At 37.4% G+C, this 60,948-nt stretch overlaps 1 protein-coding gene across 1 annotated transcript; it reads right to left on the bottom strand.

Moving 5' to 3' along the window:
* Positions 1–3,041: 3,041 nt before the first annotated feature.
* Positions 3,042–11,243, bottom strand: LOC110915204 (protein MRG1). The gene is made up of 11 exons (XM_022159865.2): positions 11,016–11,243; positions 9,985–10,038; positions 9,803–9,816; positions 4,499–4,644; positions 4,340–4,375; positions 4,219–4,259; positions 4,053–4,154; positions 3,899–3,978; positions 3,645–3,814; positions 3,479–3,563; positions 3,042–3,411 (listed from the first exon to the last, which is right to left on the bottom strand). The coding sequence occupies exons 1-11, from the start codon at positions 11,154–11,156 to the stop codon at positions 3,312–3,314; spliced, it is 969 nt and encodes a 322-aa protein (XP_022015557.1). The 5' UTR covers positions 11,157–11,243; the 3' UTR covers positions 3,042–3,311.
* Between the last annotated feature and the right edge of the window lie 49,705 nt (positions 11,244–60,948).

Genomic DNA, 60,948 nt, shown 5'->3' with positions numbered 1-60,948 from the left:
TGATTGATCGTCACATTGAGTTCTGTGTTGTTGATTTTGACATTTTGTTCTTAGAGTTGTGAGGTTTGATTGGATGAGAATTAATCTGCTGAGGGTGAATTAGGGTTCCATTTATGTTTGAGAGAGGTTGAATTTGAATAGGGTTGGGTTGGGTTGAGATGGAAGGGAGTGTGAATAATAATAAGAAGAAGAACGAGGGGAAAAGTGGCATGTGGGCTTTACAACAGAAGTTTGATCAGCCAATGGAGGATGAAGTAGCTAGCAAGCTCAAGAACATGTACACAGAGAGGGTACCACTTTCTTCTTTTTATCTCCCGTTAAAAAAAATTACATTTTGACATTTGTTGTTCTATGAATAATAAGCATGATGATCATCGTCATCTTATCTGAGTGCTTTTCGTGTTATATACTTGCGGGTCAAGTTATTCTAGTGTAAGAAGGATTTATAGAGTGACAGGTGTCCAATAAGCTAAAACTAAACCCACTACATCACCACCAAAAACCTAAACACCCACCCCCACCACCATCACCACCCAAAAACCTAACCCCCTCCCCCCCGCAGCAAAAAAAAAAAAAAAAAAAAAAAAAAACTATACCTCACCATAAAAACCCCCAAAAAACCTAAACCCCCCCCCCCCCCAAAAAAAAAAAAAAAAAACCTAAAAAAACCTAACCCCCTCCCCCCCCCCCCAACAAAAACCTAAAAAAAAACTAACACCCACCCCCACCCCTACCCCCACCCAAAAACCTAAACCCCCACCCCCCACCCCCTCGGCAAAAAAAAAATTTTTTTTTTTTTTGGGTGGGTGATGTAGGGGGGGGGGGGTTAGGTTTTTGGTGGTGGTGGTGGTGGTGGGGGGGTGGGGAAAGGGTGGTGGGGTTTTATAAATAAAAATGAAGAAGATGCCCGGATAGTCCCTGTGGTTTGGCCTTTTAAAGGAAAGGGTATTTTTGTCATTTCACACCCTCTTAACAGAGAAAATAAACTGAAGTTAGACCCAGGGACTATCCGGGAACAAAAAATGAAAACTTAGGGACTATTCAGGTAATTTTAGAAAGTTGGGGACTATAGGTGAAAAAAGGCGAAACCACAGGGACTATCCGGGCATTTTTCTCTTTTTACTTTAATAGGGAAAATGTCACAAAATAGTAACGAAGTTTTAAAAGCGTTCTAATTAGGTCACTCGTATCGTTTTTGTCCCAGTTAGATAACTTAACATTCAAATCAAGTCATGTCCTTTTTTCTATGTGTCAAGAAAAAAAATGAAGTATAAGATGTTGAGGTCGGATTATTTTAATATATGAAATTATATTTATTAAAAATAAAAACACTTTAATTACATTAAAAATAAAAAAAAACAAGTTACAATTCACGCCATCATTCGAAGTTAGCATCAAATAAAAGAGAAAAAAGAAACAAAAATCTATATCACCATGGTTACTTATGAAATAGATGAAAAAAACCCTTAATTTTAATGAAAAATGAATGCTAAGTCACCTGATTAGAACACTATTGAAACTTGAGTGACCTAATTGGAACACTTTTAAAACTTTTACTATTCTACAAAGTTCCCCCTTTTAATAAGCATGCGTATTTTAGGCAAGTTACCAAAATTAGCTTGAGGACCTTTTCATGTATCTTTGACAAGTTTAGGGACTTTAATATAATAGAAAAATTAGGTTGAGAGACTTTTACATAGCAAAATAAGAAAGTATATTGTTTTCCATGGTATTAACCGCATAACTTATGTATCACTAACCATGATTTACATATTTCGAACGGGTTTGTGGAACGTGCTAGACCCGCCAAGATTCATGCATACATTATGAACTAGCTTAAGAAAGATGCCTAGCTGGATAGTGAAGGCGAAGGCTCAACAGAGGCTAATTGATAATCTTGACCAAGTTTTTGAAAAAATTCAAAGAGAGCATCATTTACCACCAGGTGGTTTCTCAAATGTTGATAACTTAAGACAAGATCTAAATGGTTACAATATACACATATCAATTTGAAAAAGTGAAGTCAAGATGATACAGGTTGTTGATGACATGCTCGCTTATGATATCCTGAATATAGTGAAACATAGACGAATAAGTCATCAAAACTTTTTTAGTTTTTTTTTTTAATTTACTAAACAGATAGCTTCTAAAGTATTAAACTTTTTATAATAAATATAAAGCTTATAAGGTACATGGCACTTGAGCAAGCTCCTTAAATATTGATTATAAAAGTTACAATTTTGTTGCTTCAAAACTTACCTTTTACATCCTGAACTTTTGTCATGCTTCTTTTAACCAACCAGGTATTTGACGTAGCCCATACATACTTCTTTTTGTTTTTTCAATTATAACTTTGAATATATTGTTTTATATAATTTCAAAGATCGAGTTGTGTGTGATAATGTACAAGTCATCAAAGCACAAAAATACAATTCGTTAAAGATGCTTCAATGTAAACTTTTATTTATTAAATGGTTAAACTGTTTACTTTTAACTTTTCATATATGTGGTTTATGTCATAAAATACGGTATTTGAGTATTTCATGTCAAAATTAATAAATTAACACACAAATGAGCATCCTGTTTTATAAATTAAACCTAAATATTTCACAAACATTTATTTATTTATTTTCGGGTGTAAATTAAATTTTAGAGTATATGCATTTGTGTCGGCCAGTGAATAAACCTGTCATGTTTGAGTGATACAATTTTCGAGTTCATGTAATGTTCGGATTTTATACAATTAAAAGTTTATGTCGGGTTCAACTTACCAACCAACGAACACGACATTTAACACTCGTAAGTACTAGGTCGTAAAAAACAGAAATATTATAACATTGTAGGTTACATGTATACCGATTTGTGTGGACCATCCTTGATGCCTAATAAATAAATACATAATGATTTAATTATGAGAATTATGAGAAAATCATAAATGTACTTTTAGCCAAGTCTAATGATTTCGAGTCATGATTTTCTATGAGATAAACAAGCAAATACAACTACAAGCTTGAATGATTTCGAGTACCAGAAACAGAGCCGTGCTACAAATTTAAGAATCATATTGCTGATGGGAATATGAATTCTACAACACTTCGCCTGTTTAAACCAAGGTCGATTGTACATAGGCTCGACCAAACGACTGCTATATTTTAGGAGCCCACAAAGAGGTTCAATGTTAATAATAAAAAAAAGGAAAAGAATTGAGGTTATGTTACAACAAAGCTGACATGGCAGATTGTCAACATCTGCTGGTGGTTAAAAATGATAACACCTAATGTTACATCACAAGGTGGAGAAGAAGAACAACTCTACTCCTGACTCGTTTTGCCCCTCACTGCTGAGCTGTCTGAATCCTTTGACCCATCGTAAGAAGAAATGAAGAAAGACGTTTGATTCTTTTGCAAAAACCTACAATAATGTGATATAACGATCAGCTTGTTTTAACATGTATATCATCATAAGAAAAAGGTTGTACTTGAGGAAGTCGAGAAATTTTTGCTGCAAACGCATGGCCAGATCCTCTTCTATGTTAACATATGGCAATAACTCGGGTAATTTAACTGCGTAAATAAGAAAAACCGTCTTGAAAACTAATAATCAATAAAACCTGACCCGTCAATATTAATTAAAGAAGCACATACCAAACAGACGCAAGAGATGTTCAGCACCGTATATGGTTGAAGGAGAAACATTATCTGTAACGAATTCTTGAAATTGTTTACGCTCCTTATTGTACAAAAGAATAACTGGTAACGCTCTGTCGAAATAACACCTTAATCCCTTTAATATCTCTCCGACCGCATCCGTCATCCTGCATTCACGCCAACAATATCAATACTAAACATCTTAATAAAAAATCGTGACAAATGAGTAGATTTTACGACTGTGAACTTACATGCCGTCCTTCTTTGACCTGTATTCAAGGTACTTCGCCAATATGTCATCAACATTTGGAGAGCGAGGAAGTTTAACAAGCTGAAAAAAAGTTTTAATAATTAATTTTCTAGACAACAGTTGAAGAATAAACATAGGCAGGCGTAGTTACGTACCTTATCTTGATGATTAACGAATTCCCAATCATCCACAAGTTGTTTCTTTAAAGTTGATGGAATTTGAATCTTCACCGGCTTTTCAACAGATGCATTCCCTTTCTGACACAATTAACAAAATCAGTCAGCATATAGCACAGATTCATACGCGATATGGAAAATTTACCTCTGTACTCGAGTCACTCTTTCTCTTCTTCCCTTTTGCCCCTGAAGTAACACACAAATTAATCACCACAGGTATATAAACTGTGTTACGTACACTATACGGTAAAGTTTAAAGGACATACCACTACTCTTGACATCCTCTTTTTCCACCTTTACATCTGAGTAGAATGAAATTTTCATTGTTATTCATAAAGCAGAAGAAAGCAGAGTGTATGTCGATTAAGAAAGGATTAAGTGTTATGGTTTGTATAGCAATTTGAGTGATTATAAGAGGGAAATACCATTTAGTATTTTTGGCTTAGCGTGACTTGAGCGTCCAGATTTAGGGTTCTTTTCGGCACCTTGTTTTTTGTCAAGGGCTTGCTGCTTCTGAATGTTCTCATCGGTATATTTCATCAGACGGTCAACACCAACCCATTCATCCCAACTGTTATCAAATAATATTAACGCTTCACAACCATTTTTATTATTTTATGCACTTTTTGGATAAAAACAAGACCTGTTTTGATACGTTTTATAACTTTTATTACCACAAAACTTCCACTAAAATAGTTATATAATCTTAACAAGGTTATTTAATGGGCGGTATTCATCTTATACTCATAGTAGAACCTAAAAGAGAACATGATGTATGGTAAGACCCGGCAATCTCAACCTAAACCTTCATCAAAATGGACTTTTAATATAAGTTTTTGAGTTAATTTGGGTCATGTAGTATTTCCAACGGGTCAGTTTGGGTCATTATAAAAATTATAAAACAACATGAGTCAAACTGGGTTTGAAAGCCGGTTAGTTCTTAACAGCCACAATCAGAAACGGCCGTCATCGTGTCATCTGGTAGGTGCTTCCGCCAGTGAAACTCCGGTTAGTTCTTAACCGCCATACGAACAGGTGGCTGAAGTGGCTCGGCAATGAAACGAACGGCGGTTCTCCTCTCTCACAACTCCGGTTAATTCTTAACCACCATACGAATGGGTGGTTGAAGTGGCGCCGGAAGGAAACAATCAGCGGTTCTGCTTTTCTCAACTCCAGTTAATTCTTAACTGCCATACCAACAGGTGGTTGAAGCGACGCCGGAATCAGACGATCGGTGGCTCTCCTCTTTCTCAATCAGTATGTTTGAATCTTTAATTTGTAATTATTTTCTTTTTAAATCTCTAAATTAAAACAGTTCTTTTTAAGTTTAATCAAATTTTGGTTTTCCAAGCTGTTCTAATTTCAATTTATATTTTAATTCAGTTAGTAATCATGAAGATTCTAATGCTGCTGACATGTCATTTGTAAAACAACCCGTTTTGACTCGATCCAATATGACCAAACGACCCGTTCTGACCCATGACCTGACCCGACACGACCCGCCCGCTTTGCCAGCCATAGGTATACGAAAAGCACCCGTTAAATACACACAAATGAAAAGTATAAAATAAATAACTTTCAATCATAACTTCATAAAAGAAATCACAGTTCGAATATCTACTTTATATGATAAAAATATAACAGTGTAAAAAATAAAATAAACATACAACTATAAAATTATAAAGTATACTGAAAGATAATGAAAGATATTCAGTACAGATATATAATCTTACTTATGCTTAGATTAGGATAGAATAGTAATTAGATATTTAGATACCAATTGGATTGGTTTCCCATGTCTATATGCTTGTTTAGATAAATAATAAAATAATAGCACATAATATTCTACTTTTTTCAAGTTTTCAAAACTATACAAGGCGAGGAATAAAAACATTCAAACTCCCATGAGAAGAGATTGATGAGTACCATAACATAGAAGCTTAAACTTACAAACTTGATAGTATGTGATCATTGTGTTGCTTGTACGGTACTACGATCTACTCTATGTTGTCAAAAGCCCTTCAGGATGCACCTAGGCCCTCAGGTGAGTCACAAGAAAAGCACCTTGAGGCCATCCAGGCACTCCGGCGACGTTCCGACGAGGTTCTAGTAAGGATTTGATGAGTTTCTGCCCAAGTTCTGTAAATTCCGGCAAAAATCTACAAATTCCAGCCTAATTGGTATGTTACATCCAAAATTGGCCTAAAACCAGCCTAAACAAGCCTAAAAAGGTCTAATATCCCTAAAAATGGTATGCTTATGTTACGCGCCTTACGTAGACCTGGCAAACGGGTCGGGTCATGGGTCAAAACGGGTTCGGGTGAAAACGGGTTTGGGTCAAAACGGGTCAATTAAAAAAGGGGTTGTTTTGATTCAGGTCAACACGGGTTCGGGTAGAAACGGTTTCGGGTCAGAACGGGTTTCGGGTCGGAACGGGTTTCGGGTCGGGTTGGTTAAAAATGTTTTCTAAAGAGATTGTACATCAAGGGGCAATTTTGTTCGGTTCGAAACGGTTCGCATCGAAACGGTTGGCGTCGAAACGATTCGATTCGAAACAGTTCGGGTAGAAACGGTTAAGTTCGAAACGTTACTGGTCGAAACGGTTCTATTTCATACCTGAAGTACGATGATTACCTTCCGTGTATACATACTTATCTTTAGCTTATGAATTATATTCTTTTTGCAGTAATTTCTCTATGCTCACAAGAGAAGAGATATAGCACACCTGCTATTGAATCAAGTAACTTACGACAGTAATAAATTTTTATTATTATGTGAACTACGGTGTATGGGTAAAAGATTAAAGATCCTTAAGTTAATTTAGAGGTAATGCAGTCTTCCATGTAGCAGTAATATTTATATAAGTGTATAACTATATGATAACTCAGAGTTTATCATATAGAAATAACTTTAACGCGGTGAAGTATACGTATTTGTTTCCAAGTTGATTCGTCAGCTAGTAGGTTTATTATATGTTGTGTCAACTAACTCTCATGTACTTGAGCGGCTCATCAGCATGCGATATTCTTTCTAATTATCCGTCCCCAATCGCATTACGATTATGTGATCACTTATACACTTTAAACACACACAATCATTGTCCCTTAATCTGATTTCACGGGTCGAAACGGTACGGGTCGAAACGGTTCGCGTCGAAACAGTTCGATTTGAAACCGTAATGGTCGAAACGGTACGGGTCGAAACGGTTCGATTAGAAACGGTACTGGTCGAAACGGTACGGGTGGTTCGCGTCGAAATGGTTTGATTCGAAACGGTACTGGTCGAAACATACGGGTAGAAACGGTACGCGTCGAAACGGTTCGCGTCGAAACGATACGGGTCGAAACGGTACGAAACTCGTCCCGACCCGAAACTCGTCTCGTGTGGAAACTCGTGTCGGCGAACCCGTTCCGATCCAAAACCTGTTTCATGTCGTAACCCGACTCGTGCGGATACTTGTGCTGGCTCGAAACCCATTCCGATCCGAAACCTGCCCCGTTTCTTTAAGACACTAACCCACATCGACCCATTTCTTTAATGTTGTCGACCCGTTTTGACCCGAAAATAAAAAGATGGAATTTCAAGTGACCCATTGTGACCCATTTAGTTAAAATATCTTACCCAAACCAACCCATATAATTTTAAAAGCAACCCAAACTAACCCACTTGGAATGCTTTGGGTCAAGATTGCCCCCTCTAGCCTTACGCCTAGGCCCAAGGCTCACCATTCGTGACTTGAGTGCGCCTTGAGCCTTCGACAACTATGAATCTACTCAATGTTTTAAAAACCGGACAAGTAATCAAATTGGCCACACTACTAGTTCACTGGTTGGGCCGGTTGAATCAATCTTAAAAACCAGTTGATGTCATAACTCTTTTTGGAAATTTAATAATATATTAATATTATATTATATTAAATCAAAATGCCAATAAAAAAATATGAATGTAGAATATAACTGTAATGTAATATTAATTAAACTTAAAAAAACTATATTTCGAAAACAAAAAAAAAAGATATAAAACTAAAAAGAGCTCAAATGTGACAACTACATCTAAAAGACTGGTTGCTTATGTTTAATCATATACCCATAATTATGATATGAATATTATCCAGTTGAGTTGGTAAACATTCCTTAATAACCACATGTGGTATATTGTTCGAAACCTGGCAACTCCCCGGTCCCCAATAATATTTTTGAATACCGACTCTAAAAAATTATCCTTTATTTTCTCTTTGTGTCCTGTTTGTAAGAAAACTACAACCACTCCTCTTCTATAAATTGAAAACTAAAGCAAGCATTACAATCAGGTTCGACCACCAAAAACGGTTACCTGTTCAACCAGGTTTGAACATAAACCGCTTGGTTTAACTGCAAACGGTTCAACTAGAGTGAAAACCAAACCAGTGGCGCCCCCAGTTCCGGGTCTAACTGGTTGAACCAGCTGGTCCGGTCTTAAAAACAACGGATCTACTTGTAGACACAAAACAAAGAAAATTAAATAGACTGAAGAGCTAGAAATATACAGAGTACAGACATGATATTTTTATATCAGAATATGAGATAACACCACAAAGAGGATAATTGACCACCCAAGGTCATATAAGTAAGGTTCTATCACCTAATTTTTTGCGGCATTAAACATGTAAACAAATATTTAACACAAATTTCAACACAATGTGCTCTTTCCTAGTTGATTTTTCCTGGGTCCATTGATAAATTATATTCAAAAGCATATAGTAAGTATCAAAAGAGTATACTAACACTAATTTAAATTGATAAAAAGCATGCTAATAGGCGTTCCGTTCAGTGTCGTTACATTTATTTGTTATATACCACTCCTAACAAAGTAACAATGACATTACTACAATGCTAATCACAACCTATACCCAACAACTTTGTGTATAGAGCTATATGACTTAAGCCTATGCTGTCAAAAGCGCAAAAAGCGTGCGCCTAGGCGCTCGGGCGCAGCGAGGCGAATGCAAACCTATAGCGCCTGGTGGTAGCCTAGGCGCAAAAATGGGTTTTTTTTTTTGAAAAAACGGTGCTGAGGCGCAAAAAGGCGCGCGACTAGGCGCAAAAACGGTGCTGAGGCGCGCAGAAAACAAAAGGTAACGCACAAAAAAAACGAAACCGAGTGCGTGCAAAAACTGCCTCACGCGGGCCCAGGGTTTTTGGAGCTGCATTCGTGTGGGCATGCACGAGTTCAACCAAATTCCAACTCAAAAACTCATTTTTGCAACCCCCCCCCCCCCCCCGCGCGCGGGTAGGACTTGTGGTAAAACATGTCATAAAGCTACAATGGAGTGGTAAAGGCTTTGCCTTTACCTTATAAACAACCACTCACTTTGTTCCCACACCAATGTAGGACAAAGTATTTACCACCTTTTGAGACTTTTATTCACACACCCAAAACTTACAACATATAAGTCCTAAAACTTTTGCTACTAACTATTAGCTACATGATCTTATATGGCATATACAATAGTTTTTTTAGTTTTATATGTGGAACCTTATTTATTTTCAAAGCATAACATATTTTTTATATTTTTTTCCCTATGTACGCTTTTCTTAAAAAAGCCCACGCTTTTTTTGCGCCTTGCGCCTAGGCTCCGGGCGAGGCCAATGCGCCTCGCCTGCGCCTTGCGTCTTTGACAACATAGACTTACTTTACCAGTTGCAAGTCAAAAATACATACAGGAATGAGACCATGAAGAAAGAACTTACTTTTTATTCCAACCCTGCAAAACAGAAAGAAAATACTCTATTACTAGTATGATAACCGCCACTTAATCGCAAGATGTAAAACTAAAATATGAACATCATACCTCATAGTAAATTCACAATTAAACAGTACATTTATCCTTGTGGGACAGTAAAGCAAAATAAAAAGACGGTGTAAAACTTACAAGGTAATGAACGAAGTATTTCCACTCATTCTTTCGTATCTCCGCCTTTTGAACCTTCATTGTCAAAAGAAAAAAACAAAGCATAGAAATACTATAAGTACTTATATCATTCTACAGTTGTAATTAAGAGGCGAAAGTAGAGAATAATATATACATGGTTAACAGAAAAGTATAGTTAAGTTATAACATATAAAACACCTAAACGACTAAAACCTTCAATTCATATAGCAAAAAAAAAAACAACTAACAGGCAACAGCAAAGCCAAAATATCAAACGATTGATAAGAGTTAACACTTAAATAATTCTTCGTCGTACTTTAGAGCTAGTTCATTTGTAGTGCCTGTAAAAAATGCAGCATCCTTATTCACTTTATTTCTACTTAAACGTCAGCTCGCTACAATAACAATAACCAATTTACAGTTTCCATTAACCATGTATCACATTCTAATACAGCGCAGAAGTTGACTAAATGTGACCAAACAAGCACCATATGAAAATTTCAAAGTTGCATCAAATCATGAAAAGATAACCACATCCTTTATCTAAACATTTTTGCCACAAGAACCATAATATCAGTCACATCATCCTACCAATTACCGTAAAAACTAAAACTTCTACTGATTCCTGAAAGGATCCTATTTATCTATCAGTCCAATAAATATTGTCCCTTTTACACTAAACTTGTCTCAAAAATAAAAATAAAAATAAAAATTCTCATTACAAAGCCCAATATAAAAAATAAATCACTTTTTATACTTTATAAATTAGAAACCCTAGTACCAAATTATCTTAACAAAAACCTAACTAATCAACTTTAGTCTCTATTCAACATTTCAAAAATGCAAACCCTAGTATTCAAATTCCACACGTAACGAAAACCTAATCAATCTGGTTCATCGAAACAAACACTTTTTTTCTGTTGAATTTTCCCCTGTTAAACCCCCAAATTATGTGTCATTGAAGATCTAAACTTGAATTGAACACAATGTTTTTATGCGAGAAATGAAGAGAGAATGAAGAGGGGACATGCCTTTGCTTCGTAGATGCGAGGGCCGTGATAAGCGAGGACTTTCTCGCCGTCGGAGTAGAGGTTGGAAGTGGAGTCCGGACGGCGGCGATTGGCGGTGGATTTGTCGCCGTCTGTGGCGGAATCGTCTTTGGAACTCCCCATGTTTTTTTCTGAAAGTTTTGGATCGATGAAGATTTCACTTCACCCGCCTCTTTTTTAAGTGTTTCTAATAGACGTTCTTTTTCCTTTGATATTTTGTTTAGGATAATGGTGTTTATGTTTCGGTTCGGTTCGGTCAGGTTAGTTTTGATTAAAAAAAAAATTAATGGTAAAACCAAGGGTCTAACCTTTATTTACACATCCTCATATACGTCTCGTATAGGTTTATACGTCGCGTATAACCTTTTTCAATTTCCAAAAGAATCTATGATTATGTCATATTTTGTATTATATGTCTCGTATAGGCCTATATGGGGCGTATAAACGAAAAAGACCGTTTTACCCCTAAGTTAGACCTAAACTGGGGATAAATTGGTCTTTTTTGCCTCTCTTATATGCCTAGTATAGGCCTGTATGAGGCGTATGTATATGCCTCATATAAGCCTATATGGGACGTATAGACGAAAAATACCATTTTACCCCTGAGTTAGGCGTAGACTAGGGGTAAATTGGTCTTTTTTGTCTCTCTTATATGTCTAGTATAGGCCTGTATGAGGCGTATGTATATAATAGGGTTTTTTTAAAACACTTTTATAAATGGCAAATTACCATTTTAGCCCTAAGTTAGGCTTATACTGGGGGCAAAAAAGGGCTATAATGGTATTTTGGACGACACTATACGCCCAGTCTAACTCTATATGCGGCATATATTTTAATTTTTTTGTTTTCTTTTTTTAATATCCATAACGCTAATATTAATTATAAAAAACTCTTATTAATATCAATAACACTAATATTAATTATAAAAAACTCATATTAATTATAATAACACTAATATTAATTATAAAAAAAACTTGTATTAATATCAATAACACTAATATTAATTATAAAAAAACTCATATTAATTATAATAACTCTAATATTAATTATAAAAAAAACTCATATTAATTATAATAACTCGTATAGGCCTGTAGGTGTAGTATAGGTCTCGCATAGGACTATAGGTGTGGTTTAGGTCTCGTATAGACCTATACAGGTGTTGTATCATATCCTGTACTTGTTATTTTTATTTATTTAAAATATAAAACTTATTTTTGTATAAAAGTTTGCTAAAACGATTAATATCGTATAAAATGTTTGTTAAAAAAAACCTTATATGTGCCCCATATAGACCTATACGTGGCATATATGGGGCATGAGTCATATACGAGACCTGTACGAGGGGTCCTATACACCCCGTATAGGCCTATACGAGGCATATAGGAGCAGCCAAACCAGAATTGATATGAGTCAGACACTGAGTTTGATGTAACCCTATACGCCCCGTATAGGCCTATACGAGACAAAGGGTATGTAAATAGGCAGATAGGGTGTGTGGATAGTTTGAGCCAAAAGTTAAACAAATTGGTTTGGTTGGTTGGATCTGTTGGACCGGGTTTTTTTTTTTTTTTTTTTTTTTGAAGTTGTTGTAACTTTGTATTATTGTTTTTATATAAGTTTAGAGTTAAATGTCATTTTAGTCTCTGTTGTTTGGCTATTTTATCAGTTTAGTCTAAGAGTTTCATTTTTCACATGTGGTCCAAAAAGGTTTCCCCGTTGTCATTAGTCCACTGGGTTAACTTCATCCATTTTCTGTTAACTAAAAGGACAATTCGGTCATTTTATATGTAATTCTGTTAACTAGAAGGACAATTCGGCCATATAAAATGACCGAATTGCCCTTCTTGTTAACAGAAAAATTGATGAAGTTAACCGAGCGGACTAAAATGGCAACGGTGAAACCTTTTTGGACCCACAAGTGAAAAATGAAATATTTGAACTAAACTAACAAAATAGCTCAAACCACAGGGACTAAAATGGCATTTAACTCTAAATTAAAACACGATGAATAGTGATTTTTTCGTCTTTTAGTCTATTTCGTCATTTAGTATAAACTTTCATGTCCAACTCATATAGTTTAACTATTGTATTCATTTTCTTTTACTTTAATCAAATTACTTTTCTACCTCTAAATCGTTTTTCAACGAACACGTTAATACCGTTTTAGACAAATATTTTTAGTTTAGTTTTTTAAGCGAACGCTCCGATTTGAACATATTTTTTAACTTTTCTTTTTCTTTGCTATAATAAGTACACCGAAACCGACCGAGTTTATATCGTTTTATTTTTCATTTACCTTTGTTATTTACTATATTTATTACCTTTTCTTATTATTTTAATGTTCAGAGCCGAGTTACGACACAAATAGCATAATACATTTAGATATTATTTTGTCTAATTTTGCTAATTTATTTATCGATAATCATGGTGTACTATACGTTCTGAATTCCAACCGCGTCCCTACACAACACACGGGTAACTACAACCCTAGTTATATAAAAAAGTTTGATGAGTATTATGCGTGTATGTAAATGTGTGTTTTGAAAGTTAGGAAAATAAATAATAAAGGTTAAATGTCTTATTATGTTTATATGATCTTTTCCAAGTTTTAACTTGACTAGACCGTCAAATTTTGGCTTTTCAAATTGTAGATGAAACTGTATAGATCTTGAATCAGCTGAACCGATCGATTTGCTTCGATTTAGATTCTGAAGTCGTTTTCTAACTGTGAAGTCGTTTTCTAACAATTAAGACCAATAATTTAAAGATAAATATGTGATGCTAAATAATCAATTGTATTAAGATGCATGATAAGAGTTGGAGTGATAAGTTTTGGATGCATTATGTTGTTTGTCGTTGTTTTAGAGATAATAAATATAAATTGAAAAAAAATAAAAGAAAAACTTTATCAAGATGACGTCCTTTTAAACAATAGATATCTTGCCAAAACTTGAAGTCAGATTAAAAAATAAATTAAAAAAAACAACATTTATTAAGATGACAACCTTTTAAAACAATAGAGATCGAAATCAGATTAAAAAATAAATTAAAAAAAAAACATTTATTAAGATGACAACCTTTTAAAACAATAGAGATCTTGCCAAAAATTAAAGTCTTTAGAAATCAGATTAAAAAATAAATTAAAAAAAAAAAAACCTTTATCAAGATGACATCCTTTTAAAAGAACTAGAATTAAGCATCCCCGTGTTGCGGCAGGATCCTAAGACTATGTCAAATAACATCAATGCCATACCGCTGGTAGCGACCACCAACACTGAAGTTGCAGCGTGTTAATGCGAAGAAATAAGACTGAAACATATAACATATAAAAAATAACTATGTCGATTTTGGACCCACGCGTAGCGACAAACTTGTTAAATGGAAAAAAAAAATAGACGTAAAAATGTTGAACCACACACGCACGTTGCGCCGTGTTAACTCGCAAAATAACGTAGAAAAGAATAACTAAGTTGATGTGGGGTCCCCCCGTTGCGGCGAACTTGTCAAAGGGGGAAAATAGAGACGTTGCGACATACCTGTTGATGTGTGTAAAATGCAACATATAAAACACATCAATTAAGGCATAAAACTAACCCTTTTTAAGTACTAATGTTGGAAAAAGAGTGTTTTTGTCTTCCTTTTGTATTTTCAGGATGAAATGAGCTCAAAATCACAAAAGAAGCAAAAAGACCACTAATTCTACCATAAATACAAGAAAAGGAACAAAAGTGGACTGCCCGAACCCTCAACGGCACCTCCCAAGACAAAGAGAAGAAAACAGAGTCTGAACACGCCCCGTGTCCAGCGAACACGGGGGCGTGCCCAGGAAGCAGCAGAAAAGACAAACCAGTAGAAGCTTCCATTGCTCACCACGGGGCCGTGTCCAGCGAGCACGGGGGCGTGGTGAAAGTACAGCTCAACACGCCCCCGTGCCCAAGATTCAGTTGCTGAAAACAGAACCGTTCGATCCCAGCGGTTGGTAATTTCTGATACAAACATGAGTGATAGTGATTCTTTTTACTTTCGGCACTCTTATGGTTTGTGGTGTCGAATATGTGGAGGCGAACACGAGGAATTAAAATGTTTCTTCCTCACTTATAGGCCACACTATATAGACCCACCAATTCCTTGTAACCTTAAGAGGGGCGAAAGTAAAAATAAACACTATTTCTCCCTCGAATGCGCCCAGCCAGATATTCTAGGAGATATGCTCCTTGACGAGCTATTTCAACTAGAAGAACTACTTCTAAATTGGTCAAAAGAACTTAGGAAGGATTTCTTAGATCCATCCCAAGATGATGACCATGAGGAAATGTTGGAACCGCATTCTGACAACCTCGTTGCTCCCGAAAATACCTTTCTTCCTAAACAAGACATGGACGATAGTCGTCCCTGTGCCGATTGTGCCGTGAAGGACTCCCCATCGACCTCGTTCGGTGCATACATAGACCTGAGCGATTCGGCATACACCTTCTTTAACGAGAGCCCGGGAAAGGGTTGGACTTGTCCACCTAGAATGAAAATAGGAATTACCCTCACCGACAACCTCTTGCGTTCTCGCCTTAGTATAGGACAATTAAGGTATCTTAGGCACTTTGGGGTTGTTCCAACAAGTCAGGAGCCACCCGATACAAATTGGCTCCTTGATAAAGACAAAACTTCATAAGGCAGCTTTCCGACACGGGGCCGTGCCCGGCCAACACGCCCCCGTGTCCGCCAAAAGATTCCCCTCTGATCAGAACGTCAGAATACGGACAAACTGTGTCAGAATTTCATCTGCACACGGGGCCGTGTCCAGCGGACACGGGGCCGTGTGCAGTAGGCTGTCATTTTCTATAAATGCAGCCAAAAATCCTGCACATTTGGACCAACTTGGGGACAGAGATTTGAAGGAATCTTCTCTCAAACAATCCTAGGTAAGTCTAAAAGAAGTTTCCAACAACCCATCTTGTCCTTTCCTCTTCTAGACATTTCCCTCTTCTTCATCTTTCTTCAAGAGCCACCATGAAAAGTTTGAATTTTCAATCTTTATGGTAGGAAACAAGGAGTTTTGATCATGGAATCTTGGTAAAAACATGTTATGTAACATTGTTTAGAGTTATTTGCTGTCAAAAAGCTTGCATAAACTCAGAAAATAACTTAAAAAACCAAGGTTCCTTGCTCTAAAATTCTGCAGAAATATGAACACGGGGCCGTGCTCATTGAGCATGGGGCCGTGTCCAGAAGCTGTTTCGTCTTATAAACTATTTTTTGGTTTATTTTTCGTAGAATGGCGAGTGAAAACAGCGAAACATCATCCGTTCATTCCTCAAACAGCCGAAGGGGAAGGAGGCCCTCCGTTGAAGCTACACTTGTGCACTACGTGATAGCGCTAAGGGAGGCTCTCGACGAAATGACGTCCGTGGAGGAGGTCCTCATTGACCGTATTAACGATCTTACAATGGGATTGGAAAGCAGCTTCCAAGAGATTAACCTTTTGCACCAAAGGTTAAACATTTTGGTAGCACCCCCCATGGAACCAGTTCTTCCACAACAAGACTGGAACTTGGCGCTCGGTATTAACAACCCTACCGGGTGGGGAGACCTCCCCGCAGAACCTCCTATGGAAATCCCACAAGAAGTTCCGGCGGAAGTTGAAACTCCTCAAACAAATGCAAACGAACCCTCCTTCCTCCTTCCAAGGGAGGTAGAGGAGTGGCTTGCCGACATATGAGGAGAACCGCACCCGAAAGGTGGAGCTCTACAAAGCCTTATCTAACCAAGATCAGTAGATTCTTGGAAATTTTGCTAAATTAAAATAAAACATAGGGCTAGAACTCCATAAGCTTAATATCTATGTAATTTTTATCTTTATGTAATGTCTCTCTATTAGCAATGTTATGATGGTTTTTATGATTTATGGACTCATGGTGGTAATGGATGAAAAAGGGAACGAGAAAAAATGGAACCATGCAGAAGAACAGAACAAACCGACAAAAATCTCCATAACAGAAGGCTCAACACGGGCCGTGCCCAACCAACACGGCCCCGTGCTGAGCCCCCTGCAGGAAATCACCCAGTTCAGGTAACTGGACACGGGCCGTGTTCAGCGGACACGCCCCCGTGTCCAGGCTTCTGTTTCAATTCTATAATTTTTGTTACTGGCACTTGACCACGGGGCCGTGCCCGGTCAACACGGGGCCGTGTCCAGAGCGCCAGTAACACAAATCTTTGTTTTTAAACACACTTTTACATATTCTAATCAACCAAAAACTTTATTTTTGGACACATTAAGGACAATGTGTAATTTAAGTGTGGGGGGAATGCTAAAACCTTGAAATTTTGCAAAATCCTAAAACAAGCCTTACACAAAACTCTATTGGAACCGCTAAACACCCCAAATTTTTTCAAAAAACTTTTTCATTTTTTTTATTATTTACTTGTCTTAGTTTAAGTTGGGAATAACAAGTGATAAAAGGGTTATATTTTTTTAAATTTACAACCGATAGCGTCGTGATAAAAAGAACTAACATAAGAAAATTATGAAACGGTATAACAAGTCTAGTTAAAAATTCGATTATATATGCTTGGTCACATTAAAAACCCATTCCCACAAAAGTGAGTTTTGAGCCTTTATTGAGCATAAAAATATACATATTTAGATTAAATGCTCATTTTTCGTTTCTTGTGTGAATAGCCGCTCGGTCTTTACAAATCTAGAACTTGCCACGACGATACATTCCCGGTCCTTACCAACTTAAACCCAAGTAAGTAAATGATGGAGGCATTAGGACTAACTATTTTTCTTTCAAAACCATTATTTTTCATTTTTTTTTTACCTACCCAAAATCCCCCTAGAAAACCCCTTTGAGCCTAAACCTTTCATTTCATTACCCCCAAAACAATTTTTTTTTACCCACCAAAAACCTTTTTCAATTTTTCACCTTTATTTTAGTAACAAACTCGGTTTTTCATAAACATACCCTTTACGTGACGAAAAAAAAAAATATGAATAATGAAGTCAAAAACAAACAAAAGCTACAAAAGCTTGTTTGGAGAAATACTTCAAAGATAAATGTCACTAAAAAAATAAGGTATTTTACGAAAACCGACACTTGTTACGATTTTCGCCCTTTTTACTAACCACTAACCAACCACCCACCTTTAAACCCAAGCCTTCACCCCAAAAGTCCTCTTGATATTTACAAAGGTAAAAAGTTAAAAAGGAGGAGGATTGATCGCTTGGCAAGCCTATGGAAAACGTAAGTCCGTGCCGCTCTCGAGCGATTCACTTAAATATACACCTTCGGCCGAGTGATTGAGTGATCTCCCGTGAGGTATGTGAACTTGTATATAAATGGAATTTTGATAAGGCATGTTATGCCCAAATAAGTAGTTTATCTTATGAAAAGTTCAAAATAAATCATGACGAATAGGATTGTAAATAAAATAAAAATAAAACCTATACAAACCTTGGATTCCCGACACTCTAGGACAAGCTAAAAAAAAAAAAAAACTTCTCTTCTACCTATTTCATTTGGGAGTGTAAGCCACATTAAAAGAGTTTTGCTTGAGGACAAGCAAAAGTTCAAGTGTGGGGGTATTTGATGTGTGTAAAATGCAACATATAAAACACATCAATTAAGGCATAAAACTAACCCTTTTTAAGTACTAATGTTGGAAAAAGAGTGTTTTTGTCTTCCTTTTGTATTTTCAGGATGAAATGAGCTCAAAATCACAAAAGAAGCAAAAAGACCACTAATTCTACCATAAATACAAGAAAAGGAACAAAAGTGGACTGCCCGAACCCTCAACGGCACCTCCCAAGACAAAGAGAAGAAAACAGAGTCTGAACACGCCCCGTGTCCAGCGAACACGGGGGCGTGCCCAGGAAGCAGCAGAAAAGACAAACCAGTAGAAGCTTCCATTGCTCACCACGGGGCCGTGTCCAGCGAGCACGGGGGCGTGGTGAAAGTACAGCAGGCGCATTAATTGTAATTCGCAATTACAATTAATGAAGAGAGAGAGTGTCAGACGGGCACGGGGCCGTGTCCAGCGGACACGGGGCCGTGTCCAGCGTTCTGTCCAGCCTATAAATAGAGGAGCTTGGTTTCATTCTCTCTCATCCCTTGGCACACCACCTCTCTCACACTTCATCCACCACCCACCACCACCATAACACCATCATCCACCACCATCATCCATTGTCCATCGTAGAGTGTGTGAGTCGTCTCGGGATCCAAGATTGATCGTAAGAGTTCTTGACAATCAAGGCCATGTTTGCCTAAGTCTCTTACATCACTTGGTGAAGACAAGTGTTTAGTATAATACTTTTTATTTTTAATCTTTTGCACTTTTTATTTGGTTTTGTATTAATGACTTTAATAACTAGTTACTTATGTTGAAGGTGATCTTTCCTTATCGTTTGTCCGTGGTGTCTTGGCATTATTTTACTGTCTATATAAAATAAAAGATTTTCACCATTCATATCTCCACGGTCTATATGGAGGTATGTTGGCTACCTGGTCGGGGGTTAAGGGAACGGTTTGGTAAGGGTCTTGCCCTTGTTCAGCGTTTAGAGGTCCTGCTTGGGACCTGGGTCAAATTTAGTAGGATCTCCTTCAATGCCCATAGGTATTGGATGGCGGGGATCCAAACTCTTTGACCCCCTCATAAGTTAACTACTATTAATACTATAACCCGGCTATTTAGGACTGTATCCCTGCTGACTCAGACTACTTAGCCGAGGGTAACGTCACCGCCAAAAGCGGGGCCTACCATAATTTGCATTAATAACTTAATTCATTATCTTTCAATAATCCGACCCTTTAGGATTGTATCCTTGCTGACTCAAACTACTGGGTTGAGGGTAACGTCGCCTTCAAAAGAGGGGCCTACTACAATAACTAAGATAATCTCTTAAACAAGTGCAAAAGTGCGAAAATAATCAAAGGTTATACTAATACACGTGTCGGATCCAAGTGATTCATCTTGTCTATCTGTTTTTATTTTATTTTATTTTTCAGCATTTAGTTAGTTTTTATTTTTCTTAGTTTAAAACATTTTTCTAACTTTTTGATTTGGTTAGACGTTGAGGATAAACCGGTATTAAAAGCTCTTGTGTCCTTGGACGACCTCGGTATCTTACCAACACTATACTACGTCCACGATGGGTGCACTTGCCCATATGTGTGTTTAGTGTTAGTGAATATCGTGTTTTATAAATTTAAAACTTGGCTAAAAGTGTAAAAAGGGCTTAATTATATATTAAAAACATATTACACCTAACGCACATCACCTGTCAAATGTGAAAAAATAGACCAAAAACGTTGAACCACACACGCACGTTGCGACGTATTAACTCGCAAATTTTAGAACGAAACGTAAAACGAAAACTTGCGAAAGATAAAAAGTATGGGGACCAAAGTTGTAAATAAAAAAGTTTTAGGTTAAATTACAAAAGATAAAAAGTTTTGGGTTAAAAGTAAACAAATTAAGAGGGTTAAAATACAAAAGATGAAAACCTTTCGGTTAAAAGTGAAAAATCACAATTTTTTTTTGAAAAACACCCCATGCATGGGGTACAACAACACAATGAATGTGTTGCTAATTTATATTATGAAAATAGAGGGGGCACTAAAGGGACAAAAGTAAAAGTGCATTAATTTTAACGTTATTTTACTTATTTTGTGAAGATAACGTTAAAAGAGGGGGATAGTTAATCATGCATCATGTGGTGGCGTTGATAGCCGAAAGACAAGGGGTACACGTACTAATCGGATTTTGTCTCAATTGCTGAGTGTTATGTGACTTAATCCTACGGGTAGAGCTAAGACTGTTGAAGGGGTATGGTCCCAGATCTCGCACCAACATGGCCGCGAGTGACCATCACCCTTATCAAAAACCCCCACCGGCAAGAACTTATCTGTGTCCGTGTGGGCACGCGCGAACACAGCGGTCGAATCCAATCGGTCAAGGGATGAGAAGACTTACCTTGTGTATGAAAATGGGTGTTACACATAGCGATGCGGCTGGAACCGCATCCTATGAACATTTTCGTCACGACAAGGGATCTGGACAACAGCAACAGTCACCACAAATGGCGATGCGGCCTAGCACCGCATTCCGCACATGTCTTGGCCAGAGCGAGAACGCGGAAACAACAGCAGTTACCGCGAGCAGCGATGCGGCGCGGCACCGCATCCTGCCCACGAGGCAAGTGGGACTGACACCACAGAGCAAGTGGCACCAATGACAGTCGCCTGTCAGCCCATACGTAAGCAACAGACTGACACCGCAGTAGGACGTGGCTTCACCTCCACAACCGACAAGCCTGACACACCTGCATAAGGGCGGCGCGTTGTCAGTCTAGTCACTCAATTACCCTCCTTCACTCCTCGGCTATAAATACCCATCCCGGGCCAGGTTTGAGGTATCTCTTCTCAACTCTCTCACTGCTACTACGATCACACACTTTGCTTCACAAGCAAATTACTGATTCTCACGCCGGAGAGTGGTAACAAGGAGCACCCCCCACCCCATCCTCCTTATTACGAGTCACGATTTGTTTCCCTTGTGTAGGAGACCGACCAGCGGACGATCTAGCCACCAATCCTCGGAAAGAAGGGATTAACCCTACTTGACGAGACCAGTGAATTAACCTCTCTTGGTTAACCACTGTTTCATCAACTGTCTATATCTTACCCTCCTCAGACCCCATCTTAGCTTTACTATTGGTGAGATTTATTGAGTATGATGATGAAGAAGAAGAAGAAAAATCAGATTAAAAAAATAGTAGTTTAATAAGTTATTTAGGAAAACTTGAATATTTTCTCTTTTCCAAGTATGTATGCTCTAGAATCAAATTAAGTTTTGTGTTTGTGATAAAAGGAAATAATGTGTTGGAATATTTTCTCAGTTTCACTAGAAACCAACCTAGTTACGGAATACTAAACACCGCCGCCAGTGATGCGGGTAGGGGCGGGCGGTTGTGATGTTGCCGCTAGGTTAAATGTGAGAGTAGGAGGAGAGAAAGATAGAGAGTTGTGTGTATGGAGAGTGAAAGTGAGGTAAAATGGTGGGGTCTATTTTTTTAAGATAATGGTGCCGGTTAATTGGGTAGTAGATGGACCGAGTAACGTGGCGCAGGTAATTGACTGATTTTACAACCATAAAATATAAAAAATAATAATTTAGAGTTCTTACCGAAAGGACTTTGGCCAATGCTATTGGTATTTGGTAAATCACCCAGAATCAAGTGATGAAATTTAAGTATGTGTGATGAACTAATCTTATTAAGAATGGCTTGTGAATTTGTGGTACCGTTTAGGGTGACATAAATTAAAATCCTTAAATGGAGGTGTCTGGGTAAGTCTCATGTGGAGACTCTTAAATCACAATGTGGTGTGTGATCTTACATGGGTGATAAGTCATTAATATATTATAAGTGTGCTTTATGTGTTGAGTTTGGAGGATTTGACTCGAGGCAGAGGATTGTTCCTCTTGTTTTTATATAATTATAATTTGTAACCCTAGTTGTATCCCTTATAAATACTTCTCATTCATGTATTGTAAACTCAAAAGAGCACCTAATACAAAGAAAGAACTAGTTGTGGAGAGTGGATGTAGATCAAGCTTGATCGAACCACTATAAATCTCTTGTTCTTGTTCTTGTGATTTAGAGTATGTGAGTGTGTGGGCTGCATTTTGTTCTAGTGTTTGTGTGATCTCTGTTATGACCTAACAACTGATATCAGAACTCAGGCTCTTGATCGGTTCACACGAACTAGGTAAGAGGTGAAGAAGAAGAACACTTACTAGTCGAAGAAGAAGTCGTGGTCTCGGGTTTCAGACACAGTCGTCGGCATCGCGACTAGGGTTTCTGAACTAGTCGCCACTAGTACAGCCGTCGTCGTCGCCGTCAGTTTCTAACTCCGATTATGGTTCGCACCGCTGCCTAAGGTTACAAATTGGAGACCATTGTTGTTGAATATCGCATCTAGGGTTCCAAAATCGAAGACCTAGGGTTTCAATTTTGCTCCTAGGTCACTTGATCTTGTGAAGCGCAGGGAGCACAGTGCATCCAGGAAGGAAGAAGAAGAAATAAGTGCTTTTTTTCTTTCTTTTCTTCAAGGGAAGATAAAGTTTCCCTTATTTGCAAAAAGACCCATCAACCTTGAACAAAATGATCACATCACCTACCATTATTGTTCACTGTCATTCAAAGCTCGAAACAGATAAGTTTATCGTTTCTTTCGATTGCGTTCGCTAGTATAATTATCCTTAAGAAGTACGAACTTGTTTAGTTTGTAGCAGTTGATAATTATTTGTTAAATTGGTAGAAGATAGTAAAATCAAGATTGACAAATTTGATGGTAGTAATTATGGATTTTGGAGAATGCAAAATGAGGATTTGTTGTATCAAAAGGGTTTGCGTTTGCCTATGTTGGGACAACAACCGGATGACATGTATGATAAAGAATGGAAGTTGTTGGATAGACAAGCTTTGGGTGTGATTAGGCTTTCCTTGGAAAAGAGTATTGCGTATAACATTGTCAATGAAACAACTACGTATGGTGTATTAAAAAGCTTTGTCCACCATGTATGAAAAACCATCTGCTTCAAACAAAGTATTCCTCATCCAAAAATTGGTTAACACCAAGAATAAGGAAGGCATGTCGGTTACCTCTCACATAATATCTCTCGTTTAGCCTCAGTTGAAATAAAGTTTGATGATGAAGTTCAAGCGCTCCTACTTTTTATCATCTTTACCCGACAGTTGGTCAGGCACAATCATAGCTGTTAGTAGTGCATCCGGCACTACCAAACTCACTTTTGAGAGTATTCGTGACTTGATTATAAATGAAGATATTAGACGGATAGGCAATGGTGAAACTTCTAGTTTAAGTTCTTTATTGCACACAGAAAGTAGAGGAAGAAGAAACAATAGAGGAAAAATCGAGGAAGGTCAAAGTCCAGAAAAAAGGGGGCAGTCAATGAATAGAAAAGACATTGAATGTTGGAACTATAAAGAAAAGGGTCACTTTAGAAGCCAATGTACAAAACCAGTTGCAAAGAAATAAGCAAACATTGTATCCTCTGAAGAATTAGGAGATGCTCTCATATGTTGTGTTGAGAATTCAATGGAATCGTGGAGTATAGATTCAAGTGTTTCTTTCTGTGCTATCTCATGCCCAGATATGGCCAAGAATCTACGAACAGGTAACTTTGGTAAAGTTCGTTTAGCCGGTGATCAAATGCTTAATATTACGGGTATTGGAGATGTAGACTTGAAAATCTCATTGGGAACTATATGTACATTGAAAGATGTCAGAGTTATTCCAAACTTGAGGTGAAAGTTAATTTCAGTTGGTAAATTGGATGATGAAGGGTTTAATGTTCACTTTGGGGGTGGAAAATGTAAAGTGATCAAAGGCAACTTAGTGATTGCTAAAGGAAAGAAGAAAGGCACTCTATACATGGCAGAGATTCATGCCGAAGGTGTTCATGCCATGACCACCAGTTCGAGTTCATCTAATTTATGGCACAACTGACTCGGACACATGAGCGAGAAGGGATTGAAGATGTTGGCTCAGAAAGGGAAGTTTCCAGGTTTGAAGAAAGTGGGAATTGAATTCTGTGAATCGTATGTCCTTGGTAAACAAAAGAGAGTTACTTTTGTGAAGACAGGGAGGACACCAAAAGCTCAGAAGCTGGAGCTTATTCACTTGGATGTATATGGACCAACATCAGTTTCATCTCTAGGAGGCTCGAGATACTATGTTACCTTCATCGATGATTCACCTCGCAAGGTATAGGTCTATTTTCTTAAACATAATTCTGATGTATTTGATGCTTTTAAGATATGGAAATCCGCTGTTGAAAATGAAACTAATTTGAAGGTAAAATGCTTGAAGTCGGACAATGATGGTGAATACATTAGCAAGATGTTTATTGACTATTGTGCCAAGAAAAGGGATAAAGATTATCATGCCGGTTCCAAGAACTCCTTAGCAGAATGGTGTAGCTAAGAGAATGAACAGAACACTGAATGAGAGGGCAAGAAGCATGAGGTTGAATGCCGGGATGCCCAAAACATTCTGGCAGATGCAATTAACACTGCAGCCTACTTGATCAACCGTTCACCATCCGTTCCCTTGGGTTTCAAATTGCCAGAACAAATGTGGCAAAGAAATGAGGTAAGTATCAAACACTTAAGAGTCTTTGGTTGTAGTGCTTACGATTTGTTAGAAGATGGTGACAGGGATAAGTTGGAGTCAAAGTCCAAGAAGTGCACATTCATTGGTTATGGTTCAGAATAAATGGGTTACATGCTTTGGGATAATGAAAGCAGAAAAGTAATCAAAAGCAAAAATGTCATCTTCAATGAAAACGAATTGTACAAAGACAGAAACACCAAAAGGCCATAAGTTCAGAAAGAATATGTTGAATTTGAAAGTGGTGAAACACGAAAAGAAGCTTCAGTCGACATTCTAGAAAATAGGGATGACTCAAGCGACAATGGGAGTGTCACACCCCAACCAATGGCGGAAACATCGGGATGAGACGAAGTGTGAAGATTGCTCGAGACATCATAACGCTATTTGTGACAATAATTTAATAATCCAAATTTCATTTCCAAACTTCAAGTAGTCATCAATACAAGATCCCAAATAACAACAAGTTTAATCAAAATAACAAACCAACATAACCAAAATTCAATACAACATATTTAAATCTAACGTCTAAAGTGTGTATCTAGGCATCGTGCTACCTCTTTCATTTCATCATCATCAACCTGTAACATGTTTAAAAATACTATTCAATGCAAAAGCAAAGGCGAGTATACAAGTTTGGTACATACATAACATAAGATAAAAGTGTGAACAATCCCTCATAGCAAGCATGCGATTCAAGATAAACATTAAATATGGCATGTGTTTAACATATCAAACCAAGAAAACGCAACTTGCTCATGACATAACCAAAGTTTCAGTAGAGGCGGGTCGTTAATCCTATAGCGCTACATATGTCAAGGTTTGGCTCGTACGAAGTTAATGATAAGTTCAACACATAAGAATCACCCAAATTTAAAGTATCAAGTCATCACATATACAAGCATGTTTATAGGAATGTTCATGTGTTTAGACAAAAGTTCATGTGTAAGTTTCAATAGGTAAACATGTTACACCCCAAAAGTGGTAAAAGTAAAAAGGGGAAAAGTACGAGTATACTCACAAAGTTTGCATATGTTTTCCGATTATCCAATTGTTGACGAGTAGAGATTTAGAGTCCGAATGTATAAGTGTTAAAGTTCAAGTATGTTTAGAGTCGAGATTCGGTGTTTAAAACAACATAAAAATAAGATATGAGAATAACATGGAAAATAATCATTTAGTACATATGATGCTTGTTCTTGACACTAGGAAACTCGAAGGAGTTTAGATGTTTTCATGGAACAAGGTTCCATTAGAATCGTGACAAGTTATCATAGTCTAGGATGATGTAATCTAGTACCCCGACATATGAACACTAGTTCATCATCAAAGATTCGATTATTCGAATAATATATTTAGGTTATATAATATATGTCCAATAGTTCAAGCATGAGGTAGAAGATTAAAATCTTCATTTTGGTACCTCTAAATGTCATAGAAGTCATGTAGGAGGTAGGAAGATCAAGTCTTCCATTTAGGCACCTCTATGTGTTCACCACTACACTTGATGTAAAAAAAAACAACCAAGGAGGGTCATGAACATACAATAAAGAATAAGAAATATACACACTAACTAAGAGAAATCATCAAATCATGTGAGGATTGTATGTTTGGACAACCCAAGTTGTTCCATAATCACTCATGTATCAAAGACAAAGTTTGACATGACTTGTGGGTTAAAAACCCTAAACAAAACACCAAGTTTATGAGGTTTAATCCTCTGATTTTAAATGTCTCAACCTTGTTTTTAAGCTTAACCAACCATGGGATAAGTTGTAAGCATTAGGACATAGGTATGAGATGTGTTGGACACAAGTTGCATAGGTTTAAACAAGTTTTTGATGAACATAAAAACAAACAGAAAGTTTATGGACTATTTCGGGGCATTTCCAGGTCTGATTTCTCCAAGGAGAAGTCTAGGAATCGAACCCCATGATTATACAAGCAAGTAGGAAAAAGAATCGAGTGAATCGGATAAGAATTGAGTGAGTTATGCTCATTTTCGTGAAGGGGTGTCAATCTACTCGAACCCTTGCTTTCAGCTACGGTTTGGTGGATGTTTTGTGAGTTTTTAGGGTTGCAAAAGTGGTAGGGAGGCTGGTTATAAGTGGTATTTATAGGGGGAAGGATTAGGGTTTCAATGGGTTGGGCTTTGGAAGTGTTTAGAAGGGGTTACACCTTGAAACTAGCCCACAAAACCCAACTATATGGGGCTGAATTTTGCTGAATTGGGCTGCCATATTTCTTTATTTTTTTTTATTTTTTTAAAACATTATAATGAGTAATTTTGTTAATTAAGTTGTGTAATAATATGCAACAATGTTTCCCCTAACTTGTAACAAGGTGAAATATGAAATAAAACATGATTTAACTAGGTAAAAAGTGTAATGTACAAGTTTTATTTACGAAGCAAGTTTCGTATTTTACAACGATTACGATGAAAGAATGGTTATAAGAACACAAGATTTCCAAAGATAGAATTTCACGTAAGGTTTCTAAATGTAGGATGTTTGAAAACGCAGGGCGTTACAGTCTCCCCTCCTTTAGGAAATTTCGTCCCGAAATTTATTCAAGAGGAAGGCTTGAAGGAGTTTTTGGCATAAAGGTGATCATTAAGAATTGAAACTTGGGAAGTTTGAAAGTTTTGAAAAGTACCAAATTTTGGAGAACATCAAGGTAGATTTGCAAGGGGAAGTTTTTAAGGATAGTATAAAAAAAATCATACTTTCGTAAAACCTGTTTATTGAGAGGGACGAAAAGGTTTGTTACTTTAAATAAAGCAATAGAGAGATACTAAGTATAGTTACACAAGAATCAAGAATAGGGAGGCTATTTTATAGGTAATGAGGTAAGTTAGGACTCAAATGTTTAAACAAGCTGGATTGCGAACGAGTTTTGTATAAAATAATACGAGTATAGAATGAACGAATGGCTCTTAAAGAGTACAAGTATGTGAATAGCATAAGTGTTGGATAGATGAACGTAGTGTGTTAAGGATGAAGTCTCGTCATGAATAATCGAATATAATGCGTTTGTGAGTTGCGTGAAGTTGTATTAGGTCCAAAAGGTCTGCAACACACTGAATTTCTCATGGCACGTTTTACGAAAGTTTGGTAACATGGTGAAAACACTTATATATAGGAAGTAACAGCGGCGTATCCACCATGTTTTAACCACATTACGTCCGTTTCGTTACTCGGGGTCATGTTACGTTCCGTGTCTTACCATACACAGTAGTACACTCTATGGTTCTCATACGCCTATCACTATAATCCCGTGTGCACCCGCGATTATACTGATTGTCGCATGATCCACATAGCTTGTACTAGTTATGTATGAATCAAGGTATACATGAATTTGAAAATAAGAATGTGTACGTAGAAGAATGTCGTATGTAAGCATGTTTATGTTTAAGCATGTATGGGACCTACGTAAGCGAATCCCTCGGATTACGCTCGCGTATAGGTACGAATGTACGAATCATGAGTAAGGATGAAAGTATGAGCATAAGTTTAAGTATGAATACGCATGAATGTATGAGCATAAACATAAAACGTGTAAGTAGTATGTGTACAAGTAGAAGCGTAAAACGTATAAGTAGTATGTGTATGAGTACAAGCATAAAACGTATGAACATAGGTGTAGGTATGAAAAATAAATATTGCGTATATGGTGTACGTTGAGACATTGCGGAGAAAAAAAAGGTTAAGTATGTAGATACGAACGATATAAATGATGTTATCGCGAGATATCGTCTAAAATGTGTATGATGATGTGCATGTATAGTTGTTTAAACAAAACGTTGAGTTTGTCGAATCAAAATTAGATTGAGCTTGGTTTGAAAGGTAGAATATAGTTTGTATATGTAAAGGAACATAAAGTACTCATTGGTTATGCTTAACGTATTTTGTAATGATTGAAATGCTACTTTTGTTTAAAAAAAAGGAGTTCACGTATGTTGAAAATTGTCGGTCCCCATGAAGTCTTCTAGCCCACGTGTTTTGAAATTTGGATGACGAGTTAAGCGTTGTAGAGAAGGTTTTTTTTTTTTTTTTTTTTTTTTTTTTAAATAACGGGTTTGTTTCATTTGCATCAAAACATGAAAATTTTGGACTTTGAAAGTTCTTGTGAAAACGTCGACCCTTAGAAAAGAAATTTAGTAAAAGAACTTAGTGATTGTTTAAAAATAATTTTAACAAAGGATTTATTGATGTTGGAAAGAGTATTTGGTAAACGGTCATATAACATCTATGAGGTCTTATAAGTAATTGAGAAAGGTTAGTTTGATTTCGATTAAGAGTGGAAGTCTCTAGTATGATGATATAATGTGAACGTGTTTCAGTTAATAAATCAGATGTGAAGTTCATGGGCAAGAGATTCATTAGACCGATTAAATTGATAGGTAGCATTTCGTAAGGTTTGGAAATTCGTGTAGTAAAACGGTAAATACATGATTAAGAATCTCGTGTATATGATTTGAGGGAAAATGGATGGTAGAATAAGAAGTACGTTTGATAAACAATGTATTTTGAAATCGGTATAAGTAGGTATTTTGAATAATGATAAATGATTTAGGTATAAAACATGATCGGGTTTGCATAATAAAATATTTTGAAAGAGAAGTTTTGGGTAACGGTCACCTAAGTAAGGGAATCACCCCTAACTCGTTGGTGAGGTCGTTTTAAGGGAAGAGGGGTGGAGTCAATCGTCAAGGTAAGGAAGTCACTCCAATCTCGATGATACCTCTCCACTAGTTGTTACAAGGAATATGAATTTAAATTATATGAAAATCATGCATATATAAATGTATCGAAAAGGTTCGATATGTTGTGCGTGTGAAAAGAGAAATCAAAGGTAAACTCGAGGTTGAAAGATTGCATCGTATAAAATGAACAATAGAAACACATGTTTGACCAAAGTTTGGAGTGTTCCAAATGGAACTTTGACTAACCAAAGTGGTCGAAAAGTCTTTTGAATTTGAGGAGCATGCTTTGGCCTAATAGGTAAAATACTCTCGCCGACAAGTCGGTTAACGGTATTTACCCTTCCGGTTACTACATGTCCCAAATCAATCGAAATTTCGAGACTTGGCGGGATTTATGAAAAAATGCCAAGGAGTGGAACTAGTCGACAAGGTGCGGGTTTCACCCCTAACTTGACGATTTCGTATCCTAAGTGTGGTTGGTACTCGTCGGGTCAAAATTTAATTTCGACGTGTTGACGAGGGTCCACTAGAACTTGAAATTTGAGATTTACCATTAAGATGTGGATTTCACTCCTAGCTTAATCGCGATATCTCGTGTAAAAAAAAAAGAATAGGTAGATTGAGAGTCGTTCACCAAATTGTGGGTTTCACGCCTATTTTGGTGAATTCGTCTCATTTGTATAATATGAGTGTTGTCGGATTTGGAATAATCGAGTAAAATGCATGAGGGAAGTGTATGTCGAAGGAGATACACAAACAAGTATAAACACATAAGAAAGCATATCAAGGATGATACTTAAATAATGAAATAAAACAAGTATTAACACATAGAGAAATATGTCAAGAATAACACATAAAGAATCGAACAACGAAACAAGTGTTAACACATAATAAAACAAGCATTAATGCGTAAGAATAACATGTCGAATATTACACATGAGTAACATACATGTTTAAAAGAGCATAAATAAGTAACAAATAAAGTATCATGTAGTAGTCCAAGCAAAGCATACGAATAAGGTTCTAAAACTATAGACTAGGCTAAAGCATTCCTACTTTTCCTAATTCCCTATAGTTATGGCTCTGATACCAATCTGTCACACCCCAACCAATGGCGGAAACATCGGGATGAGACGAAGTGTGAAGATTGCTCGAGACATCATAACGCTATTTGTGACAATAATTTAATAATCCAAATTTCATTTCCAAACTTCAAGTAGTCATCAATACAAGATCCCAAATAACAACAAGTTTAATCAAAATAACAAACCAACATAACCAAAATTCAATACAACATATTTAAATCTAACGTCTAAAGTGTGTATCTAGGCATCGTGCTACCTCTTTCATTTCATCATCATCAACCTGTAACATGTTTAAAAATACTATTCAATGCAAAAGCAAAGGCGAGTATACAAGTTTGGTACATACATAGCATAAGATAAAAGTGTGAACAATCCCTCATAGCAAGCATGCGATTCAAGATAAACATTAAATATGGCATGTGTTTAACATATCAAACCAAGAAAACGCAACTTGCTCATGACATAACCAAAGTTTCAGTAGAGGCGGGTCGTTAATCCTATAGCGCTACATATGTCAAGGTTTGGCTCGTACGAAGTTAATGATAAGTTCAACACATAAGAATCACCCAAATTTAAAGTATCAAGTCATCACATATACAAGCATGTTTATAGGAATGTTCATGTGTTTAGACAAAAGTTCATGTGTAAGTTTCAATAGGTAAACATGTTACACCCCAAAAGTGGTAAAAGTAAAAAGGGGGAAAAGTACGAGTATACTCACAAAGTTTGCATATGTTTTCCGATTATCCAATTGTTGACGAGTAGAGATTTAGAGTCCGAATGTATAAGGGTTAAAGTTCAAGTATGTTTAGAGTCGAGATTCGGTGTTTAAAACAACATAAAAATAAGATATGAGAATAACATGGAAAATAATCATTTAGTACATATGATGCTTGTTCTTGATACTAGGAAACTCGAAGGAGTTTAGATGTTTTCATGGAACAAGGTTCCATTAGAATCGTGACAAGTTATCATAGTCTAGGATGATGTAATCTAGTACCCCGACATATGAACACTAGTTCATCATCAAAGATTCGATTATTCGAATAATATATTTAGGTTATATAATATATGTCCAATAGTTCAAGCATGAGGTAGAAGATTAAAATCTTCATTTTGGTACCTCTAAATGTCATAGAAGTCATGTAGGAGGTAGGAAGATCAAGTCTTCCATTTAGGCACCTCTATGTGTTCACCACTACACTTGATGTAAAAAAAAACAACCAAGGAGGGTCATGAACATACAATAAAGAATAAGAAATATACACACTAACTAAGAGAAATCATCAAATCATGTGAGGATTGTATGTTTGGACAACCCAAGTTGTTCCATAATCACTCATGTATCAAAGACAAAGTTTGACATGACTTGTGGGTTAAAAACCCTAAACAAAACACCAAGTTTATGAGGTTTAATCCTCTGATTTTAAATGTCTCAACCTTGTTTTTAAGCTTAACCAACCATGGGATAAGTTGTAAGCATTAGGACATAGGTATGAGATGTGTTGGACACAAGTTGCATAGGTTTAAACAAGTTTTTGATGAACATAAAAACAAACAGAAAGTTTATGGACTATTTCGGGGCATTTCCAGGTCTGATTTCTCCAAGGAGAAGTCTAGGAATCGAACCCCATGATTATACAAGCAAGTAGGAAAAAGAATCGAGTGAATCGGATAAGAATTGAGTGAGTTATGCTCATTTTCGTGAAGGGGTGTCAATCTACTCGAACCCTTGCTTTCAGCTACGGTTTGGTGGATGTTTTGTGAGTTTTTAGGGTTGCAAAAGTGGTAGGGAGGCTGGTTATAAGTGGTATTTATAGGGGGAAGGATTAGGGTTTCAATGGGTTGGGCTTTGGAAGTGTTTAGAAGGGGTTACACCTTGAAACTAGCCCACAAAACCCAACTATATGGGGCTGAATTTTGCTGAATTGGGCTGCCATATTTCTTTATTTTTTTTTATTTTTTTAAAACATTATAATGAGTAATTTTGTTAATTAAGTTGTGTAATAATATGCAACAATGTTTCCCCTAACTTGTAACAAGGTGAAATATGAAATAAAACATGATTTAACTAGGTAAAAAGTGTAATGTACAAGTTTTATTTACGAAGCAAGTTCCGTATTTTACAACGATTACGATGAAAGAATGGTTATAAGAACACAAGATTTCCAAAGATAGAATTTCACGTAAGGTTTCTAAATGTAGGATGTTTGAAAACGCAGGGCGTTACAGGGAGCTTAGGGACGATTCTAGTAATGATTCGAAGGAAGACGGAGCTACTCCTTCAACTCCAAATTCCCCAGAACCACCTTAAGTTCAACCAAGAAGATCGTCTAGAGCCTCTAGACCGCCAAACAGGCACTCACCATCAATCAACTACATACTTTTGACATAAAATGGTGAATCCCAGTGTTACTCTGAAGCAATGGGGTTGAAAGATTCATTGCAGTAGGAGCTTGCAATGAAAGATGAAATGAAGTTGCTTGAGAAGAACAAGACCTGCCATTTGACAAAGCTTCCATCTAGGAAGAAGGCTTTTCAGAACAAATGGGTTTTCAGGGTTAAGGATGAACATGATGGTACCAAATAGTACAAAGCAAGATTAATAGTCAAGGGATTTCAACAGAAAGAGGAAATTGATTTTAATGAAATATTCTCTCTAGTCGTGAAGATGACTACCATCAGACTTGTTCTCAGTATTGTAGCAGCAGAAGGCTTGCATCTAGAGCAACTAGATGTCAAGACAACTTTTCTCCATGGTAACCTAGAAGAAGACATCTACATGACACAACCAAAAGGTTTTCGGGTTAAAGGCAAAGAAAACTTGGTGTGTAAATTGAAGAAGAGTTTGTATGGTCTAAAACAAACGCCTAGACAATGGTATTTGAAGTTTGATAACTTCATGGGAAGAGTTGGCTACAAGAGATGTGACAATGACCATTGTTGTTACATCAAGAGGTCTAAGGGTTCTTATATCATTCTACTACTCTATGTGGATGATATGTTAATTGCCTGTTCAGACATGACAAAGATCAAGAAGTTGAAGAAGCAAATGTCTGAAGAATTTAAGATGAAGGACTTGGGAGCTGCAAACCAAATACTCGGGATGAGTATTTTCAGATTCAAAGAAGATGGTTCTTTGACACTCTCTCAAGAGAAGTACACTGAGAAAGTGTTAGAAAGATTCAGCCTTAAAGATGCTAAGATCAGAATGTAACACCTCGAAAATTCACGTCCAATTAAATAACGACACGTGTCATGTACAACAAAAGCACTATAAACCCGGATTTAGTTAAAGATGTATGGCAGGATCATGTCGACATGTTAATTTATACCTCTGAATGACTTCATTATAAATCCAAGACCCTAAAATGAATAATAAACATCTAGTATACCTTTAAATCCGGTGATGTGCTAACAATAATGGATTCCTAATTGCAAGATTGGGATCCTATGAAATAATGCACGATAAATCTTCGTCTATGAATTCCAATATAGTTCAAACCAATGATACAACATGATAGGGTGGACACAACTGTTCAAGCATGGGTTAAAGGCATCATACTGATAATTCATGGCCAGAAATCATAATGCATAAGTTGCCCTTTCAAAGCTAGAGAGGTTAAATTTTTTGCCTTCTGGTGAAGGCTTACGGACCGTAAAGGTCCTGCCTTACGGTCCGTAAGGAGTGCCCAGCGACAGAAAGTTGGCAGTTGGCTGTTATAAACGTTTTAACCGACTTAAATCAGATATTTTCACTTCATGGGCGACCCCTAACTGCTCCTAGGCACTAGGAAACACTTGTAATGATCTGGGATCAATGCTAGACTTGTTTGTCATGATCATAATGGATTAAAATCACTATATAAGGCCACAATGTTTGCAACATTCTTGCATTCATTCCATCTGCATTTGTGAAGACTTCTGGAGTTCCAAAGTAGACCAAGTCATCCCTAATAGTGCATATGACTTCTGTAAGTATGCTTAACCTTTCCTAATTGAGTTTTACTTAGTTGTTAGCTTAGAAGTCAAACCGTCGTAATTAACGTTTGACTTAGCAAATAAATCATTAATGGTTCAGTGTTTAGTTGAATCAAAGGTAGTTATAAGTTGGTAACCATGTGGGCTTTAAACCCTTAAAAGGGCACCCTCTGATTCCCGCTCTAACTAGATCAAATGTCGGGTCAAAATTTGTATTAAAAAGTCAACAGAAGCATGATTTTCGAATTAACATGTAATTAACAATGTAGAAGACGTGTAACCTATTTTACCACTCATATAACATGCTAATAAGTATAAGAACTGGTCTAGGCTTGTTTGATCCGACAATTTTCTGTTTAGACCCGGTTCGGAACCGAAAGTCGCAAAACTTTGACTTTTGCTTTGACTTCAGTTCTGACCCGATTTAGTATGATTTATATATGCCTTAGAGCTTCCTTAGGACCAAGTTACATAATGGTTTAACCCTCTGTGATTGGTTCGTTGATTGTCCATTTCATTTGCACGTTTCCATTAATTGCTCAATGTTGACCATAACGCCCTTTTTGACCATAAAACGAGTTCTACATAATATTTTGCCACAAATCCAATTGCTATTGATTTTATACAATAAATAAAGTATTTTGAACTATATAACCTGGTCAGAAAACTCAGATTTCCTGTACAACCTGGAAATCGCTTAAAATAGCCTTTTAAATGTAATTAAACGCATAATTTGGGTTTAAAACCATTTTTTCATGTAAAGCTTATTACCAACTGATATAACTTGTTGAAGTAAGTGGCTTTACTGATTACCTCAGACCCGAATCTCAGAATTTCATTTAATCTCTTTTATAATCTTTTAAAATGACCAAAATACCCCTTCGGGGCTTAAATTGAGATTAAACTCATTTTGGGCATCATGGAAGGTATCCTACTGATATCACAACATATTTAGGGCATATTAACTTAGGAAACCTGTATAGGACTCTTACGGTTACCCGTTACGCTAATTAAGCGTTCGGTTCGGTTTATGTAACTAATTTGCATAAAATTAGCCGAAACGGGTCAAACCTTGTCATTTTTATCTCAAAATCCAGAATGTGGTTAGATTACACATATTATGCAAGTCTTCGAACTTGTCGGGTCTAAATCACATTCTATTCCGGTCTTCGCTTAATCACGCGTTCGAACCGTATCTTTCTTTAAAAACTAACCGGTCTAAGTTTAGACTTAATTAAAGACCCGTTAGGATTCTAATAGGTTATTATGAACCTTCGTTTCAGAATAGGAGACCCGGTAAAAGCTACATGCACTTGCTTATTGTGATTAATACTTTGCAAAGGTAAATACTTTTAACTTAAATTCCCTTATACGGGCTTGGGGTACGGTATATAAAAATACCGCTTGGTCCAGCATTGAATCTTCAATCGAATAGAGGTTAAATCATTGATATACTCCGTCCTGAAATGTTTTGTTTGCTTAAAGCCTTTGGGGGGGGGGTTAATGACCATGTCCCGGATATCCTTGGCATCATCTTATGAGATGGCCACGACCTGAGCACGGGGTGTAGGCGTACACCCGTCAGTGCATAAATAAATAATGTGGTGTGTCTATTGATCTTTAACCCGGTCTACGGATTGGGCTACTGAACGCATAAGAAACATGTAATTCTTTTACAAGATTATATTCAAATAATTATTCCAAGTTATAGAAAGTTTGTGCCATGTGCATTCAAATCAATTTTATTAAACTTTTCAAAATGAGTCGGTTGAATGTATTTACCAGTGTAAACTGACGTATTTTCCCAAAAAGGTTAAGTGCAGGTACTACGCGAACTAGGCTGGCTTTCTCCTAGCGTCCACAATAAGTCTCGCAAGCTTGGATGTCAAAACTGTTGAACAATGTTTCCTATTTATTTTTGATCCACCTGTGGATTACTTTCAACTGTTGTGATACTTGATATTACAATTTATTAAAGTTGAAATATATCTATTTTTGCTTCCGCTGTGCATTTAAATATTATGTTGTTTGACTGTAATGTTACCAACTACGTCACGATAATCCTCCACCGGGCCCACCGGTGAAATGTGGAATATCGGGGTGTGACACAGAAGCACACCTTTGGGAAGTCACTTTAAGCTTTCTAAAGTTCAGTCACCCAGATCAGATGGAGAAAAAGCAGAAATGGCTAAAGTTCCATATGCATTTGTAGTTGGTAGCCTCATGTATGTAATGGTATGCACGAGACCAGATATTGCTCATGCAGTGGGAGTTGTTAGTCAGTTTATGTCCAATCCGGGAAGAGAACATTGGGAAGCAGTTAAATGGCTGCTAAGGTATTTAAAGGGAACTTCAAAAGTGGCATTGCATTTTAAGGGGAAAGATGTTATTCTGAAGGGTTTTGCGGATGCGGACCTTGGTGGGTGTAAAGTGTCATTCAGAAGCACTAAAGGGTATGTCTTTACAGTGGGAGGCACTGCTGTAAGTTGGATGTCGAAACTTTAAAAAAGTGTTGCCCTTTCAATCACAGAAGCGGAGTATATGGCAGTTGCTGAAGCAAGCAAAAAGCCTATTTGGTTGAAGAATTTTCTCAAAAGGCTTGGCAAGGAACAAGTTGATTATGCACTGTTCTGTGACAATCAAATTGCAATACACCTTGCAAAGAACACTGTCTTCCATTCGAAGACGAAACATATACAGTTGAGATATCACTTTATCATAGATCAAGTCAGTGATGACACTCTGAAGTTAAAGAAGGTCAAAGGAACTGAAAATCCAGCTGATATGTTGACTAAGGTTGTCACCTTAGAGAAGTTGAAGCTTTGCATAACTTCAACTAGTCTTCAGGATAATTAATGAGAAGGCTGCCCACAACTAGTGAAGATGAAGTGTTTACAGAGGTACTTATGAAGATGAAGTTTTAAGGAGAGCAGTTTGAAGTCATCAAAGCCTCCAAGTGGGAGATTGTTGGGTTATGGAGGATTTGACTCGAGGCAGAGGATTGTTCCTTTTTTTATATTATTATAATCACTAACCCTAGTTGTATCCCTTATAAATACTTCTCATTTATGTACTGTAAACTCAAGAGAGCACCTAATACAAAGAAAGAACTAGTTGTGGATAGTGGATGTAGATCAAGCTTGATCGAACCACTATAAATCTCGTGTTCTTGTTCTTGTGATTTAGAGTGAGTGAGCTTGTTGCATTTCGTTCTAGTGTTCGTGTGATATCTGTTCTGACCTAACATTATGTTATCTCTACGTCAGATTGCTAACTTACTTCAAAAAATCCACTTTTTTTGCAACAGCAAATCTTCAGAAATACCCATTTATGTGAGGTTGCTCACTTGATAGAGACACTTATCTCTTAAAAGGGATGTTCCATATTTAAACCTAGGCAACAAGAATATTTAACGATTATTAACAATATTTGCCGTTAAAAAAAGTGTTTTAAGTCTATTATCTCAATCATTGAACATGTAACACCCCGAAAACGGGTTTGGACCGTTTGGTAATCAAAAATGTTAATATTAAAGGACGGGTAAAGTACCGTTAGAGGTAAAAGTCAATCCGTCAACAATATAACTAGGAACTAATTAACCTAATTGATCATTCATATTGTCAAGTGATAAAGGTTGGATGATATCTATTTATAATTGAAATCTCAAACATGAGGGACCAAAAAGGGAAAAAGATGAAAGTTAAATAATAAAAAAATAAAAACTAAACACAACACACACATTAGGTGTGTGTGTGCATGCTAATGTGTGTGTGCATGTAACGATCAGGAGGAAGAACAAGGGCAAAACCCTTGTTCAAGCTTAATTCCCCAAATTGAGGATCAATTCAAGTCCCAAATCGAAGTATGAACACATTTTAACGATCACCTAGACAAGGGGATCATAAGGTATGTCTTAAAACCTAGATTTGTGAAAGTTGTTGTCACAACCCCCGACCCCACCCTGGGAGCGGGAGACGTGAACCAGTCAGATGGTATCGGTGTTTATTAATTACACGGCGGAAAATTTTCAACAGGATCGTAGTTAAGAAATAATTTCAGAGTTTCAAAACAACAAATTCTTATAATAATAAATGGGATAAAACCCAGGTTTTATTCACAATACATTTATAGGGAAATTATTGAAAACATGATCTCCTTTTTATTTAGGTAACTTTTATAGCCATTTCATTAAGCTTTCGGTGCTCCATAGCTGACTTCTAATAGCTTTCACATCAAGTTACCTAAAACGCGTTTTAAAAAGATTTTATCAGCAAGAAATACTGGCGAGTACATTTAGTTTATAAAAACATTAGTTGTTATAACATTACAGCGATTACAATGTTTATATCTACCAATATACTCATTCAGTACTTGCCACTCGACCGGATGTGTGGCCATGGTCATATCACACATTGGCTAACCCATTGTCCAATTGTGAAGATTATCAAGTAATGTATATAAAACCCCATAATACCGCAGCAATTGTAGAATACATAGACTCAATCACTATTAAGTATAATTAAAATATTTGAGGTTTTGGTAAAACAAGTTGGTAAAAAAGAGAATGACTCACTTTGTAAACTTATGTATTTCTACAACTTCCTGTTGATTTCCTGATTATTTTCTATTAAAAACATACAATACACACGTGTTAGTAAGATAACCCAAATCACATTAGCCATACAACACGAGACAGAACCCCAACGAACTTAGTCAGCCAGAGCCTCGACATACGTTACGGGGCCCTAGATCAATCGGGTAGGGTAACGAATTAGTGATTGGGGTTAAAATACTTACAACGGGGCAGAGCTTCGCGAATTAGGGGTGTACTATTATGACAGAAATCGAGATTCAGAAGAACAGAAATTTCGAAATTCAATCGAAATGGTGCAGGAGATCAAGTCCCAGGCCAGGCTTTATATACCCAAAATTGGACGCTCCCGCTTGTCACGACAGGATCCGAGGATCCTTCCGCGTGTCGCCTGAGAGGTCTATTTTTCCTAGACCTGCCTTGCTGTGTTTCTAGCCCTGTGGTGTCGAGATCTTTTGGTTTTGACACGTATTAGTGCCTTTCGCGTGTCGCGGAAGGTTTAGGGGTACCCCCATGACCCCCCAAAAACCCTAAATCCTGATTTTCGTTTTGGGTTGTGTCATACATGTTTTGGGTCTCAACTAGGGTTCCTTGTAATGTGTTTTTGAGTGTTGTTACAGTTGTGATTTGAGACAAGTAGATTACTTGCAATTAGATTGTTGGATAATAATCCAAAGATGAAATTAGGCGTAGATGTATGCTTAATTTCGTTAAACATACGAAAATTATGAAATATTTGATGTAAAGTTACTTGTAAGTGATTAACAGATAAATTATGAAATGGGTTTTGAAAATATGAAGAAATTGATGATATAAGAGTGTTTATAATCATCAAACTTGTATGCATGTGTAAGATAGTTGAACAAATTAGAGATTCGAGTAAGTAATCTTACATGACTTAAAATGGGTTTTTGTATGATACTATGAAATAGATAATATATATTCATGATAAATGATGTTTGAAATCATCATGTGTTTATGAATGTTTAGAGTATTTGACTAAGTTTGATGTTTGGGTAAATTCCATATATATGATGCCATGGGTTGTTTTATAGTGATAAATGTAACAACTCTCACTAAAATTATTACTTATTATGTTAATTGTCCAATAAAGAAACCCTGATTGAGAAACCCAAGTAATCCTGCATAAACCCTAAAATTTTCAGAACAATCAGAATCAGGATCAGGGCCCCTAAAACTCAAGGGGGGTAAACCCTAATTGACGATTATCTTTATAATTCGTTGTAGGATGAGAATTATGTCGATTTGCTGACTCACCCAGGCTACAAACACACGAAGCGACCCTATGGTTAAATTGGACCCGTCGCGCCACGCGAAGGAGACAGGTCTCTCTGTCGCGACACGCGGGGGAACCAAATTTTCAGTATATATAGAGGGGTGTGGCACTTGCACTGTGATGTTGGTTCGACGATCAAATTCCAATTATACGCTGAGATATAGTCCAAATACTATAAACACACACGAATCACTAAACGCTGCCGCGATAAACAGGGTAATAACTCGATCGCTATTACGATTCAACGTCCGATCGATTGAAACTATCCAACGAATGTTTAAGTGCTGCTCAAATTGGGTTTATACTTTGTCATTCGTCGTTAATTCGATGGATGTTTAAGTATCGCACTTTGTCATTTGTTGTGAGGGTTTAATCTCGTGAATTGTCGTAAATGCTGTATTAGTTACTAACCCAGTTCGTGTGCATTGTTATTTAAATTAGGTTAAACAGGCTAATCAGTAGACTAATCTCCGCCCGCATAAATCTGCAATGTAAGTCATTCTCTTTTTTTTTTTACCAAACTTGCTTTCAAAATCATGTTTGTTTTCAAAGTTATAATTACAGGGGTTAAGTCTTTGTAGTCTTCATTACAGCCGGTATGTGGGGTTTTGTATACATTACTTGTTATCCGTCACCATTGGACAACGGGTTAGCCAAGGGGTGACATGACCATAGTCACAGACACCATTGGACAACGAGATAGCCAATGGGTGGTCGAGTGACAAATACCGTGGGTATATGGTTGACAAGTAGAAACATTGTAATCGCTCTTAATACTGTAAATTATAACAATGCATCGTTCTAGACAAAAAGAATGATTCACTCAGTATTTCTCCCCTGACAAAACCTTTTTCAAATATGTTTCAGGTAATCTTATGTGATCCAGGAAAAGTGCCGTGAAGCACTACAAGCTTAAGGAAGTGGCTCAATATAAATAAATAAAGAAACATGTTTTGTAAAATAAAGATTTCCCAGTGAAATCACTTTATTGTAAATTACAGGGTTTTATCCCTAAATTATGTAATAAAGTAAACAGGCATTTTTAGTATTAAAAGATCCTGTATTAAAGACTTTCGCTGTCGCCTAAATAAAATACCACGGGGTTCCTGTCCCGCGGCTCTTGACCGGGTCAAACCGGGGCTAGGGCCGTGACAGGAAAAGGTGGTATCAGAGCCACTGATTTAAGCTAATTAAGTATTCAACAAAATACTTAATTTTACTGATTGCCATTCTGTGATTATGTGTTTTATTAACTGACTATCTGTTAGTTACAGTATGGGTAAACAAAGACTTTCGGCTATCTATCATAAATTAGATACTTCACCTAAAGAAAAAGAAACTTCCTCAAAATACCCAGCAGAGATGGATGAAGGAATATTTGTCCGTAAGGCATAGTTTGAAAAGCCACTTTCTCCTAATAAAAGAAATTTGATTATTAGGAAAAGTCAGGAGAAAGGAAAAGAAATCACAACCAAAGGAAGTGAAGGTTAATCAGGAAGCCCAGAAAATAGGCAATAATCCACCTTGAGAAGACAAATTAGATGAAAAATGGGCAGATCTTTATATGTTAGCAACGGTAGCAGTAAATACCAAACTTTAGAAAACTATCAGTACCCTGAATCAGTATTAGCACCTATATTACCTATAAGCCAGAAGCTCTAAAGAAAAGTTATCCAGCAAATAAATAAGTTACAATAAACCCTAGTATGTTTTAAATTTCAGTTGTCCTTTGTATTAAATTAGTCACACGGTATGCAATAATACTTAAATGTTTATTTGTGAAATTTTGTTATAAATTTTAACTTAGGATTTTGTGTGCATTTTGCATATATGCTAAACAGCATGAATGAGTTATCTGAAGCCCTTCAGAATCTCAATCTCTATCCTGTACCAATAGAAGTTTCCAACGACTTCACTGGTTACATTGCTGATTTGGAGGAACCTATGGAATTTCAAGCTCCACCTCCGGAGAAAGCAAAGCCTAAGAAAAGAAGAAGATATGTAGGATGGAGGAAAGTGCGCAGGAGGAACCCAACAACTAGGAAAATTCCCAAAATAGAGAATCCTATGGATAAAGGAAAAGGGATCGAGATCGGAGAAAGTTCTAGACCAGCAGAGATAGAAATGGGGGAAAATGTTAGGCAAACAAGAATAGAAATCGGGGAAAGTTCTAAGCAACTGAAGAATTTCCATTTCAGGAGGAATTAGATCATCTACTGGCAAGCTGTGATATCATTAGACCTATCACCAACAACCTCTACCCTTATCCTGCTGAAACCCAACTTCCAATAAATTTGGAACCAGCTATTCCAGACCCTCTAATCCACGCCCAACCTTTAGGAGAAATGGACGAATGGTGGACTAACGACTGGCAGTTTCAAAACCTTCTTAATAACCCTTATACCTTTTCCCCTCAGTTCGACCCAGAACCTATACCAAACCCACCAATGAGTAATGAGAACCTAGCCGAACTCCGCCATTTTGGCGAGGAGCTGATAGGTACAGGGAATAAGATCCGGGAAATGGGAGAACAAATCTCCTGGAAATACGACGAGGGGGAACGTCGCTACTAAAATGCCAGCTGACAAAAGAATAGTGGGGTTGGGAGGCTATGTTTGTATAATAACAATAGTAACAAAAATATAACTCTGTAAAATAGCTCAGAAATAAAACGTTGTAAAATAACAGTGTGTACGGATGCCTAATATAATCTATAAAAAATGGAAGTCGAGAAATCGACAATTTTGGCTATACGTGTGTTGTAAAAATTTGTGTGCTTATGTGCAATTGTTTTGTTATATTTAATTATCGATTATTTGACACTAATAATTTATACCTATAATAATTACCAGATGGAAAACGCTGGTAATGACCCAGTTAATGAAGTGAATCAATCTGAGCAAAATCAGGAAAATCAATTTATGACTAGACAAGATATCGAGAATATCGTTGCTCAAGGGATAGCCAATGCTATTCCAGCAATTCTGGCTGTTGCCCAGAAACCTGCTGAACCTCAACAAATTATTCCTAGTAAACGTACTCAGGAAGATAACTACAGTAATAGCATAAATGGAGGCGGCAACCATACTAATCATGATAATGATCCGCGACAATAAAAGTTGCAACGCCTGGTTGCACTTACAAAGAATTTCTTGCTTGTAAACCAGCTGAATTTGCAGGCAATGAAGGGGCGACTGCGACACTGCGTTGGTTAGAGAAAACCGAAGTAGTAATTATGATAAGTAAATATGCTGAAGAAGACAAGGTTATGTATGCTTCACATCTTTTTAAAGAAGGGGCGCTAGAATGGTGGAATATGGTACTTCAAGCCAAAGGAAGAAATATGGCCTATGCCATGAATTGGGAAGAATTTAAGCAGCTAATGGAAAGAAAATTATGTCCCGAGTATGAAAAGGAACAAATGGCAAATAAGTTTCTGAGCCATCGTATGGTGGGTGTAGACTGTTGTAACACCCTTAAATTTTTCACTTGTTTTTAATAATAAACAACACCATTTCTAGTAAAATATTGATTAAATAACATGTCATTCGTTAACGAAGTTCATAAGTAAGAAAGACCTTAGTCAACTAATGACTAAGTTAAAGTGTTTTATAAATTTGTTTAACATGTGTTTTCAACCCATACACAAATACTACAAAAGATCTAAAACATTGCGGAAGCTTCAAAATGGAGTGTTCGGTTCTTCATTTAATCACTTGATCGCCACCCGTAAGATCCACCAAATTACCTATGATCAAAACCGTTAAATCATTAGTTTTGACGTTGATATATAATATAATCCCAAGATTTAACATCACATTAGAAATAACAAAAAATATGAAAGTTATTCTGGTTCCACCGTAACTTACGGTGTCACCGTAAGTTACAGTGAGTCCTGGAAATCTTTTGGTCCACCGTAAAACAGTAGTGAACCACCGTAAGACCCTGATCTCTACCGTAAGTTACGGTACCACTGTAACTTACGGTAGTACCTGGAAGTTCATGTTTTTGTTTGGTTTGGGCATTACACCAAGACCCCAACCCTCGGATTACAGTATTCTATAGTATCAATACATTAAAATCTGGTATTTCTAGTATGTTATATAATAACCAATATTAACAATCAATCTATCACAAACCGGAGCATTAATCATGCCTCACTTGATTATCCGACCCATTTGGCTCGTCTACGGAATTTCTTCCTTTTGACGACTACCAACGAGTTCTAACCAACTTTTGACCAATTATTCAATATAGCGATATCACCGCCTAGATTCATAGCAACGTTTATTCTAAAATTTAACTATGCATATTATAATGATTTAAATTTGCTTAATGTAACGGGTCAAGTTACATACCTTTAAAGCAAGCCCTTCAAACATGCGTCTACACTGGTTTGCCCGCTCGATACCCCGGCTTCCTTTCCTATAGAGTTCAATCACTTTATGTTTAGAACTCTTTGTTTCACATACATAACGCGCATTTTGCAATACATCATGATTATGCGTTTTTAACTTAATAATTCAGTTTTAAGCCTTCTTTGAGGCATTTCAACAAACACTATATAGGCAGAATTTTCATACCATTCATATTCAAGTTCATAGCTTACTTTTTAGCTAACTCAACATCAATAAAACTCTCATATAGCATGTAAACATCATACTCTTCTGGAAATTATCTTCTATGATCAAATTACACTAGAATAATCATTCTAAACCCTAGTGTTCATCTTCATCTTGTAAAACCCACAACCCACCTACAAGGTGTTTATGAATTCATCAAAATTTCGCAAGATTTCAACTTCTATTTGCCTAGGGTTTGTCCCTAAACACTCTAGTTGTTCCTAAATCATCACAAGGCACACATGCAACTAACAATTCAGAATTTCCCAAATTACATGTGAAATTCAAGTTGAGAGATTTCATGAAATTTCACATACCTTGTAACCCTCTTGTGATGAGGATCACGAATATCTGTTTTGATTTCGATTTGGAACGAGAATTAACCTTCAATTGATCAATTTTGTGAAGCTTAGGGTTTGAGAGGGAGTGGGGGTCGCCCCTGATGTTTTGATCGACCAGACATCCCCTTTGTGGGGTGTTTGGTTGGTTTTATTTGTTACTAACAATCAAGTTTTTAATTGTTACAACTTAGGCCCCTCAACTTTGTTTTACTTATTGTTTAGTAGCCTTTAACCCTTCATAAGCTATTTCTAGTCTATTAACTAACTAGGTTAAAAGTTTCTAGTTAGTAAATTTTCCCGTTTATTTATACTTTATAATTTTTAATATAACGTTTTATATTTTCGGGGTGTTACAAGTCCACCCCACTTAAAAAGGGTTTCGTCCCCGAAACCGAAATACGTACCAAATAATGAAGGGTAGAGTCGTCGCATTTCTTCCTTGGACTCCCACGTAGTGTCCGAGCCTTTTCTATGCTCCCATCTGATTTTGACTTGATCGATTTGTCTAGTTCTTAAGTATTTGACCTTCCGATCTAAAATCTCCACCAGTCTCATCGCATAATTCAGGCTATTATCTACTTCAATATCATCGAAATGAATATAAGCTGTTTCATCCGCTAGGCACTTTCTTAATTGTGACACGTGAAACGTGCTATGGATTCCACTTAGTTCTGCCGGTAGCTCGAGGCGGTAAGCTACCTTGCCGATCTTTTCAACGATTTTAAATGGCCCAATAAATCTCGGGCTTAGCTTCCCCCTTTTTCTGAATCTAATCACGCCCTTCCATGGGGAAACTTTTAGCATAACCTTGTCACCCACCTGAAATTCGATTGGCCTATCCCTTTTATCAGCATACGCCTTTTGCCTGTCTTGAGCCGCCTTCAAGTGTGCCCGAACTATGCCAATCTTCTCGTTCGTGGCTCGTACTATATCTTGGTGGGCGAGTTCTCGTGGACCCACTTCACCCCAACATACCGGGGTTCGACACTTCCTTCCATAAAGCATTTCGTATGGTGCCATCTTGATACTAGATTGGTAACTGTTGTTATACGAAAACTCAACTAACGGTAGGTGAACATCCCAACTGCCTCCAAAGTCGATTATACACGCCCGTAGCATGTCCCCCAATGTTTGTATCGTTCTTTCACTTTGTCCATCCGTTTGAGGATGGTACGCAGTGCTAATGAACAATTTGGTCCCCATTTGCTCTTGGAAATCTCGCAAGAAATTCAAAGTAAACCGGGTATCCCTATCAGACATGATGGACACCGGCACCCCATGACGTGCTATGATTTCGTTGGTATAAACTTCTGACATCTTTTCTGACGTTTAAGTCTCACGAATCGGAATGAAGTGAGCACTTTTCGTCAATCTATCCACTACTACCCATATGGCATCAAAACCGCGATTCGTTTTAGGCAACTTGGTCAGTAGGTCCATTGTTATATGTTCCCATTTCCAAACCGGAATATCTAACGGTTGGAGTTTGCCGTATGGCTTCTGATGCTCCGCCTTGACTTGTAAACATGTCAAGCATTTTTCCACATACTTCGCCACATCCCTCCTCATTCCGGGCCACCAATAATTTTGTTTCAAATCATTGTACATCTTGGTCGCACCCGGATGGATTGAATAACGGGATTTATGAGCTTCATCAAGCAGGAGTGCCTTCACTCCACAAGTATGTGGAATCCATATCCTTCCGGATCGAGTCTTCAACCCGTGATTCCCATCCGACAGATCTTTCAATTGACCGATTATTCTTTCTTTCTTCCAATTTTCTTCTTTTACTGCTTCGGATTGCGCCTCTCGGATACGTTCAAGTATACCTGAGGTCACTACGAGTTGCATCGATCTTACTCGTATTGGGACATAGTCTGCTTTTCTGCTTAGAGCATCCGCCACCACATTAGCCTTTCCGGGGTGATAATGTATTTCACAATCGTAGTCTTTCACCGTTTCTAGCCATCGCCTTTGTCGCATATTTAACTCCTTTTGATCGAAGAAGTATTTCAAGCTCTTGTGGTCGGTAAATATGGTGCACTTTACCCCATACAAGTAATGCCTCCATATTTTTAAGGCAAATACCACCGCAGCCAACTCAAGATCGTGCGTGGGATATTTCTTCTCGTGTATCTTCAATTGTCTTGAGGCATAGGCTATTACCTTGCCCCGTTGCATCAGCACACAGCCGAGTCCCAATAGTGAAGCATCCGAATAAACCACCATGTCTTCGACTCCGTCCGGCAATGTCAGTACCGGAGCTCAAGTTAGCTTTTCTTTTAGCGTTTGAAACGCTTTTTCTTGATTGATTCCCCAAATAAACCTTGCTTTCTTTTGGGTTAGCTTTGTTAGCGGTGACGCGATCTTGGAGAAATCTTGAATGAATCTCCTATAGTACCCCGCAAGCCCCAAAAAGCTCCTAATTTCTGAAGGGTTCTTCGGGGGATTCCATTTCGACACAGCCTCTACCTTTGACGGATCCACCAATACTCCGTCGGCATTTATGACATGGCCTAAAAATTGAACCTCTCGTAACCAAAAGACACATTTAGAGAACTTTGCATATAACTTCTCTCGCCTAAGTGTCTCTAACACTTCTTGTAAGTGATGTGCGTGTTCAGCTTCACTTTCCGAATACACCAAGATATCATCGATAAACACGATGACCGACTTATCCAGCATTGGCTTGCAAACCCGGTTCATGAGGTCCATGAAAGCCGCAGGCGCATTTGTTAGCCCAAATGACATCAAGAGAAATTCGTAATGTCCGTATCTCGTGCGGAAAGCCGTCTTCGGCACATCTTCTTCTTTGACCTTTAGTTGGTGATACCCCGACCTAAGATCAATTTTTGAAAACCAGTTCGCGCCTTGTAGTTGGTCAAATAAGTCGTCTATTATGGGGAGCGGGTATCGGTTCTTTACCGTGAGTTTGTTTAACTCCCGGTAATCGATACACATGCACATGCTCCCGTCTTTCTTTCTTACGAACAACACCGGTGCGCCCCAAGGAGACACACTCGGCCTTATGAATCCCTTGTCAAGCAGGTCTTGAATTTGGGACATCAACTCTTGTAATTCCGACGGTGCAAGTCGGTACGGGGCTTTTGCTACGGGTTTCGCGCCCGGAATCAATTCGATCCCGAACTCTATTTCTCGTTCAGGCGGTATCCCCGGTAAATCTTCCGGAAAAAAATCTTCATAGTCTCGTACTACCGGTACATCTCCAATCTTTCGTGATTCTTTTTCGGGCTCATTTGCGTATATCATGAATGCCTTGCATCCTCGCTTCATTAGCTTGTGAGCTTTCAACATTGAGCATACTATGGGGTTGCCTCCTTTTTCGCCATAAATGGTAACGTGTTTCCCGCTTGGAGATGTCAGTTTTATCTCTTTACGGAAGCACACGACCTTTGCATGGTGTCGAGATAGCCAATCCATCCCAACGACTACTTGAAATTCTCCCATCGACATCGGGATTAGATTTATCGAACATTCTTCATCGTCAATGCTTAGTTTGCAATTTTCACATACATCACAGACAATAAAGCTTTTATTATTACCTATCTCTACTTCTAAGGGCACAGGTAATTTTGTTAGAACAAATGAAGGATGTCGAATAAATCCATATGAAACAAAGGATTTATTCGCACCCGTATCAAATAACACACGTGCAGGAATCGGATTTACAGCAAATATACCTGAGACCACTTCAGGTTCAACCTTTGCTTCTGAGGCGGTTAGTTGAAAAGATCTTGCCTTTGCTTTAGGGGCTTCACCTTTCGGTTCCTGCCCATCCTTCTTTCCAACCGATTCCGGGCATTCCGACTTCTTGTGACCCGTTCGATAACAATTGTAACAAACCGTCACTTTCTCCGGGCATGATATAGCCATATGTCCCGTCTTCTTGCATATGGGACAAGGCTTATCCTTGTAACGGCATTCGCCTTTATGACCCTTCCCGCAGATTCTGCAACTTGGCGACCCGCCTTTTGTATCGGATTTCTTTGCGCTTTCGTTTGTTCGTGCCCTCTTAGTAGGGCTTGGATTCACATCTTGTGCTCTCCGTTCACCCCTTTCGATGCTCTTTTTCAATTCGATCTCCCTTTCCCGAGCAGCATTTATAATCTCGGTAAGGGTCTCGTATTTGGAAGGGGTGATAAATTCCCTATATTCGGCGCTTAACATGTTATGATAGTAGTATATCTTTTGTTCTTCGTTCGTCACCATATCGTCACAAAACTTCATCTTATCCATAAACGTTGCCGTAATCTTGTCTATGGTCTCGTTTTTGTGCCTAAGTTGCATGAACTTGATGTCTGTCATTATGGACATGCAAAAACCAACTAAACTATGTAGATAGGATAAGTCGGATATCGAACCAGAGGAGGATTGTGGAAAGTGTGTAATGCTCAGTTTTAATTAACTACTAGTGAAAAAGTAAAACTCAGTTGTTGGTTTGATTGCTTGATTAACTAACAAACTACGAAAATACAAGGTTGTAAATAGTTGGAGAGAACAATGGTTCCTCCAGATTTCAGGTTTTGCAGCTAGATTCAATTATGTGTTTAATCGAAACACTCACATAGACATAAGTGTTTAACTTAATTCATCAATTGTGATAATCAACGACTAAGTACTCCGGTCAATACATAACGGGAGGTTATCGAATGATTATCAATTACAATTACAAACCCTAACCCATGTCAAATATATCCCAATTACTAGAACTCTCGGGAACTGAATGCTTAGAAATTAAGGCTTAAATAAATGCAATTGTTTACAATTTATAAATCAAATCAAAGGTGAAAAGCATCGAATGCTTAGATCACCGAGTTAAACGATTGTCACAAACACATAAAATTATCCAACTTACAAAAACCCTCCATCCGGAGGAAACCACTAGTACTAGCCGCTCATGTTGCTGGGTTGATCTTCGCACACTCGAACCATGGTTGAAACCCCTGTCTGCCGTCGAAGATAGATGATAATAATATGAGATTCCCCCGTTGTTGCGTGTATACGGCTGCCCGAAAAAAATTATCCACTCCTCTGCATCCACCTAAAGCCCAATCATGTGCGCTCTCACATGTGCCGTCCAGATTGATGAAGTCCACTCCTTCGTGTGGCGGCCCAATCCAAAGAAAACAAAGACCAAATGTCTCCTCTATCGGCTTAATATGGCGGCCCAACATGAGAAGTCCAAAGTCTACCCCTCAAAAGTCAGCGTGGGTTTTTTTTATGCTTGGCTCCTTGTGCACGTGCCTTCCCCTATATTTGTAGATAATCATGATGAAAAGTGATTGTGAAATTGATTTCCTTGCCATGTGTAGTCTGCGTGAATTATGATGATGATTTGATTTGATTTCTAAACAAAACCAAAGTCACGTGATGGTGATGACTTTTGGTGCCACCATAAACAAACTTGTATCCACCAAAATATCGTCCCCCAAGATGTCGGCTGCTAATGATGATATTGTTCCCCTCTTGTTTTTGACTTTGCTTCCAATAATATCCTCTCAATAGTCAGCGTAACTTCTAGATGATGTGATGCCCTTTCTTTTATACCGTAGCCTACGAAATCAAAACGTAACCTACGACTTGTAGGTTCTGTTTCTTTTTGTTTATTCCTGGCCGTAAGTTACACAAGCCTTACCATAAGCTACGTTTCAACTCGCTGCTGCTTTTTCATATTAAATTCAACTTGCATTTAATAACAAACAACCCCTTAAACTTTAATTTTTCACGTTTCTTTCACATTTAAGCTATCTCTCGGCCCGAACGACTCCCGTTTCATCACTACGCTCTCTAACTTCGCCACATTATGCATTTTACCTGTAAATCCAAAACTTGCGTAGTCAACATATTCAAAGCGTATAATCAACTAAACGGCCATAAACATGTAATATAACACACTTTAACATCCGGATTTGTGCCTAAGTTGCATGAACTCTTCCTTGATTTTATTCATAACCGCTTTGGGGCTATGATGCTTAAGAAATGGCGTCTTGAATTCTTCCCAAGTCATGACCTTAGCAGCTTCAATACCGATCTCTCTCTTTTTGTTATCCCACCAATCTTTCGCTTGATTTCTTAGTTGACCCGTACCATAGGCTACATAGTCATCTACGTCACAATGGGTCCTCTCGAATACCCCTTCAATATCACTTAGCCACCTTTGGCACACTATTGGGTCAACCTCTCCATTATATATTGGTGGTTTACAAGCCATGAATTCCTTGTATGAACAAGGCTTTCGTCCTCCATGCTTTTCCTTTGTTAAATTTGAGTCATCATCTAGTTTCTTGATTCTATCTTCTACCATTGATAAAACTGTGTTTTGAATTCTATCAATGAAGCCTGACAAACTGTTTTCGATCGCCTTCCCAACCTCTTCGGCAATCACTTCCCTCATTTGTTCGGTGACTCTTGGCACCGCATCATCATTACCTCCATCAGCCATCTCTATTTCTGAAATGTTTACATAAGTTGTTAAACATTCCATTTATAACACATGTTTTACTTGTTTGATTCAATCAAGTTCATAACTTGTTTTAATCGCTCTTTCTTTGATTCAATCAAGTTCACAACTTGATTTGATCGTTCTTGCTTTGATTCAATCAAGTTCACAACTTGATTTGATCGTTCTTGCTTTGATTCAATCAAGTTCACAACTTGATTTGATCGTTCTTGCTTTGATTCAATCAAGTTCACAACTTGATTTCATCGTTCTTGCTTTGTGCATCTCTTGTATTTAAATGAGCTTACTTGCTCTTTTCATGCATATTTATTCATTTCTTATTCTTTACGTAATGTAAAATTTATTAACTGAAGTTAATTCTTACCGGACGGTCGATCAAGCTTGAACCGAACACTTGTAGACAACCTTAAGCTCTGATTACCAACTTGTAACACCCTTAAATTTTTCACTTGTTTTTTAATAATAAACAACACCATTTCTAGTAAAATATTGATTAAATAACATGTCATTCGTTAACGAAGTTCATAAGTAACAAAGACCTTAGTCAACTAATGACTAAGTTAAAGCGTTTTATAAATTTGTTTTAACATGTGTTTTCAACCCATACACAAATACTACAAAAGATCTAAAACATTGCGGAAGCTTCAAAATGGAGTGTTCGGTTCTTCATTTAATCACTTGATCGCCACCCGTAAGATCCACCAAATTACCTATGATCAAAACCGTTAAATCATTAGTTTTGACGTTGATATATAATATAATCCCAAGATTTAACATCACATTAGAAATAACAAAAAATATGAAAGTTATTCTGGTTCCACCATAACTTACGGTGTCACCGTAAGTTACGGTGAGTCCTGGAAATCTTTTGGTCCACCGTAAAACAGTAGTGAACCACCGTAAGACCCTGATCTCTACCGTAAGTTACGGTACCACCGTAACTTACGGTAGTACCTGGAAGTTCATGTTTTTGTTTGGTTTGGGCATTACACCAAGACCCCAACCCTCGGATTACAGTATTCTATAGTATCAATACATTAAAATCTGGTATTTCTAGTATGTTATATAATAACCAATATTAACAATCAATCTATCACAAACCGGAGCATTAATCATGCCTCACTTGATTATCCGACCCATTTGGCTCGTCTACGGAATTTCTTCCTTTTGACGACTACCAATGAGTTCTAACCAACTTTTGACCAATTATTCAATATAGCGATATCACCGCCTAGATTCATAGCAACGTTTATTCTAAAATTTAACTATGCATATTATAATGATATAAATTTGCTTAATGTAACGGGTCAAGTTACATACCTTTAAAGCAAGCCCTTCAAACGTGCGTCTACACTGGTTTGCCCGCTCGATACCCCGGCTTCCTTTCCTATAGAGTTCAATCACTTTATGTTTAGAACTCTTTGTTTCACATACATAACGCGCATTTTGCAATACATCATGATTATGCGTTTTTAACTTAATAATTCAGTTTTAAGCCTTCTTTGAGGCATTTCAACAAACACTATATAGGCAGAATTTTCATACCATTCATATTCAAGTTCATAGCTTACTTTTTAGCTAACTCAACATCAATAAAACTCTCATATAGCATGTAAACATCATACTCTTCTGGAAATTATCTTCTATGATCAAATTACACTAGAATAATCATTCTAAACCCTAGTGTTCATCTTCATCTTGTAAAACCCAGAACCCACCTACAAGGTGTTTATGAATTCATCAAAATTTCGCAAGATTTCAACTTCCATTTGCCTAGGGTTTGTCCCTAAACACTCTAGTTGTTCCTAAATCATCACAAGGCACACATGCAACTAACAATTCAGAATTTCCCAAATTACATGTGAAATTCAAGTTGAGAGATTTCATGAAATTTCACATACCTTGTAACCCTCTTGTGATGAGGATCACGAATCTCTGTTTTGATTTCGATTTGGAACGAGAATTAACCTTCAATTGATCAATTTTGTGAAGCTTAGGGTTTGAGAGGGAGTGGGGGTCGCCCCTGATGTTTTGATCGACCAGACATCCCCTTTGTGGGGTGTTTGGTTGGTTTTATTTGTTACTAACAATCAAGTTTTTAATTGTTACAACTTAGGCCCCTCAACTTTGTTTTACTTATTGTTTAGTAGCCTTTAACCCTTCATAAGCTATTTCTAGTCTATTAACTAACTAGGTTAAAAGTTTCTAGTTAGTAAATTTTCCCGTTTATTTATACTTTATAATTTTTAATATAACGTTTTATATTTTCGGGGTGTTACAACTGTCGAGGATATACTTCAACATTCTTCGAATATGCGAGAGTGGTACCAACCCTGGCTTCGCCAGAACCGGTGCTTATTTCCCGTTATATTTGGGGATTGATTGGCGAAATCTGTAATATCGTTAAAGCTGTGAGACCTTGCACTATAGACGATGCGGTAGAATTAGCTAACACCCTAACTGACGAACTGGTACGTACAAGAGAAGAAATCCGGAAGAAGGAATTGGCTCAGAAAATTACCCAAGGATTTCGTATGGGTAATAATAACAGGTTCAAGAAGAGGGGAATCGGGCAATCTTCCACTCCGCCTTTCTGTAGGAATTGCAGAAAGAAACATTTTGGAAAATGCAATGAAACCTGTAACTTTTGCAAAGCTATAGGACATCGTGAGGAAGATTGTAGGAAAAAGACCAGGGTCTGCTATAACTGTGGAGAAACCGGGCATTTCAGAACCGAATGTCCCAAACTGATCAAACCAGCAGACAAAAAACTAAGACGACTGACGGAACTACCAAAAAGAATGCCAGAGCATTCCAGCTGACCACTCAAGAAGTAGAACTCATTCCCGATGTAATAGCTGGTACGTTCCTAGTTCACAACGTGTATGCAAAAGTATTATTTGACTCTGGTGCAAACCAAAGTTTTATCAATACTTCATTCTGCCAAGCTCTTAATTTACCATTGACCAATCTTAGGCGGATTTTTACAGTCGAAACGGCATATGGAAATTCTATTAAAATAGATAAGGTCTTGCAAGAAGGAAAAATAGAACTCTTAGGCCATAAGTTTTCTGCAAACCTGTTACCTATGAATTTAGCCGGATTCGATGTGGTGTTAGGAATGGATTGGTTAGTAACCAACCATGCAAGAATTCTCTGTGATAAAAATTCCGTAGAAATCCATACACCTACAGGAGAAGTAATTTTAATCACAAGAGATAAACCCCGAAAGCCACTGAAATTCATTTCAGTAATGAAGTTGGTTAGTTATTCAAGAAAACAAGAAGTAGTGTACATGATTTCAGTAATCATTAACACAAAAAGTAAGGAACTTAAGGAAATCCCAGTAGTCTCAGAATATTCCGATGTATTCACAGAAGAATTACCCGGGTTACCACCCGATAGGGAAGTAGAGTTTAGAATTCATCTAATTCCTGGAACTACACCAATAGCCAAAGCACCTTACCGGCTAGCACCCACTGAAATGCTAGAATTGAAAAAGCAGTTAGATGAATTACTAAGCAAAGGATTTATACAACCTAGTTCATCCCCTTGGGGAGCACCATAAGGTTACAATTAAGAATCGATACCCATTACCTAGGATTGACGATCTTTTTGATCAACTCCAGGGAGCTAGGTATTTTTCTAAGATAGACTTACGCTCCGGATATCATCAGTTGAAAGTACAAGAGGAAGACATACCTAAAACTGCTTTCAGAACTAGGTATGGTCATTATGAGTTTACAGTCATGCCCTTCGGACTAACAAATGCTCCTGCAACATTCATGGACATGATGAATCGGATTTGTAAACCATACTTGGATAAATTCGTAATTGTCTTTATTGACGATATACTTATTTATTCCAAAATTCAGGAAGAACATTGTGAGCACCTGCATGCACTCTTAACTTTGTTAAGAAAGGAAAAGCTTTACGCCAATTTCTCGAAATGTGAATTCTGGCTACAAGAAGTGCAATTTTTAGGGCATATGGTGAATCACGAAGGTATTCACGTAGATCCTTCTAAAATAGAAGCAATCACCAAATGGAAGGTTCTGCAAACAACTATGGAAATTAGAAGCTTTCTAGGCTTAGCTGGATACTACAGACGATTTATTAGGATTTTTCTAAGATAGTTGTACCCTTGACTAAGCTAACCTGTAAAGCAGTTAAGTTTGAATGGGGACCTAGACAACAAGAGGCTTTTAAGATTTTAAAGCAAAGGTTGACAAATGCTCCAATTTTAGCCTTGCTAGAAGGAACTGAAGATTTTGAAGTATATTGTGATACTTCAAAATTAGGATTAGGATGTGTGCTAATGCAACGCAAGAAGGTAATTGCGTATGCCACCAGGCAATTGAAGAAGCACGAGGAAAATTATACGACTCATGACTTAGAATTAGGAGCTATAATTTTTGCCCTTAAGATCTGGAGACATTATCTGTATGGAAGTAAGTTTACTGTTTATACAGATCATAAAAGTCTAAGGTATATATTTGGGCAGAAAGAGTTGAATATGAGGCAAAGAAGATGGATGGAAATCCTGAGTGACTACGAATATGATATCCAATATCACGAAGGAAAAGCAAACATAGTCACTGATGCTCTAAGTCGTAAGTATCATGAAAAGCAAAAGCAAGTCAGTGCTCTTAGATTAAATCTGCAATTTGATTTAATGGAGCAATTAAAGAAAATTCAAGAAACAGCAATCGAAGACGATGCTGAAGGAATGAAAGGACGAATAAAAGAGTTAGAGCAAGGAAATGATGGAATTTGGAGATTCCACAAGAAAAGAATTTGGGTACCTAAGCAAGGAGAATTAAGAGATAAGATTTTAGAAGAAGCTCATAAATCTAGGTATACCATGCATCCAGGAAACAATAAAATGTACCAAGATTTAAGAAATAATTTCTGGTGGACAGGAATGAAAAAGGACATAGCTAAATATGTATCTAAATGTCTTACTTGTTCGCAAGTAAAAGCAGAACATCAGAAACCTTCGGGACTACTACAACCGTTAGAGATGCCGGTATGGAAATGGGAACTCATAACAATGGACTTTGTTACTAAGTTACCCAAAACCAGAAAAGGCAATGATGCGATTTGGGTAATTGTGGATCGATTAACCAAATCAGCTCATTTTCTACCCATGAAAGAAACGTTTAGCATGGAAAAGTTAGCAAAATTGTACGTAGATGAAATAGTATCCTTACATGGAGTTCCGCTCTCCATTGTATCGGATAGGGATAGTCGTTTCACTTCTCATTTCTGGACTAGTTTCCAGGAAGCAATGGGAACCCGACTAAATTTAAGTACTGTATATCATCCACAAATAGACGGACAAAGTGAAAGGACGATACAAACTCTAGAAGACATGCTCCGAGCATGTGTAATTGATTTTGGTGGTAACTGGGATAACCACTTACCCTTAATTGAATTCTCCTATAACAATAGTTATCATTCAAGCATTGAAGCTGCTCCATTTGAAGCACTATATGGACGTAAGTGTAGAACTCCAGTTTGTTGGGCAGAAATAGGAGAAAGTAAGTTATCAGGTCCTGAAATTGTGCAAGAAACCACTCACAAGATAACTCAAATCAAGGAAAGACTGAAAACGGCTCGTGATCGTCAGAAAAGCTATGCAGATAATCGCCGCAAGCCGCTAGAGTTTCAAGTCGGAGACAAAGTACTTTTGAAAGTTTCTCCTTGGAAAGGAGTAGTACGATTCGGTAAGAAAGGAAAGCTGAGTCCAAGATACGTAGGACCATTTCTAGTAATCCAACGAATAGGACCAGTTGCTTATCGTTTACAACTACCAGAAGAATTAGCTGGAGTACATGATGTGTTTTATGTATCCAACCTCAAGAAATGTTTATCTGACGAATCCCTGGTAGTTCCTCTTCAAGATATAGAGGTAAATGAAAAGTTGAAATTTATGGAGAAACCACTGCAGATCGAAGATAGAAAGATCAAGTTTCTTAAGCACAAACGACTAGTACTAGTCAAAGTCAAGTGGGATTCAAAAAGAGGACCAGAATACACTTGGGAGCTGGAATCAGAAATGAAGCGGAAATATCCTCATCTATTCCAGTAAATCTCGAGGACGAGATTTTTATTAAGGTGGGGAGGATGTAACAACTCTCACTAAAATTATTACTTATTATGTTAATTGTCCAATAAAGAAACCCTAATTGAGAAACCCAAGTAATCCTGCATAAACCCTAAAATTTTCAAAACAATCAGAATCAGGATCAAGGCCCCTAAAACTCAAGGGGGGTAAACCCTAATTGACGATTATCTTTATAATTCGTTGTAGGATGAGAATTCTATCGATTCGCTGACTCACCCAGGCTACAAACACACGAAGCAACCCTATGCTGAAATTGGACCCGTCGCGCCACGCGAAGGAGACAGGTCTCCCTGTCGCGACACGCGGGGGAACCAAATTTTCAGTATATATAGAGGGGTGTGGCACTTGCACTGTGATGTTGGTTCGACGATCAAATTCCAATTATACGCTGAGATATAGTCCAAATACTATAAACACACACGAATCACTAAACGCTGCCGCGATAAACAGGGTAATAACTCGATCGCTATTACGATTCAACGTCCGATCGATTGAAACTATCCAACGAATGTTTAAGTGCTGCTCAAATTGGGTTTATACTTTGTCATTCGTCGTTAATTCGATGGATGTTTAAGTATCACAATTTGTCATTTGTTGTGAGGGTTTAATCTCGTGAATTATCGTAAATGCTGTATTAGTTACTAACCCAGTTCGTGTGCATTGTTATTTAAATTAGGTTAAACAGGCTAATCAGTAGACTAAACTCCGCCCGCATAAATCTGCAATGTGAGTCATTCTCTTTTTTTTTACCAAACTTGCTTTTAAAATCATGTTTGTTTTCAAAGTTATAATTACAGGGATTAAGTCTTTGTAGTCTTCATTACAGCCGGTATGTGGGGTTTTGTATACATTACTTGTTATCCGTCACCATTGGACAACGAGATAGCCAATGGGTGGTCGAGTGATAAATATCGTGGGTGTATGGTTGACATGTAGAAACATTGTAATCGCTTTAATACTGTAAATTATAACAATGCATCGTTTTAGACAAAAAGAATGATTCACTCAGTATTTCTCCGCTGACAAAACCTTTTTCAAACATGTTTCAGGTAATCTGATGTGATCCAGGAAAAGTGCCGTGAAACACTACAAGTTTAAGGAAGTGGCTCAATATAAATAAATAAAGAAACATGTTTTGTAAAATAAAGATTTCCCAGTGAAATCCCTTTATCGTAAATTACAGGGTTTTATACCTAAATTATGTAATAAAGTAAACATGCATTTTTAGTATTAAAAGATCCTGTATTAAAGACTTCCGCTGTCGCCTAAATTAAATACCACGGGGTTCCTGTCTCGCGGCTCTTGACCGGGTCAAACCGGGGCTAGGGCCGTGACAATAAAACAATCCCAAGTTTTGTATGAGATTGATAGAATAGCATATAATGATTGAAATTATGTTAAATTGATGTTAACAATTGCGTGAACTTAGTTAGGGAACGTGGTTATAATGGTGGCCTGTAACACCTCGCAAAATCATGTCCAATATCGTAAAGACACGTGTCATGAACTTTAAACGTGTAATGAATGGATTTCAAGGGACGAAAGTTGACAAACAAAGAAAGTATGTGTGTAGAAGGATCCAAAGTGTCCACATTTGAAAACTATGCCTTTCAACAACCCTACACGACGTTTATACTCTTAAACGAGTAAATTTTGAAACGTATGAGGCCGTTTGTGAAAGAAAGTGAGAGTTTACAAGACACAGGGGTTAAACGTGTCAACATGTTAAATTACTACCTCTGAGTGACCTTTTAACGAACCCGGGGCTTTGTAACGATTAATTACACTCTCAAGAACAAGTGACGAAAAATTCACAAGGTTTCGATATCGTTTGATATTAAATACGTTAACTTTCGTAAATAAAGGGTTAAAAGCGTCAACGAGGCAAAACTAGTGTTTTCGGTTATCGTTCAACAAAACCGGACCTAAAGATGTCTGGTTATGTATCCTAAAGATCATCCAAATGTAAACTTTTTGGGTTAAAAGTGCATAAAATAGAAGTTATGAGGTTTTAAAGGTCCAGGGGTTAATTTTGCTAAGTTTGAAAGTTGGTAAGCTGGTCCCCCCCTAAGGGTCGCGCTGCGCGACACCAAAACACCTCTGCCGTCGCGCGACTCGACGGCCTGAATTTCACAGAATCCATGCACAGGTGCAGGTCCTGCGCAATCTTCACCATTTTCAGCTTTAATCACTTATATCTCGAAACTATGGACTGTTTGATGGTATCTAATACCACCTAGGACACTTGTTATCATTTGAATTCAACATATAACACCTGGATTGGTCAGAGGATGCCTTGAAGTAGTATATATAGAGGCATTGGGGCAGTCTCATTCACTTGTACTTCAAAAATGTGACAACCCTCACAATTACAGGTACTGTACAAATAATTAATTTTAATTATGTGCTTAATGACTGTGCTTGATAACAACTGACACTTTAAACTTCTTACTGATTTATGTTACATACATACATGTGCATCACTTT

Source organism: Helianthus annuus, chromosome 9 (assembly GCF_002127325.2).
Source record: "Helianthus annuus cultivar XRQ/B chromosome 9, HanXRQr2.0-SUNRISE, whole genome shotgun sequence".
Taxonomy (NCBI): Eukaryota; Viridiplantae; Streptophyta; class Magnoliopsida; order Asterales; family Asteraceae; genus Helianthus; species Helianthus annuus.
The sequence above is the reverse complement of the archived record's forward strand: the minus strand, read 5'-3'. Positions and strand labels throughout refer to the sequence as shown.

What these genes read in the sequence shown, in the direction of transcription:
- LOC110915204 (XM_022159865.2), bottom strand. Translation starts at nt 11,156, where the DNA reads ATGGGGAGTTCCAAAGACGATTCCGCCACAGACGGCGACAAATCCACC. An exon ending in AGGTCAAAGAAGGACGGCAT is followed by an intron (nt 3,815 to 3,898) that starts GTAAGTTCACAG and finishes GCGTGAATGCAG; the next exon opens with GATGACGGATGCGGTCGGAG. An exon ending in ACATCTCTTGCGTCTGTTTG is followed by an intron (nt 3,564 to 3,644) that starts GTATGTGCTTCT and finishes TTATTTACGCAG; the next exon opens with TTAAATTACCCGAGTTATTG.